The following is a 65,216-nucleotide window of genomic DNA, read 5'->3' on the forward strand; positions in this document are numbered from 1 at the left end:
AATGTTTCAGACAAGTGCTTCTGCAAATTGCACTCTGCCACCTCATGTTGTTCGTATAAACCACTATTATGGTAAAAAACACCAAACAAACACAGCAACAAAGCAAAACTGCAGCTTTTCTCACCACAAAGAAAGTCTGCACTTTATCACAGCATCCAACTTCTATCTGATCATCTCACTGTACAGAAAGTAAGCAATCACTGAGGAATTAAGCATGCACACAGACACATGCACACACACTATGAGTTACGTATTTCTATCACTCATACTGAAGAGACAGAGAACCTCATGAAAGAAGAGGGAGGGTAAGACTGAAATTGGTCAAGTATCTATGGATTGCGAAGGCCTGCAGTTAAGGGCAATTGATTTCAAGTACTTTGAGTGAGTGCTGAGCACTCACAAATCCAGACACATTTGGAGAAATGTGATATATGCGATTCTAAAACTCGGTACCCAAAAGAGGAGAATCTAAAAATTCATCCTTAAAAAAATTGCTGTAAAAGCCTGTTATGAAAGCTGGAGCAAGCATAAGACAAAAATATTTATTTCCTAAATGTAATTTCCATAATTCAACATTGATATCATTCTTTTGTCTTTTCAAAACCCCAAAATTTCAGCAGTACACACGTCTATTCACTTCTTGGAAGCTGTGTGCCTGCTTGTAATTCTCAGCTATAAACTGAGCGTTATAAGGTCAAAGTGGGGCTCTGATGCGATGCTCAGTGAGCATCTAAGAAACCACTTCCACAATGGGATAGTTTCCCAAAATATCCATGACTCCATTTATAAATCCTGTTGGGTTTACAAATCCATTCAAACATTCTTCAAACTACCACTGTACCAACCACACTGTGAAATCGCAAGCTCAGAGATGTCCTGTCCATCACCCTGTACAGCAGCACGTGGGTGCCATCACTGTGTACAGCTGTAATAATTTTGTAGTCAGACCTCAGTAACACAACATTGCACTGAGGAAACTTGAAGCACAGTAGAGTGAAGCTCATTACTCAGTTATGTCTGTTCTTCAGTGCTTACAGGACCAAAAAAAAATGGTGTTGTCTGTAAACTAAGCATATATTTCTTTCTTCTACACAACAGAAGGAGGTCTATACAAAGACTATGAAATTTCTGCTCGAGATAAATTAAAACTGACATTGCCAAGGACTAGAGCAAAACCATCAAAGACTTCAGCTTGAAGGTTTTCACCCATGTTCTTTAAAAGTCTGATTCTTTAAAAAGATGCAATAATTTTTTTTCAGGCTTATTCTCTAAACAGGGATTTAAATGATTTGTTTGTGTTTTTTGAAACGCTTTAAGAATGTGTTGTAACATCTACTTGTGATTAGTTTCAAAGACTTACCTAGTCTGCTGAAAGTGTGATTTTCAGGATTTTCATAAAGAGCAAATAAACAAACAAACAATTTAAAGCATTTACAGATTTCCTCTGTTGATTATAATTGCTACTGTTCAATCATGTACATAGAGGCTAAATGATTCATTGCTTTCAGCAATGAAACACGCAAGGAAGATCAGCAAAAGGAGAAAAAAGGCCATTATATAAAATCACATTTGAACTCAGTCTGAGACCCCGTGTAGAGCTGCCTACCAATAACCATAAGGGCGCCCTGGTTAGGTTATGACTGCAAAGCAACACTGAAGCCATGTAGCAAATCAATAGTTCTGTTTACTGCTTTGTAAGCACTCACATAGCAAGTTACAATTTCTGGAATAAAAAGGAAGGCTGGAATTCAGTTCTAAACAGCAGTTGCCAGGAAGCGAATTTTTACCTTCTGAGCTTCTGATTTTTTCTTCCTTAGCAGGTGCAGGCTGTCAGGTAAAACAGACCAATGCGGAGTATGTGCTCCTTCTGCTGTTATAGTGATACACAGTAATCACAAACTCTCAAGGCATGTCTGGAAGTGTAATAAATACTAACGGTTAAATCCTTCTATACCTAGTCACTTACCTGAAGGCTTTTGGGTTCTGTGCAAATACAAACTGAAGAACTCAAAGAGCTAACTGCTTAAGAATAACTCTCAGGATAGTGCAGGGATCAGTGTAAAGATATTGACCAGACTTCCAAAACGATGGACCTTATGCTTCTCAAAAGTATAAATATACGCCTAAATCCAATCTCATAGTGCATGTAGATCTCTTCGAAGACCTGACTTTAAAGTTGTGGGTTTTTTTTTGTATTTCCACGTGAAAGCATGAGCCGTCCAGGAAAGAACGAAATAGTTTCCAGTGCGATGCCATCTTGTGGTAAATGGGGAAACGGTCTATGCCATCGGATCTGCCTTGAAACGCATAGAGAACCTGCTGTTCCATGGTATATGAATCATACTCGTAACTGTTGACTCAGGGAAAAAAAAAGTAAGACTTTATCATAGTTATAAAGATGTTCATCTCCGTTTACAAGCCAAGCAATTTATTTTCATCCCAAAAACACTACTGTGCCAGAACTGTTTCCATCACTCTGGACATAATGTAAAGGTAGAGATGTGATTTAACTTAGCAGAAAATTGTCTCTCATATAAAAACTCCCACCACTTTCCCTGGCTGCAGTTCAATGCTACCATGAGCTTGTTTTCGGGGCACCCGGGATCAGCTCGAAATGTCATGGCCGCAGAAGCCAAATCACCGTATAGCTATAAAAGGATTCCTCCATGGCTCATTTGTTTAAAAATAGTATGGAGGTATCTTTGACCCAGCTGACCTTTGGGTGTATGCAGTATCATCCGATCACCTCACTTATCATGATGCCTGAGGAGACATCTGCCAGGTGATACTGCTGTCCTAACGCTGTCCTCTCCTCCCTCCTCTACACGGAGACTTGCCCACAGGGCACGTGTCGGTCTGAGCAGAGCTGGTAGAGGGCTTGAATTTTGGTACAGCTGCTAGCACTTACAGACACGGCTCTGCAGAGGCAACTTTCAGCTATAAACAACATGCTATGATGTGTATATATGTGTTATGACGCTTAAACCAATAGGAACAATGTGTTATGATATGTATATTCGTGTTCATGAGGCTTAAACCTGCTTGCTGTTGGAATGTGAGCACACCACGTGCAGTGGCAGGGAGAGCTGTGAGGCCCCCTTTGCTCGCCCTGGCACCATGCACATGGCAGTGGCCATGGCCCTACGTGCTGCAGACAGCAGGCGAGCACGCTTTTGGCTTTGCCCCCTCAGCGCCATCCCCTTCCAGCACTGCTGCCTCAGCCCTGCGCATGTTCTACAGGTACCTTAAAGGAGGCTGTAGTGAGGTGGGGGTTGGTCTATTCTCCCACGTGCCTGGTGACAGGACGAGGAGGAATGGGATAAAGTTGCGCCAGGGGGTGGTTTAGGTTGGATATTGGGAGAACTTCTTTACGGAAAGGGTTGTTAGGCATTGGAATGGGCTGCCCAGGGAAGTGGTTGAGTCACCATCCCTGGAGGTCTTTAAAAGACGTTTAGATGTAGAGCTTAGTGATATGGTTTAGTGTAGGACTTGTTAGTGTTAGGTCAGAGGTTGGACTCGGTGATCTTGGAGGTCTCTTCCAACCTAGACGATTCTGTGATTCTCTGATTCTGTGTTTATGAGGCTTAAACCAATATGAACAATGTGTTAAGATATATATATTTGTGTTCATGAGGCTTAAACCTGCTTGCTGTTGGAATGCCAGCACACCACGTGCAGTGGCAGGGAGAGCTGCGAGGCCCCGTTTGCTCGCCCTGGGCACCCTGTACATGGCAGCAGCAGCAGCCCTACGTGCTGCAGACAGCAGGCAAGCACGCTTTGGCTTTGCCCCTTCCACGCCATGCCCTTCCAGCGCTGCTGCCTCAGCACTGTGCATGATGGCGGGCAAGGGGTTTGGGCAGAGGAGCGTGGGGCAGCTCGCTGGGGATTTCGCAGGCCTCACTGGGAAGCCTGCACGCCTGAGGTGTTCACTGAGGGAGCCCAACGCCATTACAGCGTGCTGGCGATTAAACAACGGTAAATAACGGGCACAAGTGGTGCAGGCGCCCTGCAGGGTGTAACGCCCCCCCCCACCCCCCCGGGAGGCCAAGGCCAGCCGCGCAGACTACACTTCCCAGCATGCCCCGCTCCCCACCCCTCCCAGCTAGTCTGCAGGACTACAACCCTCAGGACTACAACTCCCGGCAGGCAGCGGGGCGGGGCACTTCCGTCGCACTGACGTTTAGTGGCTTCTCTTCCGTTTCCAGGGCACAAAATGGCGGCGGCGGTGCGCGTGGAGGAGCTGCTGGCGGCGGCAGCGGCGGGGGAGCGGGAGGCGCCGCCGGGGGAGCCGCAGCCGCCGCCGCAGCCCCGGGGCGTGTCGGTGGAGAAGGAGCTGGAGCTGGAGTTCGACCTGGGCAACCTGCTGGCGCTCGACCCCAACCCTCCGCCGGCGGCGGGGCTGCGCGGGGCCGGGCCGCGGCGGGAGGCGGTGCTGCGGGCGCTGGCCCGCGACAACGTGCAGCTGCTGGTGGCGCAGCTCTGGGCGCTGCCGGCCGAGCGGGCCGGCGGGGCGGCGGGGCCGCTGGTGGCCCGCCTGCCCGAGCCCTCCTGCCGCCTGCCCCGCGAGAAGCCGCCGCCGCGCCCGCGGCCGCCGACCCGCTGGGAGCAGTTCGCCCGCCTCAAGGGCATCCGGCGGCGCAAGCGGAGCTCGCTGGTGTGGGACGAGCAGGCCAAGGAGTGGCGGAGGCGCTGGGGGTACCGGCGGGCGGGCGGAGACCCGGCCCGCTCCTGGCTGGTGGAGGTGCCGGCGGGCGCCGACCCGGAGGAGGACCAGTTCGCCAAGAAGCGGCAGGAGAAGCGGGAGCGGGTGGCTCGCAACGAGTTCAACCGCCTGCGCAACCTGGCCCGCGCTCACCGCGCCGCCACCGCCGTCCCCGCCCCGCCGCTGCACCCCACCGGCCACCAGAGCCGCGAGGAGCTGGGCCTGGCCGCCCGTGTCGCCCGCGTCTCCACCGCCTCGCTCGGCCGCTTCCAGCCCCGACTGCCCAAGGAGCCGGTGGAGCTGCCCCCCCGAGGCCGCGGCGGCAAGAAGCGGCGCTTCCAGCCGGTGCTGGGCGACCTGGCGGCCGAGCGCGGGAGGCAGCTGGAGCTGCTGCGGACCATGAACAGCAAGAAGCCGGCCCTCGACATCACCCGCGCTGTCAACAAGCAGCTCCGCGAGGAGGACGCCGAGGCCGCCTCTGCCAAGGGCAAGAAGCGGGGGCAGCGTGGGAAGCGTGGCCGCCGGCAGCAGCAGCGGCCTGGCCGTGGTGGCAAGAAGAGCGGGGCCCGGCGGCAGCAGCGCCCTGCAGGTGGCAGTGCTGGAGGCGGCAAGAGGAAGAAGGCTTGAGGCAGGGACCGGGGGACTGTGTGTGTCACAGGCTGGGGGCGCCTGCTGAGGGGCACGAAGGGACTGCTGGTGCCAGCCACCTGCCCTGTGTGCTGCTCCCACACCTCGTTGTCAATAAACGTGCTCCGTTTTTTCTAAAATGGCCTGCGTTTGGCTCTCAGGTGGCAGTTGAGGAGGACGGTGTGCTCCATCCAGGGGGAGCTCGTGGGGTTGGGGGCTTTGCAGGGTGGCCAGGTACCAGCTTCGTGGCTGGCTGGCTGCTGCAGCATTCCCTGGCAGGGAGAGCCTTCAGCTAGCTAGGGTGGGGGGTGGGCCCAGCTGCAGGGCTGTAACCCGTGTTGTGATTGAGGAATGGTGTGTGCAGACAGGTACAGTTAAAAGACAAAGCTCTCCATTCTGGGTAAGTGGCCCAGCAGGAGCTCTTGCTCTGTAAGGGAACTGCTGCTCAACTCGTATTCAGGCTCACTTACAAGAGGAACATGAAAACTTCCTGGAAGACTCATTGTGGAGCCTAAGAAATTGCAGAGACTTCATAGAGTTCTGTTTATTAAAAAAGTCCTACTTTTTGAATAATAGGCTAAAACCTTATAAATTCCTACATCTATTAGCTTTAATAGTAATAGATCATTTTATAAAAATAGTTTTTATTTAGTTTCACTAGTTTTTTTCTTTATTTTTCCTTCTGTTTTTCTTTACCAAACAGATCATTTACTAGAAATTATCTAGGACTTCCGTTTCTCTTGAACTTTGTAGTGTCTCCCATACATTTGAACTAAAAAATAAAACTTGTTGTCCCAGTATGTGGCCTAGCTCCAAGAAGGAAGACATTTTATGGAGCCCTTCTGGCATGAGGGGGAGTAAAATGAGTTCCAGTAATCTCAAGTAGATGAAGTTTTCAAGCTTTCAAGTGGTAAACTTGTAAGTTGTTAATAATTCCATTTTGCTGCAAGGTTTTTGAAAAAGCTAGATAATAAGCAATTATTTTCTCATTCTCTAGAAGTTCAGTAAGATGGCAACATGACAAAAAAAAAAAAAAGTAAAGCTCCATGTGTTAAGACTACTGAGGAGGACAGAAGGAGTAAGTGCTGGAGGAATTTGAGTGGCATTAATGGATCAAGTACTGTGCTGAATCTATCAACTTTGCAAAGGATGCATTCTTCACCTCCCATGCATCCTGTAGCTCACATGGACACAGCACACAGAAATCAGGTGTTCAGCAAAAGTAGCTAGGCATAGCAGTGCAAAAAGCACTTGGAAATGGCAGGAAATGTTCCAGACCTCCAATTTTCCTGGCATTTCCATGGGACGTCTTGTACCTGCTCAACTAGATGGCACTGTTTTCTCTCCACCCCCTGACTTCCCGTTAAGTATTTCGTGCTGCTGTGTTAGTGGTGAGCTTTCCGAACCTAAGGATTTCTTCATTAAAATTCTGGAAAGACTAAATTTTCAGAAGTGGTTATGTACTCAGAACAGAGATGTAGACAGCTTCCTGGGTGCTCTCACTTCCTGAAACTCCAACATGACTGTATACAGATTTAAAAACTTTGAGAGGGTGCAGGTTTTTAAGCAGTTAGCACTGGCTGCGTGGGCACCAACTTCACCCCACCTCTGCAGGGAGCTGAGCTTGCCTGAGTTTGGAAGGGCTGTGCTAACATCAGCCACTTGTAGCAAGAGTCTTTACTGGCTCAGTGTCTGCCATGTAATTTTTAAGTCCCTTTCATCTGCTGATGCTCTTAGAGCAAGTATCAGTTGAATGTTGCAGTTACGCACCAGATGTTTAAGAGCATTCATTGAGGGAGCTGAATTAGGACAGTGTGAAGCCTGTGTTTATTAAAGCATACAGTCCTTGAGGCAATTCTGTTCTCTGATGCAGGGACCGGCACAAGAGCTCTGTGGACCCCGGGTTATCTCGTCCTTCTGACGCGTGCGGCCCGAAGCTGTGTCGCGCAGGTTTCACGATTTCTATGCCAGTACCTCACATAATTTTCACCTACAGGAAACAAGAATTACCCGAAATCGTGTTTCTGCGGGCCTGACTGTCGCCGACAGACGTCATTTTTAAGTGCTCTGCGATGAGCAGACCTCCCCCCTTCAGGCCCCGCGGCTGGAGCAGGGCAGGGCCCGGCCCGGCCCGGCCCCCCCCGCCGGCCCCGCAGCCATGGCGGCCGGGCGGGAGCGGGCCGCCCGCCTCCTGCGGCAGCTCCAGCGGGCCGCGTGAGTCGGGGACGGGCCCCGACGGGGCCTCCCCGCCCGGCCCCGCCGCTTGCCCCGGCCTTCCCCCGGTCTCTCCCCCCGGTGCCCGGCTGCTGGTGGGGCCGCTTCGCCCCCCGAGGCTCGGTCCCGCCGCGGCCGCACGGTGGCGGCCTCCGCCCGCGGGTTCTGAGGGAGCGGGCGGGAGGCTCCCGGGCAGGGAAACATCGGAGTTTGGCCTTTTAAACCTGACTTTTTTCTCTTCTCTTTTATCTAGGTGTCGGTGCCCGAGTCACTGCCACACGTATTCCCGAGGTAAGGCTTAATTCGTGTCTCTGACATAGTTAGGGGCAGCGTGTACCAGGTAGCAAACAGTTCAAAGCATAAGGTAAGCAGCCTGTTATTTTGCAACTGTAAGTGTATAAACACAATAATAAAGGCATAATAATAAAGATTTTTGTTGGAGAGATCCTGTCTCCCCATCAGCCACAGCTAGCACATCCTGGCCTTCCCTCCCCTCACTGACAGGGGTGGTTTCTGCTGGTCCTGCCATCACCCAAACCATCTCCACATCTGCATCTGTGGGGAAAAACATGTATCTGTTACACTAGAAAAGAAACAGAAGTGCTGTGAATAAAAAGGGGCCATGCACAAAGGCGTTTTATCTCAGGGAGTGGAATCTCCTCAGGCTTTTTGTGCAGCCAGCCCAGAGGATGTGGCTTGCTTTGGTCAGGGTTTGAGAGTGAGTAGAGGAGCTCTGCTGGTGACGGAGGTGCCCTTGGAGGAGCTTCTGGTTGCTTTGGCTGTAGGGTGTCCAGCAGAATAGTTTACAGATGCTCTTAATCTTTTAATACGTCCCACATGTTTCATTCTTAATACTGCAAAGGTACCTAAAAGATACAATAAGGATAGTTTCTATAAAAATGGGTATTCAGGGCCATAATTTCAGTAATGAGTGGTTTTGAGAGGCTTAGTTTCATCTGCTTTACTGAAGACACTTTTTAAAGAATTATCATTTCCATCTTAGCTGTGGAAAATCTAATGTATGTTCAGATATTTATTTTGCTCAAGACCATCATACAGCACAACAATAGCACAGCTGAGAAATCGAATCTCATTTTTCTGGTCGTCTGCTTGATGACCTCCTCAGTCAATTCAAAATAAGACCCTGTAACTAGAAATCTTAATTAAGAATACCCTATAAGTTTTAAGCAGAAATTGATCGTATAAAGTAGCAAGATGATAGTAGTTCTGTAGGTCTCTAAATAATGGGAATTGGCTTAACAGTTAGAAAAAAAAAAAAAAAACAAACAAAAAAACATTTATTCTGTTTCTTGACAGTGTTGTAGTAAATAATGCAGGTTTTGAACTCAGTAAAATTCTTCCTGTAAGTTAATTTTGGCTCAAGAAAATAACAGCAGGGCACCTATTATTTCATCAGAAAGCAAGAGAGTAAATCGCTTGGACATGTTTTTAGCCTGTCAAATTAATGACTGAGTGTACAGCAGACTCAGACTCCAGGAGAGGTCAAACATGTACAGCCTGGCAAGAGATGGCAATGAAAGAGCTGATAGCAGCTGGCCTGGGCTTGAATAGAAAGCACATAAAGGATTTTAATACATCTATCTGTTACTGTCGTGGGTCAGTGCTTCAGTGCACCCCAGAGTGTCTGTAAGACTCATTATCATGGCTTCACTCATTGGATCTGAATCCAAATCACATTTTTTCAATTAATATAACAGACAGAAGGCATGACTTCAGCAGGAAGAGCAGAACGCCTCATCTGATCCTTTCTTGGAGAAGAATGGGCTGTTTCAGTTGATGCTGTTTGTTTCACTTTGTGACAAAATCAGGATATGCAAGAACTAGAGATCTGTGAAAATTCATGCAAGAATGACGTGGCAAAGAGAAGATATGACTGAAGTACTATCCTTACAAGTATTTTCTTCTACTAAATAAAGTTGATAGCATCATCAGTTCTTGTTAATGCCCTGTTTGTTATTAGCAATGCATGTAGTTTCTTAATTTTCAAGCAAGCAGTTCGGATACACCTGCAAGTTCAGGACTAGTCAGAAGTAAAAAGCAGCATAAGCACCTGCCAGAATTATTTTTACATGTACAAAAGGTGTTTGCAATCCTGATACATAGAGAATATCTCTTGTTTTTGACATAAAATTTGTTGTTCTGAAGGTTATCATGTAGCCTCTACACATTTGTAACAACTCCCAAATGATATGGAGTATCCTGCATGCTCTGCAGATACTCAGTTCTATGTATTTATTGTATATACATAAATATTTTTATACACTGTAAGTTCTCATGCGAATTTCCTGTTAACTTACTCAGTTTTTATAGGAAAGAATTACTGAATGAAGGAAAAAACACCATTTTTTGCTGAATCACACGAATCAAAATAAGTATTTAGGTCATTTAATCTCACAAACAACTAAAGACAAAAATGGTAAGTGTTACCCAGACAAGCCAAGATGACTTGTGCAAAAGTGTTAGTGATTTTAAAAGCAAAGAAATGTGTCATCTGTAATATTGTGATAGAGAATGAAGTCACTTTTTATTCCCTAATTTTACTGTTTAATTTTTATTCCAGTTCCTGAACATGCTACCCTGGGAAATACAGACTATGCATTTGAGGTAGATTTAATAATAAACTTTATATGATTTTTTTCAAAGTAATACATTCTTTCAAATATGGCATCTAACAAGTGCTTACATTAGTAAATATTTAAGTTCCACTGTGGCTGTTTGGGACTTGATGCCATTTCTTCATTTTTTTCCAGAAGAATGTGTTCTTTATTTTGCAGATGGCCGTTTCAAACATCCGCTATGGAGAAGGAGTTACTAAAGAGATTGGCATGGTAAGCTTCTGTAATGTAAATCCCTCACTGGTGAAAACTTACTTTCTAAAGGACTGCTGGTGCTATCAATCTGTTTAAAATAGGAAAGCTTTTATATAGTGTGTCTGAACCTCCGCTGCTTTGCTGTCTGTCTAGTCGTACACAGCAGTGTGAAAAGGTTGGAAAATACTGTTGGGTACAGAACAGAAGCGTGTTACATCAGCGTTGCTGTGGTGTAAGTGACCGCATGACATGTAGCACTGGATAATTAGATCATTGATGATTTGCTATGATTATGCAGCGATACTTGATAGGGAATTGAATTCAAAAAATTTTGAATCACAGTGACTCAACAGGATTTTTTCAGTATCAGGTCTCTTCCAGCGCTTATTAAAACGGATCAAAGACTTTCCATTAAATTAGATGGATATTAGTTGAGCTCTGAGTTTGGTCTGTGAAGGCATGGAATTTGTGTTTCAGCAGTGTGGGGTGATTCATCTGAGTACATTGTTCTAGTTTGCCTTTATCTTTTTTTTTGTATGTTTTGTGGCTGCTTAGCATTTATGGAGTTAATAGTTCTCTTTATTTGCATATGTGTGAAGCAGATTAATGGTCAGATAGTAAATGAAAAGTTAGAACTTCTGCCTTTAAACAATACAGAGATTATTTAAATCACACCTTTAGCTATTACAACAATTAATTTAGCAAAGATTAGGATGTAATATTATTTGTCTTCTTTTTGCTACCTTATTTTAAATATTTTTCTTTTTTTCAACGACAAATTAATATTCAGTGTTACATTTTCTAGTTATTAATGCTGTGCTTTGGCAGGCAGCTAGGGAAGGCCTAATATGGAAAGGCCTTTTTATGTCACAGGAATTGTGTAGGGGAAAAAAATAGCCCAAAAATATTTTACATTTTAATGCAGTCTTAGGCAGTTCCACGTGGTTGTCACTTGACATCTTTATCATTAGTTTTCTGCTTGTGGTGGTTTCACCCTGCTGGGCAGCTAAACTCCACCACAACCGTGCTCTCACTCCCCCCCCTCAAAGGAAGAAGGGGGAAAATACAATGGGAAGGGCTCAAGGGCTGAAGAACAGGGAGATCGCTCAACAATTACTGTCATGGGCAAAACATACTTCAGTGTAGGGAGATTAATGAAATTTATTGCCTATTACTTACTAACAGACTAGAGCAGTGAGAAACTAAAAGCAAATTAAAAACACCTTCCCCCCATCCACCCTCTTCCACCTCCTCCCCCGAGCAGTGCAGGGGAGCAGGGAATGGGGGCTGCGGTCAGTCCCTGACGCTTCATCTCCGCTGCTCCTTCACGGTCCCTCTCTGCCCCTGCTCCCCGTGGGGTCCCTCCCACGGGATGCCGTCCTTCCCGAACTGAGCCTGCGGGGGCTGCCCACAGGCAGCAGCTCTTCAAGAACAGCTCCCACATGGCTCCGTACCACGGGGTCCATCCCCCAGGAGCAAACTGCTCCAGCACAGGTCCCCTGGCTCTGATCTGCCATGGGGCAGCTGCTGGGCTCTGCTCCCAGAGGCCGCCCCTGCAGCCCTCCTGCTACCAAACCCTCGCCAGGTAAACTCAATACACTTCTATTATAAGGCTTCAGCTATAGACGTTTGACAGCTTTATAGTTTATGCTATTGTCTGCGTCCTGTACGTATGTGTGAACCCTCTTTTTTCTTTAGCTGATACTGTTTCAGAAGTCTTATAGTACAAAACTTTTTAGCTTTTTTTATTAAATAATTCAGTTGATTGGGATTAGAATTTAAATAGTTAAGCATATGATTTTACACCAGTTGTTTGTGTTGTAATTTAATTGTTATTGTAGGACCTGAAGAATCTGGGTGCTCAAAGAGTTTGTCTGATGACAGATAAAAACCTCTCCCAACTCCCTCCTGTAAATGCAGTATTGAATTCCTTGGCAAAATATGGTGTAAACTTTCAGATGTATGATGAAGTCCGGGTGGAGCCGACAGACCAAAGGTACTGCTTCTGACAGCACATTTCTCAAAGTGGCACGCAGGCTCTATGGCTGTATAAACACCTCTTTGCCTGTGACCTATACACTGGTCTTAATAGTAATTTCTCTATGTGCTGTTTTTCTCCTGAGTGATTGAAAAGCTTTTCCTGTTTTCCAAGTTTCCTGCATGCCATTGAATTTGCTAAAAAGGGAGAGTTTGACGCTTATGTTGCTGTTGGAGGCGGGTCTGTAATAGACACCTGCAAAGCTGCCAACCTGTACGCCTCCAGCCCCACGTCAGACTTCTTGGATTATGTCAACGCTCCCATTGGGAAAGGGAAGCCTGTCACCGTGCCCCTTAAGCCACACATTGCAGGTAAAGCAGCAGAGGTGTGTGTAGGGAGTGAGGGGCGGGAGGAGAAGAGTCAGAGTTTACCCTGACCTTTTCACCTTTCTTTTGGGCTTTTTTTTCCTCTAGTTGTATTCGGCAGCAAGTTTGCTGCTTACTTCACAGGTTTTGTCATTAGTTTCTCTTTTTTAGCCAAGTTGGACTCCTTTTGCTGCGAAAAACAGTCAAAGGGACTGTTTCTTTTGACCTGTTGGCTTTGGATCAGGGATACCTCCAAGATTTCCCAGATCCTGTATTTCTGGTGCCATTATTATTGGTTTTTTCTTTATTTTGTGTTATTATATATTACTTATTATTTGTTATTATCCCCATTCTTCTTTTTAAGTTCCCACAACAGCTGGAACTGGAAGCGAAACCACTGGTGTTGCCATTTTTGACTTCAAAGAACTAAAAGTAAAAACTGGTGAGATTTTTTGTCTTCTATTCAAGATATTTTTTTCCCCCAATGTCTTCATTATTTTCCTGCCCTGAAAAAAGGAATACTGCGTGCCATTGCAGATGTCAATTCATTTGACTCAACTGCCACAGACAAATTTGAAGAGCTTAAAGGTTTCCTCCTCAAATTAAATTTATAGCATATTAACATAATGAAATGCCTATGTAATATAGTGGATTATAGTTTGAAGGCAAAACAGGAAACTAAAATCTTTCAAGTCCTTAAATGGCAGAAAATGTTAATGGCAAAGGAAATTTCTACTTACATTCAGGGTCAACCAACTGTTCCTTATTTCCTCTGTATTTTTCTTTCTGTTTTTAAGAATTATGTTTCTTTGTTGTGTAATTGCAACCAAATGTTCCTTTTCCTGACTTCTGAAACCTCAGGCCTGAGATGCTGTGCAAGTGAGGGGCACTGTCTTCCTCTGACCTTTTCATCCCTGGACAATAAGGATTACAGCTAAAATGTCATCTTAAGCTTCATAGCTATTTTGAGGTTTTACTTCTGATTGGGTGGATTTTATATGTTATGCAGTCTACGGTAGTTGTGACTGTAGCTCAGAGTTTTGTGGTCTCTATATAGTCAATCTGTCTGTCTGTATCTCTCTCTCTCAAGGCTACATCTGTGCCACCTTAACCACGTATGAAGGCACAGTTGTTACAGATGCTGAAGACAGCAATTAGCAACAGTAATTTGTTGTAGAAACAAACCACTCTTGTCCTCTGATTCACAGAGGTGTCCGCACGAGATGCAAATTTAAGAATGGCGTTGCAAATGCCATTCAGCACAGACATTTTGAAAGGCAGGCTGCTCGGGGGGAGTGACAGCCAGAGGGAGAACGTGGTCTGGTGGAATTCACTCCAGGCCAACAGTCTCAAATCCAAAAATTCTGTTACAGGGACTTCATCAATAAGAGTTAGATTCATAGATACTTACTATCCCTTCTCTCCCTTTGCAGTTCTCTTCCTATTTTCAAATCATTTGTGTTCCTTACCTATTGAACATTAGGCTTTTGCTGTCCAATTTTGTTGCAGAAAAAATTAAACTCATTTTCTTCCCATATTTTGCAGGTATTGCTTCAAGAGCCATTAAGCCAACACTGGGCATCATTGATCCTTTACATACGCTGTCTATGCCAGAGCGAATAGTGGCCAACAGTGGCTTTGATGTGCTTTGGTGAGTTCTCTGTGTAGGCTACTGCTTGATTTTATTATAGTTCTTGCATTTTTACTATAATGACTGTAGAAAAAAATATATTTTAGGAGTAGAAAACAATCTTTTCTCCTCCTCTCCTGTTCTTGTTAAGGTGATCTCTGTTCTACATTCCTCTTACTTAATTGCATTACCTCCCTCAGAAAGCATGGGCAAAAATCACTCATTTGCAGACATTTTAATGTTCTTGCAGAACTGGAGAAATCATTTGCTTCCAAAATGGTTGCTGTCAGGGAAGAGAGTCCGGGTGTCCTTTTTTTGAGAGATCAAGTAGATGATTAATCACAACTGTGACAGCATTTATCACAGTTGTCAGCCATGGCAGGGAATAGAGGACAAGGATTTTCTAATAAAAGCCATGATCTGTCAAACAAACCTTTTGAAGACCTGTGGGCTGCTGACAGGTTTTAGCCCAAATACGACCATCTTCAGTACCTCTCTTTTAATGTGTTTTTCACTTGGCACAAAATTTTCAGCTTTAACCTACAGCTTTTACCTGCACAAAATGCATGGAAATTTCTATTCTGAGGGCCAGAGCTTGCTTTCCTTCTGGGTGCTGTGTGTGTTAGAGTAGTAGATGCATAATGAAACTGTGCAGTTTCTCAAGCTTGGTGAATTATTCTGAAACACAATGTTTGTAATGGAATTTAGACATTTGTTTATAAATGAAAATGGTTTGTGGACAAACATCAAAGCATAGCAGTGTAGGCAGTGCTCCTGCTCTATGTAGCCAGGTTTGTGAGTATCTGGGAGATAAGGTTGTTGGCACTTCCACTTAGCTTGAATATCCCACTCATAACTTTTGAAAGGTCCATACTTTTAAAAGGAGGGTGTCTTACTGTGCATCTAGTGCTAGAGCCTCTTAAGGTTCCTGTCCTACGGAGAAGAAACGCACCCATTGCAGATGCACAGTGCTCTTCGTTGAAAAGCATTGCAGACCAAAATGCCAATTCATCCAACCTAATTTTAGGCATGGCATGATAGATTGTGGCTGTTGGAGATGTGGCATGTTGGATTGTGGCATTCTGTGTGTCTGTTGGAGAGCTAAGCGCTCTGGAGGTGTCCCCCCAGCATTCTCCCAGTTGCCTATGAGATTGTGTTTCTCTTTTTGGCTAAACACCAGAAGTAAATAAGGAGAACCTTTACTCAAAGGATAGCAGAGCAGCAAATTGGAGCTCTCCCACTTAAATAATTCATTTTTCATCTTTCTTTTAGCCATGCTCTCGAGTCATACACCGCTCTTCCTTACAAGATGCGCAGTCCCTGCCCTTCCAATCCAATCAACAGGCCAGCTTACCAAGGCAGCAACCCCATCAGCGACATCTGGGCTCTTCATGCTCTGCGCATTGTGGCTAAATATTTGAAAAGGTAATATATTTAACAGCCGCCCCCCTCCCAGTATGGTCAGTCTTCAGTGCCCCAAAAGAACTTAGAACCTGAGTTTTAGGTTGAAGCAATGCATTAAGCTTTCATTTTCTACCCTGAATTTCTCTTGAATAAAACAAAATGTTTATCAAATAAAATTGAAAGTAGGATTAGGATTACTGGGTTGTCTTGTAGAGGTATCTTTTTAATGCCTCTGTGGATCTACTTTAGAAGTCCTCAGTTAAAAGAATTTCAAGCTGATCAGTTAATATGGGAGCAGCACTCATATTTTTGAAGAATGGTCTTTCTATGACAGTATAAGAGGAATATGCAACAAATTGAATGAAATATTGCTGGTGTCATTTCTGTGTCTTTCATTGCAAACAAATATGCAAATAGCTCCATCAAGAAGATGACCACAATCACTTAAAGATGTGTGAAGTTATACTTTTGCTGAAAACTAGTTAATACTTAGAAGACTTTCAATTTAGATTAAGTTTTGGCTTAACTGGGAGTTGACTTTGATCCTTACCAGTTACGTTTTTGTCTGTATACAGGTTTTGTATACCATGTGCATTTATGTTAAAGATCAATATATTACTTTCTTAAAGACTTTTTACAGTACCTAGCCAGTCCAAGTAGTTTTTTTTGTTGTTCTGTGGAATCCGTTCCTGAGACTTTTTCTCCATGTTGTAAAACTACATAAGCAGCCTGACGTGCAGGACGGCAAGGAAGCCCAGCCTATCCTCTTCCTACACGGGTGGGGGGGGTTCAGACCAGCTTTCTCATGAATCTCAATGTGTGCTGGAGGGATCTAGGATCTGCTTGTGAGGTTGCCAAAGCTCATTAGTAGAATTAGTAGGGACACCTCCCACCAGACCAGGCTGCTCAAAGCCCCATCCAGCCTGGCCTTGAACACCTCCAGGGATGGGGCATCCACGGCTTCTCTGGGCATCCTGTGCCAGTGCCTCACCACCCTCAGTGAAGAATTTCCTCCTAACCTCTAATCTAAACCTCCCCTCTTTTAGTTTAAAGCTGTTATCCCTTGTCCTATCATTATCTGCCCAACTAAAAAGTTGTTCTCCCTTCTCCCTTCTCCATCGTGAATTTGCTGGTACTGTTGTCTCCGTGCTGTGCAGAGCCATCAGAAACCCTGAAGACCGTGAAGCAAGAGCCAACATGCACCTAGCAAGTGCTTTTGCTGGTATTGGCTTTGGCAACGCTGGTGTTCATCTCTGGTGAGTACAGGAAAATGTTAATCCCTTCTGAGGTCAGCCTCTAGCCCAGTGCTTGTTTCGGATTGTCAAAGGCATTGCTGACTCCTTTCCTGGGTACAGGACAGTGTAGCCTGACCTGCGTTGCCCCTTAACACAGGGAGGGCCATATGTTGTGAGAAATTAATAGGCTCTTGGCATTTACGTGTATGAAGATTGTGTATTCTGGCCTGGGATACTCAAATCAAATCCCATGAAAATTCCAAAACGTGGCCTTCTTTACCTTCCTTGACCATACAAGTAAAAACCATAATTGGAAAAAGAAGCATCAAGGGCAGTTAAAATGTTGAATTCCGTGCCAGCTGTTCTGCAGTCAGACAGCACTGAGGTAATCTTGTGCCATTCCTGAACCAAGGCAATTGGCAGTGAGTCTGCCTGTGGGGTGGGCATTCAGCAGGTTGAAATGAGCTGTAATTCATATTACAATCCAATCTATCTTCATAGGGGTGAAAGTCTCAGAAAAGCAAAGCTGAAGCCCGCATTATGTGGGAAAGTTATTAGCAGTCATTCTCTTCAGAGACCTTCCTTTCATTTCTTTTGTTTGAGCAAATCCACTCTTTAATTATACTTTAAAATTACTGTTTATTTTTCTCATGCAGCGTGATCAGGTGGGAATGCAGATTTTGTTGTTTTTGGCACGTCTGCATTACTTTAGTATCGGAGCATCTTTCAGTCCAGTCAGTAGAGTATATAACTTCACACTCTCGAAGTAAGGAGCTGCTTACTCTTGCTGTTTTTACAGCGAGGTCACTAATGTGCAGAGGATGAGAGTTGTCTGTCCCCAGTACCCGTGCTGTATCTGTACCTAAATACTTTTTGTGTTTCTGTATCCAAGAGACTTGCCCAGAGAAGGCTGACCACACAGGGGATCGAACACACATTTTCCAAATACCAGGCGAGTTGCCCTAACCACTTTCTCTTTACTCTCTGTTCCAGCCATGGAATGTCCTACCCTATTTCTGGTTTGGTGAAAACTTATAAACCAAAGGATTATAACGTGGATCACTCTTTAGTGGTAAAACTTGGTTTATCTTTGTTTCCCTATCATACGCCTCAGTTCTCTGTTCTCTCACATTGCTGAGCATTAAAGCACATTGAAGTTACAAGTAGATGTGCTGTTAATGTGTTTTTTTTTTTGTTTGTTTGTCTGTTTTTTTCCAGCCACATGGCCTTTCTGTGGTGCTGACATCCCCAGCAGTGTTTGCTTTCACAGCACAGGTACATCCTGAGCGGCACTTGGAAGCTGCAGAGATACTAGGTAGGAATCTCTATGAATATTGCTCATGTATACTGAATTTGTTCCAAAATGTCTTTTGGGGAGGGGAAGAAACGTGTGGAAGCAATCATAGTTGTTGCAGAGGTTTTAAATTTTAAAAAAATAGTTAAAAAAGACTATGTAATTAAAGAAGCAAGCTGGAGAATTGTGCTTCTTGACTAGAAAACTGGAAAGATGAAATTAACTAAATACCTTACAAATCAGGAGAGCGTAACTGTGATTAAAATCTCTTGGTGCTTTGTGGAGCGATGTTACTTTAAAGCGGATACCATAAAATAAACCAATGCTCAGTTGCATCTGTTTGCAGAAAGAAAGCATTTCGCCTAACAAATCCCCTGCTGTTGCAATGAATTAGGACAGAGTGATGTTCTGGATCACTCCTGCCCCTTTTCCAAGGCAAACAATAACTGTGGCTTTCCGTCCTTCTAATGTAGGCTTAAAATAGTGGATTAGATAATCTGTAGGTGATGGAATTTCTCAGTGGCTGATACCAAGGGAAAGCAGAGTAGCTGTTCCGTGGACACATCTGCGATGGCTCAGAAGCAGCCTTTTCTGCTCCTTACCAGAATGAAAGTACGTGCTGCAAGCTGACAACACGTTCAAAGATTACCATTTCGTACAGTGGCTTGTGAATCTGTGCAGCCCTTTGCTGGAAGATGTCCTGGAGATAGGATACATCCTACTGCACCCCCAGCACGGCTATGTATAGCAAACTAGCTCTCAGTGACGTAGTCCTGGAGCTGTTAGCAGTCTAGCTGTGACAGCATGGCTCTCCTGTGGGCTGATTTATTTATATCTAAGGCCAGCTTTTCTGCCTGCACTCGATTCCGTGTTGCAGCTAAACTGCCGCTAATACCCGTGCTCTCTATCTTGAGGAGTGAGCAATCACAGTCACGTGCACAGCAGCGTAGACAGCAGAGAGCAAGTGGGTAGAGCAACTCTCCTGGTATTTGGAAAATTTGTACTCAATCCCTTGTATGGTCAGCCTTCTGCCTGCAAGTCACAGCAGTCCAGCCACGTGTATGGCTTCCCTGTGTATGTGGTCTGAAAGCGCTGTGCTTTTCAGCAAAGACTCCTGTATAGACAGTGAAAATGTCACAGTTGTACTGCAGAGGATGTAAAACAACATGCTCAGGAAAAAAATAGATTGGGGGAGAGTTCGGATTATTTTATTATTTTTGGTTTTGAGATTTGTTCAGCCGTCCTCCTGCAGTCCTGCCTGTGGTCACAAACAGAACACAACCTAGCTGGAGAGATAGACTAAGCTACAAAATGTCTGTGTTCCTGCAGCAATAGCATACAGCTCACAGAAAGTAGGCTGTCGTCAGATAACTGGCCTGCATAGCATATCGGAGAGTTTAATCTCTGGCTCCCTGATTTTAAAACTCGTTGTTGAAAAGTAGTACCTTTAGGTTTTGTGGTTTGAACAGCTGCCATAAATTCTGCTTCTAAAAGCTCCATTAATATTCTCAATAGAAATTTAAGCTATGTTAGTGTCTGCCTTGCTATAAAGTGTCCCTGCTGAAAAGGTGTCACATGGAAATGAACTTATTAATTCCCACCTGGGGTGTTTGCTCTTGATTCAAGTCTGGAATCCAACTGACTCCAGTAGCTGATTCAAAGCTGTCATGTTGCCAGATGCAGTGACTGAGGAGCTATTTTATAATGTGGAGAAGATTACTAAATAGTTATGTTGTGTGTATGTACAGCTGTGAATTTGGGTACAGCCAGAAAAAGCTTAATACCTCCTCGGATTCTTTAACAGTTGAAATAGGTGTGTGTGTGGCCAGAAATGTTCTGAGTGCAATCCGTGACTAATTTGTCCTTTAGGCTGAGCAAAAAGAAAGTAACAGAACCTTTTTTGTCCTTTTTTTTTCCCCCACTCCCTTTCCCTTTTCACTTTACTATCTGAAGATACTGGATCACCTTTATGTCCCACTTACTCTTCTACAATTAAACTCAGGTAGCATGTCATAATCCCCCACAGCATCAGTCTGCATACAGTACTCGGTCGTGTTATTTATCAGTTGCTCCCTGACAGTCTCTGCCACAGTACTGCCCCTCTTACTACCCAAATATCCGAGCTCCTCAAATGAGTTTGTTGGTCTCCTGTTTGCTTAGTCACCCGTGCATGCTACGCTGAACCGCAGGAGGATCACAGAAAATATTTCTCCCGTAGCTGTGTTGTGCTCTTACTCATCTCTCAGTATGGTTCTTGGGCCCAGCATAGTTCTTGTGTAACATCACTGAGGTTATGCAGAGAACAAATTTGGCTCAGCTTGCTTTGCAGAGCAATCACAGGGAGGAAGCTTCATCTTCTATATGGATGTGCAGGTTTTTTTATTTTTTTTTTAATAAAGTCTTGACCATTCATTGAGGAAGGAGGAGCAAGCTATTCTGTAAGGAATACTGATAATCTTTCATTTTATATTGAAGCTTTCATTGCTGTTCAGTGGACGTTTCAAAGATACCAATTCCTCCTCTTCAGTTCTGCATTGTCCTACACAAGCAAGCACATATTCAGACAGAATTAACGGTAGGATTTATTTAACCCACTAAACCACTGCCCTGCCAGCTCCTGTCTTTCTCAGCCTCTGCACTCTAGTCCTCTCTTTGAACGTGTATTTAAACAGTGTAAGTAGAAAATTATTTGGTCACTGGTTTCCGTGTCCTCTAGATGTCAGCAAACTCAAGGCCTTAAAATAAAGGTAGCATCTGGCACGCTGTCCATAAAAAATAACTAACACTGACGTTCATGTGTTAGCTTCTTTCCTCCCAGCAGTTAGTCAGACTGAGAAGTGCTTCTCCCTGGAAGCACAGAGGGAGAGGAAGTTAACTCCATGTGGCAGTTAGTATTTCTGGCAGTGGTTACCTGCTTCTCCTGATCTTGTTTTATTTTACCTTTTACAAATTACCCCAACTGTAAAATGAAGACTGATTCCTCTTTTTACTTCATGTTGCTTTTAGGGCAGTGACTGTTATGTATGGATATGTATTCAGCTGATATTATGATTAAATTAAGTCCAGAACAGGCTTCCTCCTCTCTCTCCACCCTACAGTCAAGGCATTATGTCTTATTTTAGGAGCTGACATCCGCACTGCCAGAATCAAAGATGCGGGGTTTATTTTGGCAGACACGCTCCGGAAATTCCTATTTGATCTGAATGTTGATGATGGCTTAGCTGCAATTGGTTATTCTAAAGCAGACATCCCTGCATTAGTCAAAGGCACTCTGCCTCAGGTAAGACAGAAAGTAAAAGTTTTCCTTGTCGAATAAAATCGAGCAGATTTTTTAAAGAACAGGAGGCTTTCTTTTCAAGCAAATGGTATTTATAGTCCTACATGAAAACACAATGGAGAAAGTAAGGTATAGTCAACTGTTCTTCTCGCTACACGGTTTAAGTTTTTATTTTCAGTGAGATGGCGTGCATGCTGCAGTCTGTTCTTTGCATGGGTCCAGAAAGAATGGCTAGGTTGGGGGCATTTTTTAAGCTTCAAGTTTTTAAAAAAGGGGATGGTTTTCACAGAGCTTTGATGTTGGTAGAATAAACTGTTTTCTCTTAAATATCTCTGTTAGTTGTACGTGCAGGATGGGTTAAAGATAAAGCCTTAATACCAAGCACTATTTGGTGAGAATGGTGAAGCTGACTTTGCAATAAACTTTTCCATACTGAGAAGTTGCATTTTTTTTCCACAGATGGCTTTTTTGTTCCATTGACCCCCATCAGAATTTGAAATAAGGTCCCCTGGGACGGTGTAGTTTAAACTTGTAATACCCTTTATTGTTTCAGCGCTCACAAAGACACTGCAAAAAGCAACACGCCACACCAAAAGCAAAATCCGGTGTCTTCCTTGTAAAAAGACAGCTCAATTCATGTGCTATGGAGTGCTCTGTCTATTCAGGATTTATTTCCACCAAATAGCAAGGGAAATAAACAATATGGTGAAAATTAAAATTTTGCAGGCTGAAAAGTTAATCACTTCTTACAGCAGTATCTCTTATCATGTCTAGTTCTCGTGGATAAATCTCAGAGCTACTTACAATAGAAGGTAAATAATAATATTCCTATTTTACACCTGAGAAAATGAGACCCAAAATGCAACTACTTGGGATCAAGTGGTAAAGCCAGGACGAAGTAGTGTCAGAGTATGCATCAAATAGGTTATGCACAGAAATTGTTATGGGGCATTTTGGAGGTTTGTTTTCATAGAATGTTCTCTTTAAAACATTTATTTTGGGGCAACACAAGCACAACATCTCATTGAAGGCATGTTTTGTGTAGCTAAGAGGGGGGGAAGTTTCTTTAGCTAGACATTGAAGGTTTTATTTGTTGGTTGTTTTTTTTGTTAGCTTATCTCAAATGGACTTTTAATTCATTTACTGTCATCTCACTGCATTGGTGATTAATTGTACTGCGTAAAATGAGATGACTTGGTAGTTTCTCAAACCTCATTTTGTACATGAGATGTACCATACTGGGAACGTATTCGTATTCCTTAACAGTCCATTACCTACAGAGGTAGTCCATACAGGTCAGCCTTTGATATATTTATGTTCTTTTCAACTTTCAGTAAGTTTTCTTCAGAACACAGCAGCCACCCATTCGTGTCGGCAAGGCCGTGTGCTGCAGGCTGATGCTGCTAATACAATAAATCAGCAAGGTGTACGTCACGCTGCAGGGTTGGAGCTATGCTGGGACAAACCTTCGTACCTGAAGTTAGAATAGGATTTTGGTTTCCTTTGTAAATGAGTCTGTTGAAATTGATTCTATTCACAACCGAGTAATGGGTCTAGCAAAGATCATGTCCCAAGGCCAAAAAGGTGGCTGGCCCTGCGTGGGTTTCAGGGGGGAGATGAGGAAGGCTGACAATGAGCGATGGCAGCAGGCCGGCTCTCCAGCCCACCCACCCCCTGCCACCGTACCAGAGGCAGTCGCAGTGTGGCTGAAGCACCGATGAGCACAGAGTTGCTCATCCTTGGCATTACACCAGGCCTCACTGAGTCAGACCGGAGGAGCCAGGGCCTTGCTGTCTGGGCATCAGCACATAACAGCAGGCTTGTGTGGGGGCAGCGCTGGTGCCTCTGTGTCGAGCTGCCGTGTGGAGGGAGCATCCTGCTGCTGTTGCTGGGAAATGCTGTGGTCTGTCAGGGTGGTGGTCGTCCCCCGCCACCCCGTGGGACTTTACAGGTAACACAGGGTTGCAAAACTGCAGTTTGGCCCAAAGCGTCCTGGTTTAAGCCTGATGAATTATTTACTGAGTGTTTGAGCTCTGAGTTTCGTGTATTGCGAGTCTGAAAAAAGCAACACACTTTTTTTGTCCTGGTGCTGTTTGAATTCTCCATTTGTTTTCAAAACTGCACAGAAGAATCTGAGCCATTTCCTTGGCTGGATCTGTGTGCACAGCCGTGCTGATCAGAGATGGGGAAAGGTTTCATTCAGTTGTTGCAGCTGGTACCTGCAAAGTCCCTATTGCACACGAAGCTGTCTGCACAAAGCTGCGCTTCTCGGACTCACGGCAGGCCGTGCTAATCGTGCTGGTTATGAACTGTGAATGTCTCTGAGGTGACTTCCTCTCCGTGCCCGCCCGATATCCACAGATGAACTTCACAGCCTGGTGCTCTCGCTTTGCGGCCACATCCGGCTGCTCGGCAAATCACAGCCCTGTGGGCGCAGGGGGGAGCGGAGCAGCTGCGGCAGCGGTGTGAGCTCTGCCTTTTGCTTTTGCTGAGCCTCCTCCAGATGCTGGGGGCTGGAGGCACTCCCTCCCTGGCGTCCGACCCGGTGTGCGAGGCAAGCTCGGTAGCAAATGACGTCCGCTGTCTCACAGGTGGAAAAAAGGGAAAAACAGATCAGAGCGTTTACAGGGACAGCCTCGTCCACCAGGGAGATGTAGAAACAGGTTGTAGGAGGGGAAGCTGTCTTGCCAAAGTAACAGCAGTCACGTAGAGGCTGCTTTGCCGAGGCACAGTGCGTTCCCAGTGTGGGCATCTGTCTTTGCAGGTGTTTGTAAATCTCCCCAATACTTCAGTAAATGGTGAATTTGTTGGTTGTTGAAAGCATGAAGTTACTGATCGTAACACTACAGGTGCATTCATGTTAGGCTGTTTCAGCTAAGTGGAGCCATGTCATATTTCTGCAATAACTGAATCCGTACACAATCACAGCTCCCCACCCTGAACAGCGTGGGGGCTTTTCGCAATTGCAGTCCCTGCCTCTGTAGTTATTTCTGTCAAACAGAACGGTGAGGCGTACAGCTGAGTTTCATTTCAGTCAGTGGGACTTACACATCTGAAAACTCTGGTGAATCACAGGCCAGATTAAAACCAAACCTAATTATTTTCTGTTCTTGCTCCACGGCGTCCAGCTATATATCAAGCAGCTTCACTACCTTGCTTTGGTGTGTCTCTTCTCTGGAGCCTGAGCTGCACACACTGTTTATTCTCCCCATCTACTGGGCTTCCCGGCCTTTGAGAGATGTTGTATTTTGAAAATCTCAGTGCCTAAAAATTATGTTCCTAGTTCCAATGCTGGCAAATGAATTTAAAACGGACTGTATTCCCAGAACGCTACCCCCAGCGTACCTACATCTGTGTCTGGCAAGACCCATGTTTGAAGTACTCGACTTTGCAAGTGAACAGCTTTTTAATCTTCCTTCTGTGTGTTTAATTATAAGCTGTTTCAGCTAGTATATTATTGAAAGTACAGTACAGTTGATGATGCTTCAACCTTAATGACTTGATTACTTATTTGCAAAACCTTGTTATTCTCTGTGAAGGACATTAGCACGCAGTTGAGCTGCACAGTTAGCTGCTCTTTGATTCAATTTATTGGCAACCTTCTCTAATCTGGTTTTTCTTTGATCTTGCAGGAGAGAGTGACTAAACTGTCACCACGTCCCCAAACAGAAGAAGACTTATCTGCCCTCTTTGAGGCTTCCATGAAGCTTTATTAGCTTAAACATTTTGCTCAGAAAAGTGTGCCCTTTTATAACACAAAGGTAATTTCTTACAGAGAGCGGGGTTGAATTTGTTTAGGGAATGGAAGAACTTGGGTGTCCTCCACTTCTGTTCCATTGTGCACTGCCAAAAGATCAAGTAATTCATCGTTAACTAACAGTACTTTGAAGTGAAGACTTGATTGTGTTTTTCCTTGCTCAGTAGCCAGTAGTATTACTTGCATGAAAGCTGAATCAGACATCTAGCTTTACTGAAGGCTTGCTGGTGCTTTAGAGATGGTCAAAAGTGAAAACTGTTTTTTGCAGGGCATTTTACAAAACGTGCTTTTTGTTTAAATTGTTTATGATTTTGTTAATAAGTCTTGCTATTTAAGAAATAGCTGGGGTCATTTTTAATTAGGGAGGGGGAGTTCCCTTGTGGAAAATGTCAATCTGCTGTATTGTATTCCACTTTGTCATCTTCTTACCCTCTTGCTTCACAAAGAAGGCTATTGAAGGGAGGTCGTTTGTTGTTGTTTGATTAAAAAACAAACAAAACAAAAGAACCTATGTTTGGACAAGGCTTTCTGAGGTTTTGCTTTAGGTTAAATTTTTGAAATGTTTTTTCCAATATTTGTCTTTCCTTTCAAGGTATATATGAAGTATTCATAGGAGGAGCAAACCAGAGTAAAGCATGGTTGCACCCTCAACAGGAACCACGTAACAGCAACATATCATCCATCACGGTCATTTTGTCTCCATGGAGAAAACTGCTCCCTTTTCCTGCTGTGTTCTGTGGAAGGAAGCTATCAACTACATGTGTGAAGTGATCGCTTCTGCTGAACTCCTGCAGGTGCTGTCGCTCCGAGCGCAGCCGCCAGCCTCATGAAGTGGCAGTAGGCTGTGGTTCAGTATGAAAAAGTGGTGGTGTAGCATATGGCTGCGCTGTGCCCCGCTGGGAGGGCTGGTTAGACGTGGGAATGAGTGTGCACGTTCGGAGCAGTTAACCAGCTGGTCGACTGTCAACTGAGAAGGGGAAGTGGGAAAGGGAGAAATGAAACTAAAATTTTAATACTATTTTTCTTTCTTTTTTTTTTAAAAAAAGTGCACACGTTTGCGTGTGCAGTTCATTTAAATCAGATTCTGCTTCATGTTGGACCCTTTCAGCACCAGATTCATGCAGTGAGCACAGCACAAGACAAATGCAAGAAGAACCCCGTAACCTGCTGGGAAGGGAGCAGTTCTGCAGTCACCCAGCCGAAGCAGAAGGCTCTGTATGCACACCTTTGTGCTTTTGTGTTGGTCTGATAAGATTAATGCTAACCTGGAATCTAAAAAGATCTATCTAAAAATACAGATGTGTCCCAGATGCTGGCATTGGGTCTGGTTTAATGTTAAATTGAAGCAGGTGGATGAATACTGATTGGATACCAGAGATTTTCTTCTTTACCATAGAGTGGGTTTGGTGGCCATAGGGACTGCACTGCCAAAATGCCTCAGCCTGTTCTGGAAAGCACATCTATTTTCCATGTCCTTAATCTTGTCCTGTGCTGAAATTGCCCAGAGGAACCTCTATCATGAAGAGCGCCTTCATAATAGCAAGGGGTGAGAGATTCATTTTATTTTATTATGCAAAGTTGCCATATTTGGGGAAAAAAAACTTCTTGTCAAACCCTTTTGTGTATAATATTTTGCTCTGTTTCATCTTTTCGCTCCTACCTTTCTCCAGACTGTGGCAGCAATCCTGAAGAGAGATATTTTTTTTCTAGGAGCCTAATTCATGGCAGCAGTGCTGCGTTTGGAAAGTTCTGGGGAACTGAGCAGCACATGGGTTTCATTACTGCACCAGAGCACTTTGATGGGCTGCTTAGGAATGTAGGATATTTCACTCCAGCACACTTTTTATTTGCTGTTTATGCTGCTGTGGCAGTTACTAGCAGGCTGCATTTTCAGCTGATAGAACCTCACACTAAACTTCATATACTCGGGTAACCCAGAGCTCTTGCTAATTTCTAAACTAAGCCTTACAACCCGTTCTGATGTAATAGGTTTTCTCCATGCTTTGTGGATGAGACAAAGGCTCTGATACTACACCTAACCCAGCTTAAGCACCTGGTACTGTAAGAGGGGGACATTTCTTTTCCTGGCAGTTTTCTGAGCAAAATCAAAGGAGTTCAAGCCACCCTGCAGAGCTGTCTTTCGAATAATGATGGTTTGACAAGGAGTCATGTCCTGGCTCCTGTCCTATTCTGAGCATTGGTAGTTTCATTCACAGCTGAATAAGGGTTTGTGTGTGTGTGTATTATCTAACTAAACTATTCTGTACTGAGAAATCTAGTCGATTTCTAGTCGAAATATACCTGTATCTTTGAACATGTCTGTTTTGTGTATGTGAACGTGGTGTTTGAGGGGAGGAAGGGGGGTGAAATCGTGGTGGCTGGGCATGTCTGAGCGACTTGTTCCATGCGTGACTTGTTACTGCCCTGTTACTAAAGGCCTCCGTGATGCATCTGTTACCACCTTGAGATGATACTGAAATCCAAATAATAAATAGTATTGTACTTGCCATAACCACAAGCTTGTTTGGAAGTCTTTGACAGCAGCATTTAAAACTCTGTCGTGTTAACTTCAATCTTTTAAAGTACAAACCAAAACCATCCAGAGAGGATAAGCATTCGTCAGCTTCGCAGTGCGTAGTGACTCTTCCAGCCAAGATGTTTTCTTGGTGTACTTAGCAGTACGCAAAGCCATTGCACTGGGGGTAACAACTGAGATGAATGTTAGAGAAGTTTCAGAAATAAAAGCAGCCCAACTGCTGCACTGCACTTCTCCGAACCTTGAAGAAGCTTTCTGTACACCTTACTCTGCATCGTCAATACGTAGTTTTAAGAAACATTACATATTTCATGACAGCACTACAATCCTTGTATGGCTTACTTGTTAGCGCTAGGGTGTGATTGATTTCCTCCCCTTCCTTGAGGAGTCAGTCTTACTTTCTGCCTTATAACTACATAAAGGGATTTGTCAGTCTTTATATGAAGAACAAATGCCAAGTTTATCTAGACCATGTTTTTTTTAATAGGTTTTGAGGAAGCGTACATAGGGGCTGTTCAGTCATGACAGAAGAATGGTTTGAGGAGACTCCAGGGACTCCTTTTTATTAAAGTAGGAGTCGTCATGTTTATGCTAGCAAACCGGTCAGATTCTTGCTGTAGACATCGATCTGCCACTTCTGTGCCGTAGTCCTGGATTCCCAGAGCTCTGTGCAGACATACACAGACTGAGCCCTGGCCCATTCGGTTACTCAGTCGGTCCCTCTGCTGGGATAAGGCTGGCTTTTGGGAGCCAGTGTGAGCAAGTGCATGTGTAGTGCTGGTGAAGACAGTTTAACAGCAGGTAGTTTTACCTGGACTACAAAATGGAAAACCAGTGTACTCGGAGCTCACAGGGTGGCTGCTTGGCACCAGCAGAAATGGGGGCAGCTCATACAGCAGTTAGTCCAGCCCCTCTTTTCCCTTGCCTCTTCCCATTTCACAGAATCACAGAACTGTAGGGGTTGGAAGGGACCTCGAAAGATCATCGGGTCCAACCCCCCTGCCAAAGCAGGCTCCTTAGAGGAGGCTGCCCAGGTAGGCGTCTAGACGGGCCTTGAATATCTCCAGAGAAGGAGACTCCACAACCTCTCTGCATTTCAGCATTATAATCAGCATTTCAGTGCTGATTATCCCACCAGTTAAAGCAAAAGGAGAATGAGGCAAAAAATACATAACCTACATCTTGGAAAACTCCCACAGTCATCCTGTGTGAATAAAGGTGGAAGAAATTGCAGGTAGGTTAGTGTGTGCTTGCTCATTCCTGATTGCATCGTGTTCTCTTCAAGGCAACATGCCAAGGCTGTCATCTTCTGTCTCGTGGTTGGCTTTCCATCCCCCTGAGGCCTGAAAAATGGATGAGGAAGAGCGTTAGTTAAAGGAAGTGCAGCAAAGCTATCTCTAGGCACTTTCCATAAGCCCCAAGCAAATCTGCTTAAGCACTGCAGTGCTCCAGGACATGTGCAGCATGTCTTGGGCTTCAGCATCTGCGGCCTAATAAATCCCTCCATGCACTGAGTATGTCTGTGGAGAAGGGACAAGAAAAGCTTAATGCAGTATAGCAAGAGCCTCAAAGTATAGTCTGTATCTTGCCTCAGACCATCCCTGTGTACTTCCCAAACAAAAGGGAACTTCATATAATTCAAAATAGTTGTTAAACACCAGCTAGTGAATGCAGAAAGTAATGTGATCGTTCTTCTCATCTCTCCAAGAGCTGTTGCTCATGGGGCAGTACAAAGACCTGCTCCTAGTAGCCCTGCCTCAAAACCTGCTTCCATTTTTGACTCATCACCGGGCTACTTGCAGAAGAAGAGGCTGCTCTTTGAATGGTAACACAGTGGGGCTGTCAGGGACTGAATTTGCAAAGCGTCTCAGCATGAACAGTTTTTCTGCAGGCAGTTGGTTACCTTTGCACTTACCTGCAGTGTACATGTGAAAGAATACAGGCTCAGTTTGTTAAAAAATGCTGAGTGTGTATTTTTATGTGCATGTGTCACAGCGATTGTGGCCACGTGGTTGTACCTGAGAATATGCAGAAGCTTACCCTTTCGCTCTGAATTTCTCAGTGAAATTGAGACCAAAACCAAAACCAAACACACAAACAAACAAAAAACTGTGATATGATTAGGAAAGCTGCAGTTCCCTTAAATGCACTGTTTCAGAATGCAGTTTTCTCTTTTGCCAGTTTGGGACTCCAATTAGGAAAAAAAAAATCCATTCAACCATTCATTTTCTTTTTTTCCCCCATTGTACTGAGACAGCTGCCACAAGTGAGTTGGAAGAAAACTTCGTGCAGCCAAATAATAACAATAAGAGGAAGAACCACTTTGACACAGCTCAGTGGAATGTTAATTTAAGGTCTTAAGTGAACTGCTTTCCTATTAATAGGAGAGGGATGAAAAAAATGCTTTCAGTCTTTGGTTTCTTTTGAAAAATTGTATGTGCCTGTTTGTCAGGGAACTCCAAATACAGCAAATGGCAACAGATTTTTGTCTTATTTCTCTGAACGTGGAAATTAAAGGGAAAAGTTAATGCACAGCCATTGAGTCGAGTAAAAGCAGAGGAGATGTGAAATGTGTCCTTTCGAGGGCAGTGTTAATTGAAGTCACCTTGTAGAGCCAGAGCCTGGTTCTGCTGCCACGTGCGCTGGCAGCACAGGCACCGCCAAGCCAACCGAGCAGCAGCAGCAACCGTGCCGTGGTCTGAGCCCCTCTTAAATGTTTAATCTGGTCCAAGCCTGCTGTGTCATGAAATATATATCCTAGCACAAACACTGGTTTATTGATGTGGAACTTCTCCTCCGTGTTCCTGCCTCGCGGTGACTTTGACCTACTTTAACAATACCCTAATGCTTTTCACGGGATGCACTATCTGAATGCTCGGCCATACAGCCCTAAATTAGCAACTTGACATTGAAATGCTGATTTACACCTGCAGTCAAATGGATAACACATGTTAAAGGCCGATTGTCGGCAGCCCCAACGCGTTATTGCTTCATTCTGTGGCATTGTCACTTGCCTCCATGCAATTTAAGGACAGCGTTGTGGGGCATTGTCGGTATCGCTGTGGACACAGCTGTAGGGGGCTGACACTTTGTCCGGAGCTTGTCATCTGTCTAAAAGCTGACATCACTTCCCAAAAATCACTGTGAACGTTTGGATGTTTAAGTGTTGCTGTATGTTTTAAGACAGCATTGGAAATAAAGAAGCTTTTTGCTAGCATAAAAAGCAGTTAACATTGAATAACTTGCTCCTCTGACCTTCTCACCCCAAGGAAGATTAATGGTCATTTAGATCAGAACTTCCCCCCTGATCAGGGCTCTGAATGCCTCGGGGATTCAGACAGACAAAGGGAGCCTTGTCACCTCCAGGTCACCAGCCCAGACCTGTGGTGTATCTCCAGTGACCATTAGATGGTTGCTCAGCAGTTTATGTGCGAGAGGTGGTGGCTGTAATCCATTTTCCGATGGACAGGCCTCTGCCTCATGGAAGCTGTCACTACGTGCTTATCTGAGCAGCAAGGGACAGGAATTCACACAAACGGTGCCCAAATTAGTTTGTCTTGCGCTACCGCACACAGAGCCCATGTAGGACTTGTTTCGGTGGCTTCATCTTCCTCTGGGTTTGTCTTTGCAAGCAGGGAAGGGCTGAACCCACGTCAGCGCTGTGTGAGCAGTGCCACTTCTGTGTCCCCTCCTGGGGGGCTTTGGCCTCTGCTCCCACCTCTGGAGCACGCGGGTCCTGCTCGGACACACTCACAGCTGTGTTTCTGGCACGTGAGCTGGATTTTCTCTCTCCCATTTCTCTCTGTGTGCTATCGAGAGCTGTGACCTGCCCTCCAGGTATTCACTTCAGAGGGAAGGGCCTTACTTTGGCAGCCACCAGTTCAACGCATGAAGTAGTTCCGACATCCTAGAAGAGCACGTCCCACAGCCCTCACGTAGCCACCTCACAGGCCTAGTTCCTGATGCAATTCATGCCAACTATAATTGTATTTTAAGTGCAAGTCCTAAAACTAGGACTACTCGGTAAAACTGAGCACAGAGTTCAGGGACAGATTTCGATAGTAAAGTAACCATTTGTGACTTTTTATGTTAGAACGGATGAGGTCACCAAATGCAAAGCACAGTTTGGGGACCTACACATCCAGGCTAAGCTAAAAGCACCAACTCACTGATCAGCGGCTGTGTAGGGTCAGCAGATGGTCGGTAAAGGGCTAAGCACATTGTACCTCACTGGAGACATCTGCATGGGCGTAGCACATCGCTAAAAAAAATGACCTGTGTGCAGACATATGCATACCGTAGCTACAGCTGAGACACTGAGCCTGAACATATAACAGTTGCAGACCGGAGATTATAAAAAAATAATAATTAAAAGGAAGAGCTAGGATTGAGGAGTCCCTCTCTTCTATTTGGCCATGTTGTGAGAGGAAATAGAAATGCCAGACTTTAAGGTAGTGTCTACAATGGGAAATTAATTTTACAAAACATAATTAAATCCTAAAGGATGTACAATCTAAAACTATATAGTTATTATGGAGAGTGTGCCATGTCTACTGCAAAGCCCCCAGTTTTTTCCTGTTCCCTTTTGGTTTTCTCTCTCCTAGGCTTATCTCTGCACAGCTGGTGCCATGTAGTGGACAGAGCAGCTGAACAGACCACAACCAGAACTGAGCTAATAAACTAAGTGTTTAAGTGTTAAGGCTAGCAGGATGGAGGAAAAGGACAAATAAATATCAGTTCTGTGAAAATCAGAACTCTTGGAGGCTGCATGACTTGAAAAGAACTGACCTCTATGTAGCTTATGAGTTTGAAAATCCTCTCCTATGTACTTGCAGCATTAATTCACCTTGTTATCTGAGGTGATCTACTTTAATCAGATTCCTAGAAGCAAGTCAGGTACTTAAAGCAGAAGATCTTTGACACCCGTGCTGGCAGTGTCAGTAGAGAGGCCAAAGACCAAGCCAGCAGGGAGAGCAGATAACCCACTTCATCTCCTCAAAACCCCTTTTAGGATAATTGGCATCAGGGGGGATTTCTCCCAGTTTCCCCTCACAGATTCATAGCTGTAGGGCCATTCAGCATACTTGTCACACAAAAGCGGTCCCTAAAGTCTCATGTTTCAAAGGCCCCGCCATTCCATAATGCTCCCATCCTGTCCTAAAGCTTCATCTGTCAGGTGCCACCTCTCCAGGCTCCACACAGGCACCTTCACTTAAACCTGGCTTAAAGAGGGCCCCGTAAACACAGCCCTGCTTCTGTGCCCTCAGTGCAGCTTCTTGCCTTTCCTATTCCTGTTTTCTGAGCTTCCTAGCACTGTGGTCACTGAGTGCCCATAATGAGGTTCCTTGTTCTAAATTAAATCTCGTTTTCACACAGAACTTAAACCAGAGAAGGAAATGCGATCTGCTGTCCTCCAAAGACCTTCATCCCACAGAGCACGTGTGGCACAGGCGGCAAAAAGAGCTTGATGGCTGCGTGAGGACGCATTAGATACAAGTAAGGTGACAGTTCATGTCTTTGGGCTTATCCATGGGAGGAATCCTAAGCGGTTCATGCCTGGTTATCCAAACAGTGGATTTTCCTCTATGTTATGTGAGACACTGTATGCAGCTGCAGCAAATGAGCTGCACAAATCCAGCATCCATGTGACAAGCTTTAATCAAGGTGCTTGTTTGTCCAAAAAGGGTTATGTTCTTGTCAGGAGACAATAGTCAAAATAATCCTAAAATGTTTTAAAGAAAAGCATCAGGAGTAAAAATGCCCCATCCCAAATTGATTGTGCCTTGTCAGGGAATAAAGAACTCAAAACAGCCTGAAAAATCAAGGATGAATGTAAATTAAGTTCAGCATCTTAATAAGCTATTTTTTGTTATCACAGCCTGATTTAAACATGCTACTCTTTTGGTGACATTTTTAATGCTTTCTGTGGATTACCAGTGCATGCCCAGAGTATGAAAGCTTGCTAAGCCTCCACGTGCTCAGCCCAAATACGCAGAATTGGCCCTAGCATTAATGCTAGCTCAATGCAATCCTTGCTGCTGGCACCAGCTATGCGGGACTTGAACTTTACAGGGCTGGGCATTGTGCTTCATACAAATCATTGTATGGACTTACTCAAGTGTGTTTTACAAGCTTAGGGCAAATTTGTGAATGTCCAATTATCTAGATGTAACTTTTTCAGGAGGCGCCAACCAGGCTCTTTTTGTTGTTGTTTCCTCGGAGTCCTGCAGTATCCTTCTGTAACTACTGGAGGATGCTTTCAGCCTGGCTTCCAGATCTGGCTGGTGTTTCCCTTCCCGATTACCAGATAAGATGTCTGTGCACTAGCCATTTCAAGTTGCTGAACATTGGCATCTCTTTGGATCCCCTACAGTGAAATTAAAGCTCAGAATGTTTTTTTAAATGCCTCAATCCCCTTACCCCTGTTTGGGTAAAAGCAGTCATAGCAGCTGCCAGCAAATTAAAATGTAACTTTTGAAGATCCTTCAGTTATTCACAGACCTTTCAGCTGTGCGATGTTTCTTTAGTTTCGAACTAGTTTTGCAAACTGCTGTAAGAATGAGGTGAAGTTGTGGATAGCATAGCCATCTCTCTTTTCCTTTCATTTAAATGAAAATAGGAGGCTAGGTATGACAGGCTGACTTTACATTTTGCACTCGATGTTGTTTCTACTTTTTTTCTCATTGTCAAGTGCAATTCTGTGGCCTTAAAACCAATCGAAGCAACTTCCTCACCACAAAAACTACCACTTGCATCGCATCATGCAGAAGTGTTTCAGAGTACGTGCCAGCAGCATGCACGTGTAGTTTTATCCCATCTTATTTTTAAATGGTTAACTGTGCACACATTTGAGTTTACAATCCTATTCCAAAAATACCCGTGGTTTATCCTTATCATATTGCCCAGCTATCGGTAAGAAATAGGCTCAAGTGGCTCAGTACGGATTAGATTTGCCTCTTACGCAAGAGGGTACAAGATCCAGTGAGAGCCCGGAGACCTGACCCGGGGAGAGCTTTGTCTTCCCATGACCAGGGAATCCCTTGGCAGTACTGGGTATGCTGAAAATACAGGGATGCTTCCCACTGACTTCACTGGAAGAATACTGCATTACGAAGGCATTAATTTGTTTACAAAGGCCAGAATAAATAAGGTCTAGAGGTCTCAGATACTTGACTTAAATCACTCAAAGTTTTAATTTAATTTTTGCAAACATAATTAAAATTTGTTTTTATTCCATTCCTTTTAAGTTTACAAACTATGGAAAACTTGGCAAACAGGAGAAGCATGTGCAGTTGTTTCTTCCAGATGTGTCTAAACAGATCCAGTCCATGTGAAAAGCACACTCGCCACCTCCCCACTGTGACATTTTGATATCTTCTGGGTCGCCATGGGGTTTTCTGCCTTATGCTGTTTTCACCGATTGTTTTTATCTCAGCCTCGGCATATGTCTCTTCCCCGTCCCCACACCTCTCTCCTTCTGCCCGCATCCCAAAAATCAAATACTTTCCCTGTCCCAGGCCTGTAGATGATGTTAAGTGGATGTTTTGCCAGATGCCATATGTCTGCTGCTGTGTCCTGAGTTGTCCTCCTCCTCCTCAGTTGTCCTCACTCACCTTTGGTCACCAGGTTCTTCCACCAGCAATTGTTTTGATCACTTACTGACAATGCTGGGAGTTAAGGCGTTTGGTAAATAGAGATAAATTGCAGTCCACAGGGAGGACCTTGGGACTGGGAATTTGGGAACTTGGATTCCAAATGCCAGCTTCGGAGTCTTCAGTCACAGATACACCCTAACTGAAAACATTTCGGGGTGGGTCTTCTCATGGCTGTAGCAGCATCATCCAAATTAAATTAATAACATTCACTGCAGTGAGGAAAAAATTAGCCTAGTCTCTAGATATTTAATGTAATTCAAGGAAAAAATAAAAATAAAAGGATCTGTAGAATCTACAGGCACATTTGGTTTCCTGCTGCCTTCACAGACCGAGCTCTTGGTAAGTCAGTTGGGAGGTGAAGGAGATAGATAGTGTGAAATCATCTGATGTGGCTCTACAAGCACTTCTTAGGTTGGGAACTGTGGAGAGTGTCTTCTCTGAGTCTCAAATTACTGCCATGCTATTCTTCAACAGGTTGCATGCAGTTGGGCTTTCTTGGCAGGTATTATCACATGTGTGTTGTAGCAAGATGAACCAAGGTGATCGGTCCAAAATAACCCATGGAGATCTAGAAAAAAGAAGCCATTTTTGCATGGTCCTTTTCTTGAAGCCACATCAAGATTTCCTGCAAAACCCAAGGCATCCATAGCGCTTGATTACCTCATTAAAAGCTGGGCAGAATGAAGTGGAAAACTCCTTTTCATGATCAGCAGAAAATTCATTCCCAGGTGATGACCCCAGAGGAAACACGCAGTGTGTTGGCCCTCCAGAGCCCTGTTTTCTGTCTGGAAGGGCTGTGAGAGCCTTTTGTCAGCTCTCTGCATAAAGCAGCTCATCCTCAGAGCATCATGCCTCTTGTAGGGAGAGTTATTCAAAGCTTACCTGCTCAAAACCTGACCTGCAAAGCAGTAATCAGATTTTTGCTCTTAAATCCCACTTCAGTTTCCACATCCATGCTGCCCTTCAACATGATGAAACACCAAATATTTGTTCTATCATTGAACATTGGCTGTAGTTTAAAAATATCCCTAGATCATACCTATAATTAGGAAAACAATGACTCGGATCCAAAAGTACCTCTTCTCACAGGACTCTGAATAACCAAAGGTGTAATAAAGGGTGGGTTAGATGTGTTATAGCTTTTTTTTTTTTTTTTGGTCAACTATTCAGTGTTGCTCTTCATTATTTTTTTTTTATCCTTTTTAAAGCCTTAAATCCTCCCTGCATAACCGCCTCTGCTCTATTCACCGCTGAATGGACGGTGCGCTGATCTTTTTATTGGTGGGTAGTGGATTTGGTTTGATTGCTTGACACGGGAACAATAGCGGGATAAACAATTCCTTTCGAGCCCGTGAAACTCCCCATCTGTTGGGCGCGCGCGTGTTCAGAGAGCGCCGGCCAGAGACAGATGAACACGGCAGCCAAGCCTGATGTTAATGGCATCAGTCATACAAGCAGAACATGTGGCACAATAAATCAAAAACTAATTGAACTTTTGCTCGATTATGTCGCCGTCCCACTGCCCGTTTTAAGCAGCGCACGGTTTCCTGGAACAATGCCCCCAGCCCCTGCCGTAGACTCCCTGCCCTCGGACAGCAGGAGGCTGCCCTGGGAGGTAACAAGTGATAGCGGCTTCTCTCCGCTCCTTTCTGGCCCGAAACAGTGACACCTTCCTCAGAGCCTCCTTCCAGGCTCAGGATGTGTATTTGACCGATATTTATCTGTTCAAAGAGAACTGACATTAGTATGACAGTGACAGCCCACGTTTGCTGGCATGTTCCAGCTGGGACTGTTGCTGACAGGATTCTATAGGAGAAGACAGACAGAATTAATTTTTGTGCTAATTGCAGTATTAATGAAGGCTGGACCGATATAATTTAATATCACTGTTAGCACTTGAAAGTGTTTCTGCTACATCTGCTGCTGGAGCCTGCGAGCCAACCTTTTCAAGCTTAGATGTCCATGGCAAGAAGTAAGTCAGCAGAACTTGAGGGGGCAAATTTCCACAGATGTGGAAGGAACAATTTCTGATGGGAGCACGAGTGAACCAACTTGAAACCTTTAGGAAGGCACCCCTATACTGAGGTGCATAAATGTAGACTAAGGCCCAAGATCCCTCAAGTCATATAGAAACCTGGTTATGACTGAGCCACCTGCCCTCCCTCAGGAACCATTAAAGCACAGGGGACATACACACAGACCTACGGATGCCTGCCTGACATGCCCTTCTTTAGCATTTAAAATTCTACGCTGACATGCCCAGGAATGCTTGGATGTTTACGAACTTAAAAGGTGAGGTACCAAGCGCTTAATACACTTAGAATCAGCTCCTCGTTATATGGGAGGAGCAGCATTTTATGATAAACGTGTTAAAGTACACAGAATGTAACCCAAATCATTTTATAAAACCTTGCAGCACTTCTGTAAAATTTTATTTGCCCATACGTTAGCTGCAAAGAGCAGACTTTATTATTAGCCATTTCTCGTGGAGGATTCTCCAAACTGGTAAAAGGATAAAATGTTCCTATCTGAGTAGAGGCTTAAGTAACAGCTAAATTAAATCTTTGCATTAATAGTATTCATAAAAAGGCAGATGGGAGCAGAAAATGTTGCAATGAAGAATATGGAATGAGATGAGATCACAGCATCAGTCTGTCCTTTGTAGATCTGGACAATGATCACAGAGCCAGATTGGATTAGTGAAACCTATTTACCAGAAGTTCAGAGCAGTTGCATGAAGCTGAAAGGCAGTCAGGAGAGAGAGGTGGAAAATGCACCAGATTTACAGCTGCAGCGACGAAAATTTAGAAGTTTTCACCACCGTGATTTCATCCAAATGTGAGTACATCAGAACTATAATGCTGGGTACGGTGTTGTCTTTTGGATGGAAGGAGTGTTTTTATCCTTAGAGAAACCTCTGAAAGGAGCAGCTCATCTGTCTGTTCTGCTTGCGCCGCGCTGCGCTGCCAGCTCGGTGCTCTCTGCTTCTTTCTGGAGCTAATCCATGCAGGTGCTTCGACATTGTGGCTGTGTAAAATCCTTGCACGGGCAAAACTGGGAGAGATCTGGAGTCAGTGTTCGTGTACCTATGAGGTAATTGCTAAAGTGACAGCTTGCAACTGTGTGGCTATTCTGTGTGATAGAAAAGAAAATGAAGTTCTGTGAGCAGTTAGCAGCTCAGATGAACTGGGTGAACTGCATGAATGTGGAATTTAAGTCTGCTGGCTCAATAAGTGGAACATTTCCAAAGCCATGCCCTCGAAATGAATGCATGATTAACATTAATTGCTTGTAATGAAGAGTAAGAACCGGACAAAGCCTAGTCTGCATTTGATTGAACAAATTAGTTTAAACTCAATAGCTGCATATTTCAGCAACAAGAAAAAGAAAGCAGGTAAAAGCAGGGAAAACAAATTGTGGGGCCAGATCTGATCTTTACTTGCAAGCTGCAAGCCTGAGCTCTCAGCTGCTTTATTTCAGAATGTAAGTGGAAATGACAAAGTGAACCGTCATTGTAATTGTTTTTGTTGCCTGAAATCTGGACTGCACATACAAACAGCCTCTTGCAGGCAAATCCAGAAACGGCATCTGCAAGAATTCAGCCCTGCCTTCCTGCTCCTGCTCCCTGCAGAAAAATCATGTTTGCAGGGAGAGCCCTGCAACCCCACTGTTTTCATTGCTGCCATTGTATTCCTGTGCAAGTGGGTCACTCGCGTCTACCTCCGCAATTCACTCTTCTTTCAATGGCTATTCAAGTAATTGGATGTTTGCTGGTGCTGTGACTTCCCTTTCATGCCTTCCCTTTCTTCAGCCCATGTGAGCCATTTGCCACGTATGCTGGCAAATGACAGGCAGCGAGTGAGTCAGTCTGTGGATCGTACGCACTCTGAAAATAGGCAAATTTATTACCATTAAGTGCATTAGTACACGGTTCATCGTGCACCAGCCTGGTGCCAATAACAGCACAACAGTACTCACTTCTGGGAGACATATATATAAACTGTACTCCTCACACTGGGCAGTAAAATACGTAAAATACCAGAGACGTGAAGGTGATTCTTTGTGTCACTGAACTTTTCTGCACTTAATTGAAGTGTTTTGCCTACGAACAATTAATGATTATAGTCCTCACACAATAAAATACCAGCAGTAAAAGTGATTGCAGCAGCTTCAAAAGCAAGTTACAACACATTCAAAGGAAAAAAAAAAAAAGAAAAAAAAAACAACTTCATTGTGCTTGTATGGTTTTCACTCCATGCTTGCCATGTTTTAAAATATAAAACTACTCATGCAGGAGAAGGCAGTAGGGATCCTTGAGGATACCACCCCATTCAAAACAGGCTGTGATCAGGCTGACAGCTGAGCACACTCTCTAACTGTGCACGCAGATAACTCGCTTGTGATAGGTGTGTAAGCACCCTGTACCTCAGCAGGTTGCTAGCAGGGGACTTGGACAAGATTTATTACCTCCTGTCTTACCACCCTGCTTAACTATGGGCAGAGATTGGCCAAAACTCTGTTTCTGTCTTATGGGGTCCTAATGCTCAGTACTTGTATCCTCGCTGTGGTGTCTGAGCTGGTGGTCTGGTTTTCAGTGGTGCCTGCAGGTATTCAACATTGCAGAAAATCAGACCACCCATCCGAAACGGGGATTTCAGATGGATCCATGAAAGTACCTGAACAGTGAGCTACCTAAAGCTGAGATCCCCAGACCTGCGGGCTAGTGGCAGTAGGCACTAAGACTCCTGGTTTGCCTAGATTCCCCCACTAAAATTGCCAAAATGCCTGGATTCCTGTGACTGAGCGCTTACACACCCCAGGGCTGGCGACTTCCCTGTGTGCAAGGGAGAAATTACGGGACGCCACAAGTCATTGCTGACATTGTCCTTCACAGACAAGGGTAGCTCTTAGACAAACGCAGGCTGTGTAGGAAGAGTGATTCTGGTCCTGTGGCCAGCTCTTCTTGTACCACGGCCCCGAAAGCTGCTCAGTTTTCCTTCATACCATCCAAGGAGAGGCCGTGGTGTGGGCAGCAGTGCCCAGCACTGTGGAGACCACCTCTGCTGTCACTCACCCCCCACGGCCCCACAGGCAGCGGGAGCAGTAGGCCCAGGTCCTTCAGGACTGCACCTCATCGCCTCAAGGCAGGAACTCAGATTAGCAGCAGGAATGAAAAGCCTTGGGCCAACTCCAGCTGCTTCCACATCTTCCAAAGTCTCCACAAACACGAACACATAGCGAAGATGAGCACTGCAGCTCCTGGATGCCAAAAATGTAAAGGCAAACTCAGCTGGAGAGCAAGAGTCACCTGCAACTCCCTAACAAACTTTTCTGATGCTTCAAAGCCTTTGGGCTACAAATGGAGCCTGAATGGGAAGCCTCCCTTCACATGCCTTGCCTGCAGGGTCAGAATGTAGAATTAGAGTTAAACCTGGCTCTGAATTTTGCAAGTTTTTGTAGGCTCCCTTCTGTAACCAGCTGCTAAATCCTGTAGCCATAACTCCCGTATTCTGCATACAGGGGAGGGTAATAATTCTAACGTGCAAAGAGTAGGATACAATGAGAGCTGGGAGAATAACTGAGTTTTTCAGGTTTCAAGTCAAACTGGAACTAAAAGCATTTAATCAATCTTCACTTTGTCCAAAAAACACCCAAACCCAATCACTTCCGTGTGAGTGCAATGACCAGTCAAAAGCTTGGCTTACGATCCTCATTTCTCATGTGTCTTGTGACCAGTGTTTCTGCTTTGCCTATGATTTTGGTGTCTTCATGGGTTTAAGAAATCAAATTGAGAAAAAGTTTAAGCAAAACGCTGCATCAAGTTAAAGTACTGAATGGGTCATTTTGTGGCTGAAAAAGAAAAAAGGAACAGATGTAGTACAAATGTTGTTATTTGGACATAATGTGATAAAACTGAAATTTCTTCATGAAGTTATTTGAGCTTTTTGGAAAAAAAATCTGTATTTAGATAAAGTGATCAGCCTCTCCAAAGTCAGTGTAGATACTAGTCATGGTTGAAGCTTGCTGGATGGAAGGAGAAACACCAGTTTCTCCTAACACCAAAGAGCCCCTATCCCAAATATCATTAGACAGGAGGCCAGGACACGGCCTCCTGTAGGAAGAGGCAGATTCCTCCTGGAAACCCATGGGAACATGCAGACACTTTGGGAAGGCACTTGCCCTGTGCCCACAGATGTCTGTATTGTACAGCTGGAAAATGGTCTCTGAGGTGACATTAAAAAAAAAAAAAAAAAAAGATTTTATTTTGGGTTGTTTCAGTTGGAATCCTCCTTAAACCCCTTTTTTTTCCGCCCCTCCCCACCATGCCATTCTTTTGGAGGCATTTCAGAGGCATATTTGGCCTAATCTCACTGGTGTAGCACAGCTACAGCACCACAAAGTAATGAGAAGTGACTTTAAAATACTGAAATGAGGTGAGGTTTTGTTGTGGTGGTGGTGGTGTTTTATTTTTTTTTTTCTCCCCCAATAATAGCAGTTATTATCCAACACCAGCTGCTCCAGCCCTTATCTTTTCTATGTCCCCCAACAGAGACTGCATGGGGGCTAAGAGAAGAGCTGACATGCCCAGAGCCACCAGAAAAGTGTCAGACACCATGAGCCTGTTTGGAGGCTCTCTCCCAGCTCCTGCCCCCCTACATCGGGGCAGGAAAACCTACCTGAGGTGAGGGTCGCTGCTGGTCTCCTAACACTTCGCCCCAAACAGAGCAGTGCCCGTTTCCACCACAAACCAGCAAGATCCTCACCAGCATCTTCAGTGGGCACCACCCTTGTATGCTACTTGGGCATGTCTGCCTCCACCCCACCCTGACCATTTTTCTGTTGTTCTTTTCACAGCATGTAGTCCTGCCCGAAGGAGAGCCAAAAGTACGCAGCACATCCTAACCAAGAGCGTAAGAAAAATTTCCCTCCCTCTCTTTTTTTTTGTTTGTTTTCATTCTACTTGGCTAAGCTTATCTTTCAAAATGTCATGGAGAAATGGGAAGCAGATCTTTCAGGGCAAAGAAGTTCAGCAGTGTCTGATACAGAGAATGAGAAAAGGGAGTTCCTATACAGCTACAGATGATTTAGTCTGTATATACAGATTATTACAGAATTACTTTGAAACTCCTCAAAAAATAAGGTCTTTGTGCAGAGCTATTCAAAATGAACACAGCTTATCAACACGGGTCATCTGAGGGATTCACAGACTTAACTCCTATCCATAAAGCACTAATAATAGTGCCGGAGGGACAGGCAGGAAAGAAAAACAAGCAAATCATAACAAAACGTACACACATTAACCAAGGAGCCAGTACCACATTACACAGAGAATTTGGGAGGAAAACATCAAGCAATGGGCTGTAACCTCCAGTCAAATAAATGACTCTAAGAGAGCCACAGGAGGATGCTTGTCCCTTGATCATGGTGGCACGGGGTCAACCTGGCTCCTAAACATCTCAGCAGCTTGCATCTGTATGTGGTTCTCTCCTCTCTCTCCATCCCTACAATCCAGCCCAGTGCTCACTCCTGCTTTGGGCAGAAAAATACCTAAACATTTCCCACAGCACTGTGCTATACAGTCTCAGCTTTTTTCTCCTCATTCCCTGCTTTCCTTTCACTGAATGGGTGACTTGTGTTCATTGCAGTTCTCTTCAATAGGTCTCTAACTATTTTTGTCCCTGATTATGTCTGCTGGGCATTATTATTAAATAAATAGTAATAACAGCATTAGCAAAAGATCTGAACACTGAGAAAATGTTTTCCAAATTTAGACACTTTGAAACATTGGTTTCATTTGAGTTTTCTTGTCTTCGGAGCCAATTTTCCTTTCTTAAACCCAGTTAGCCTATTCACGACCCCTTTCATCATCCTTTTATTGCAGTTCTGTCTTGTAGGCACGACAGCCCCGCTTTCTCTTGTGCATGTTAAATCACAAGCTTTAAGACTCTTCTGTCAAAGTGTTTCTTCTCATTACAGACACAGGTAGTTCTCTAGCACTTTGTTGAAACATTTTGCTCCATGGTCTTTCCTCTTCCCATGCTCTGTCCAACTTACCATCCTGCTCCCCATTTGTAGATACCCTCCTCTTCATAGTCCAGATTCCCTAATCTCCCCACAGCACCACGGGTCCCCCTGCTTACCACACGTACCCATGCACTGGGAAAAAACTTGCCATATTTGCTTCCATCCCCTCTCCTGGTTATTAAAGCAGATCACAGAACCCAAATACTTCATAGGATACCTGGAGTGGACCCCAATAAGAGTCAGGAATATCCCTGTGGTTTTGAGTAAAAAAAAAAAAATAAAAATAAAGTGTGTGTTTTCTCAGTTTGTAAACATCTTATTTTCATCCAGTCACTTGGGCTGAGGTCTCGAAGTGACTCTTTGACCCAAATGAGGATGAAATTCAGTGTCCCAGTGTTGCTCAAAATAAGCTGTATTTAGATACTTCTTTTTTATTTGTTATGCTCTCTCATATGTTGTCACATAATGTAAAAATAGCATAAAAGTCCAATCAAAAAGTGAATTGTTCTAATAAGGCAGAATGCTTAAATAGTTCCTCTTTTCTTTTTCTTTTTCTTTTTTTTTTTTTTTGACAAAATAAATACTTTTCCAACCAAATGCCCAAACTTCTTCTAATCAGAACTTTCTCATAAACCTATTCAGCTGGATAATTTTCAGCTAGCTCTCATCAAAAGCTAGGACAACCGTATGTCTGTTATGATGTTTAAAAACTCAGCAGAAAATTGTTTCTGTCATGTAGGGGGCCTCTAATATTTAATTTGGGTTGGGTCAGCTGTTGTACTCAGCACTATACTCACAAAGGTCTAAGAAAACAAGAGAGGAAAGTCCCTGTTTTGTTGCTGTATTTTGATATGATTTTCTTCTTCCTTTGGGGCTTTCCTGACCCCAATTAAAGATATCCTTTGACCAGCTCTTAGTCATGATGCACACAGCATCATATTAGCTGCGGGAGCACCAAGCCTAAGGAATGGTCTGCAGATCCAGATAAGCAAGGTTTGCAAACCAGTGCAATTTGGACAGTCAGCTCTTTGACTTGTGCATTCCTCTTTTTCAGTGTGATGCAGCTGCTGATGTGCAACCATTCAAATAAATTGCACCCAGTGGAATATAGATGCCTGTGAGGAAGTTGTGATTACCAATTTCTATACCCACACTAACGTAGCAGTATGATTATTTATTTTTCACTTTTACTTCTGCACCTGCAGTCTGTGCTGTAGAAATGCCTCAGCTAACTTGAGAGCTTCTGCTCTGGTGATTGCAGTGGATGCACAACTTTAATCCTAGGGAAGGGCAAAAATAGCGAGCAGTGTGGACATCTGCCAGACTTTTTTTCATGGCAAAAATACTCAAGCAGTGTAGCACTGAGTGATTTAACATTCAGGCGACTGACCTAAGGTAACTTCCATGACATTTGAGAATCCACCCCAAAAGCACAACCATGGCAGTGGAAGGGTGAAAGGGAGAAGCACCTTCTTTAATAAAATTATTTCAATGATATTGTTATTTGCAGTTCCTGTTGTCCTATTAAAAGTTCTTCCCAGTGAGAGTAGATCCTTTCTTTTGATTTCCTTGCACTCCTATTCCCCAAGTATTGGGATAACAACTCTAAAAACACTCTTGATGACAGTACCTGAATACTTTGCAGAAAGCTGGCAAATCCCTCTGTGTATGCTAGTGCTGCCACATTAAAAATTAGATCAGCATTAGACCATCAAAAAGAGCTTAGCTCCAAAAATCTGATATTTCCTCTATAAACAATCAGCTCATCGTCCAGCCTCTAAGCTTTGAAGTTTTACCCAAATCCAGATGTTTAATTGGCCCCTTCTGGGGGGCTTTGGTTCCAAGAGTGCTGATGGGGTTGCTGGAACAGCCTCTGCACTGTCCTGCAACGCTCCTGCGACCTCTGTGTCCCTTGTGCAACACTAGCAGGTGTGCAAGGCCTCAGTACCCTCACGTACATGTCCACAAAAAAAAAAAAATAGACATTTTGTTGAGCTCTGAATTCAGAGTCAGCATCCTGCAAATACCGTGCAAATGACATAGAGATTTAAGTTAGTAATTATTTCAAGAGCAGCGTACTAATTTGGCAGAGTCTGGATGACTCTGCCATTCACACAAGATTTAAATTTCCTAGTGCATTTAGAAAAGAAAAGTGACTTCTAGCTGATCCTTCTGCCTTACCCTAAGTACCCTAGAGAAATGTCAGCTCCACTTTAGATCAAAAGTGTGTTGCAGCAGGTTTAGTTTCCTGACCTAGATAAGTCTTTATGTATTACAGTAATGGGTGAGGTAGCCAAAGTCGCAGTGAAGTCTCGAATTAGGAGTTGAGAAACTCCCAAAGTGTACTACAGCCAAATGCTGCAAACAAGCAAGTTAACTGAGATGGTGCTGCTGTCCCTGACTGTAATGGCAAATGGCACTGAAACTTGCTTGAGGGTGTTCTGGCACTACTGATACGGCATGTAGCAAGAGACCTTGAGAACATAGATAACGTGCCTAAATAATTCCTGCTATTTACGGAGTTCAAACTAAATATCATCCCCTGCAATGCACCGGCAGATTGTTAAGTTTCAAGTCAGTTGTGGTTTACACTGATCAAACAAGCCACTTTCAGGACTAGAGACTGCTGCAGCCCGCCTCCTACTTACCAAAAATGCTCTTTCCATGACCATGCAAAAGCAGCGACCTCAGGTGTCTCGGTAGGAGAGGGCTGCAGAAGTTTTCAGCCACACACTAAACAAGACCGCGTGTGAGCAAGAGCTAAATGATGGAGCAGCAAGAGGAGGCCTCCTGCCACCATCAGCCCCCTCATTCTTGAGTTTTGGGCAGGATGGTGTGGCCCAGCCCTGTCCGGCAGTGCCAGATTCCTGGTCAGGAGAGCCAGGCCCCACCTGGTGCACGTGCCTGACTTCAAGGACACCAGCAGTCCCTCTGGCTTTACCTTAGCACTGGGCACGTCCTTAAGTAGCTTACAGAGAAGGGACTGGGCTAGGCTGCGTGCCAAGACGCACCGAACTAGAAGAAAACCCCTCTTAGGTCTCGGATTAGGGCTTGGTGGCCTCACCAGCCCTTTGCAGCAGCATTTCTGCCTGTTGTCGGCCCATTTCAGCTCCTGGTCCCACCGGTCAGGAGGATCCAGACCAGACTCCTGCGGATACAAGGAATCTGAAAAAGTAAAAAGCGGTCAGGTTTGGGCTTTTATTTTGTTCCGGTTTTGGGAAACATCTGTTTGCACGTGTTTTTAAATCTGCCTGAAGGTTCACAAACACTGAATATTGCACATTAACAGTACACCGAATTCTAATTTATTTAAAGAAATTGAACGATTTTATGAACGCAAGGGGACGTGCCTCAATGCTGTCTTGTTTTTATCTGGAGTGTTTGTTAGAAGGCAGACCGGTGGGTGGAATGAGGCCTTTTCTTTGTCAAATAGCAGGTGAGACAGGAGAGGCCTGAAGAAATAGCATTTTTGATTCACATTGTGTAACTTTAACTGACTGCCCAAAATATGATGCAATAAGAAATTAAAGCTAAGCTGACTCAGAGGGGTATCCTGAATCAGTAGAAGTTAATGAGGGCCACACTTCATTCTCTTGAAACGAATGCAGGAAGCTGCCGCTCAGCACCTGGGTCCCCGAGGGAACACACCTGATTTTTCCGTGCTTTGTATTTCTCAAGCTCAGAGTCAGAAACCAAACAAGATGAATCCCACCCCGGTCCCCACCAAACAAACCTCTCCCCAGATGGCAGGAAAGCAATCAGAAGAGCAAGCAGCACACTGCTCCCAGCCAAGGCTGCTCCATCGGGACTCCGACAGCAGACCCCCTGGGGGCCTGCAAAGGTGGCCCTGTCCCAGCCTGGCTCTAACAGGAGGCTTTTACCTCTTCCCTGCAGGTGATAGCAGTGTCTGACTGTCAGCCCCACCACGGTAATCTCCACCAAATGTTCTACAGAGAAGAGGAGGTGCGGGGTTTGGGCCGCCTGCGGGGCGGGCAGCAGGGACCCTGCACCACCATGCACGGTAAGTCCTCAGAAATGGCTTCACCGCCTTCAGGGTCTCCATCGCTTCAGAACATTTCTAGATGTTGCAGTCGTCCAGTCTGCAGTGAAGCAGACATTTTGTTATGTTGGGAAAGGGTACTTCCATGCTTAAAACACTCAGTGGAATTTATGAGATAAAGACCACATCATTGCAGAGCTCTGCTCCCTGCAAGAGCAAGCTAATAAAGCAGCACTTGCTTTATTCAAAGTCATAAACTCTCCCTTTCCAAGAGTTGACAGTATTGTAGCGATGATAGATTGCTTATAACTGAGCTTGCCTGACTCATCTTATTATATAAGATCCCTGTTCAGTTCCTTAAAATTTGCCAAAACATAATCATTTGGGATGAAATTTTAGATTCTGGCTGTCAGCCACGGGCCTGATTTTTTTTTTTTTCAACCAAAACTTGTTCATCATATTTGTGAGAACCCATGAAGGAGAAAATAGAGTTTGCCAATGCAAAAACAAGGAAATGAATAAACATAAACAGACTGGTCGTTCAGTTCCTTCAGTGCTGATGTGTTATGCTTGGAAGGAGGAAGCTGGAGCAGGGCCATGAAGTTTGGCATGGGATGGCCTTTTAATCAAAAACACACCTTTTGCTCTCCCATGAAAAACCACCCAGATGCAATCCAGCTAAAAGACTTTGAAAAACCCCATATGCCACACGTTTGGTAGAGACATAGGAAGTTTAGCTGTTAAAAGCTGTTAAAAATGTAAAGCAGATCCTACCATGAACGAGCATGTTCTTCACACCACTGGTCTGCAACTGCATGGTTTGTAAGCCACCTGATCTGAACACGGAGTGGGCAAGAGCAGGGCCTGGGAAACTGGGAAGGGACAAATTGAGCTTGGGACTGTGGGGAAAGATCTGAAACCGGGAAAGGAGCCAGGACATGGCTGAACAAAGAGCTGGGGCTGAGGGGTTGGAGGAGGGATGGAGCAGGAGTGTTTGGGACTGGCTGGGGGGCAGTGGGTGGCAGAGAGGTACTAGGGGAGAAAGAAGAGACTTGTGGTGTCTGTTGTGAGGGGAAGCAAAGGGGAAAAGAGACCAGATAGGCAACAATGGGAGAAAGGATGCGGGAATCTGAAAAGAGGAGTGGAAAATGGGGGAAACAGTTCTCATAAGGGGAGAAAGGGAAGTGATTGGGCAAAGAAACTGAATGGGAAAGAGGGAGCAACTAAGGTTAAATTAACTGTGCTGAGCAAGAGATCTGGAAATAAAACAGAGGCAAAAGGGACTGTTGGAGGAGCAGATAGAGGGAGAAAGGATTTCACCAGGAGCCAATTTCACCAGGAGCAGCTGTTCAGGACACCAGAGCTCCTCTAGGGCTACCTTAGCTTGTGTAGCATAATGAGGACATTTGTAGGATGCTGGCACAGAAAGTGCTCAGAGAACGCAGTGGGACATCTCCAAGTTCCTGAAATAGTTCCCTAAGCTCTGTCCCTCACTGCCAACGGGTTCCTCAGCGATGCACATCACCTAACACAGCTGATACATCCCCTGTTTTCTGGGTGCCCATTTCACAATTCAGACTCTGATACCCAGGAGCACTCAGTTCTAGCTGCCACAAAAAGCTGTACTTTGACTGCAAACCATGCTGCATTCTGCTCAATTCCTCTGAAAACTTCGTCTCGGGAAACTCTAATCTTAAACTCTTTGTTAAACTCTTTGTTTCCCCAGTATAACCCCTTATCCTCCAGGAGCCTATGAAGCTGTTGGATTTTTTTTAACATTTGTGCAGATGTTGACCACCATGACCAGCAATACAGAAAAGGCCATAAAAATGAATAGTCTAGCCCTCAGAGGATTCACTAGTGGGAAAACTGGGTATAGGACCGCCTACTGAACAATAAAAGCTGAGGATGAATAACTACTTTCTGAGTGAACACTCTCTATGTGGTGCACTGAATGGGGCAGAACAATCTGTGGAAAAATGGCTTCTGGTCACAAATTAGAGCCTGAATCTCAAAGGGGAATAAAATAATCGTGGTCCAGTTCTGGTGCTTCATAACTTTTGATCACCTGACTACAAATTTAGCATTTTAAGGGGAGAAAAGTGGAAGTGTTTGCAAATATTTGTATGAAAATAAAAATAGCCCTTTGCTATGATCAAAGGATCATAGAACGGTTTGGGTTGGATGATGTGCTACAGCTTCTGGTTTCAGCAGGCGTTGTACTAACAAATAGCTACACAGAGAATGAGGTGCCATGGAAGAGTGCAGAAAGGTTTCTGCAGCTGTTTCTCAACAGCTGGAGAGCCAGCCTAATGTGTTATAAAGTGATATATATATATTTGTCCCAGGATGTACAACATCTGTTTGCATTAATCTCCGTACAAATGTGCCCTCTACATAAATTTCACCCCTCAAAAACATCCTTCAACATCCTTACTGGGAATAGTTCTGACTTTGGTGTTTTCCAGGCCTGCTTCATAGACAATTATTGCTGAATATTAAGCAGACTACAGATTTGATAAAGCACAAATTGAAATCTGGGTAATAGAACAAACAGTTAAATTTTCATAGGAAGCTAGAAATGTGCAAAGAGTACAGATGAGAGCATCAGCTTGCTTATTGCTAGCATTAGAAACGCTGTACAAATATCAAGGCATAAGGATAGTCCGTACTAGCATGGAGCAGGTCAGGTGTCAAGGCCAGAACAATAAACTCCTGACAGCCCTCAAAGCTGTGCTCTGCTTCACAGGGTGGATAGATTAAATATTTAAGTGTATATATGCATTTATTCTACATGAAAGAAGTACTCGGTTTTGTACAAGCACTCATCTTGGAAATATAGGGCAAAGTCATAGTAAAAGGTTTGGAGCAACCCTTGTCCCGTGCTTGGCCATCCAGAGCACCTTCTTGAAGTGGCATTCACAATGCACCCAGCCACCCCTGTCCTGACGAGCACTTACCAAATTGAAGCCATGAGGGCTTACTTTTGCTTAAATATTTTGCAAAAGTTGACCAGAACATTTTCTATATCTAAAAATAGGGGCATGCTGAATGGAAGAATCAGACAATATAAGAGCAAACAAACAAACAATATATATATGTTTATTGTTTATATATATATTGTTTATATATATTGTTTATATATTGTAATATTTATATAGATTATATATTGTTATAGAATATAGTTTATATATTGTAACTATATATATACATATATATTATGTATAATGGGAATATATATATATATGGACATTAGCTGAAGCACTGGTGCCTGGAGCCACTTTCCCAATACTGTTAGTAACCTAACACACAAGATGAGAGAAAGTAATTGAATTAAACTTTGACGTGAGGGATACAGTTAGGTACCTAATGGAATTACTGGTGGGGGAGAGCAGCAGGAGAGAAGCTAGTTGAGATATTTATCTTGGTCAGCTATTGCACCCAGAAGGACAAGACATTTCTGACTGTTAACTCGCGCTGGAGACAGTGCTATAAGCAGCATCCCTGCTATTTCTGTGGTTTCCAGTTATTATTTATATTTCCTTGGTAACAGCAGTTGTGAATCATATTGTATCTTCTATCTTGGTGAGTCCTGGTGTTTCCGTAAGTCTCTGCCCTTCCCTTGCTTGAATACCACTTTTAAAAAAGAGCAGACACCTAAAAATGGCCAGGAATGAAAAGAAAGAGGGGAGGAAAAAAAAAAGAGAGAGAGAGAGAGAGAGAGAGAGAGATCCACATCATTCCCACAGCCAAATGGGAGGATTTGGCTCTGTGAGAAAAAATCTGGAATCCCTTCTTCATTTATTTCCTTGGCACAACTAGCAGGAATGTCAGCGAGCATTTACATGGGGAGAAGTTCTCGGCTGAGCACACGCCTGTACTTGCAAGCTAACCTCCAGGCTCGAGGACAGCAGAGAGAGGTCCCACTCGGCCAGAGGCAGAGAGAAAAGTTAAAATCCCTCCCTGTGGTGGGGTGGATGTCACACACATCACTGTCCGTGTAAGAATAATTCCATGGGTCAACCCAGAAATGAGAATGACTCCCTGCTCCTAGGCAGGACAAACCTGGTGGGGAGCTCAAGTGTGCACAAAAACTGAGTTAGCTTTTTTCATGTACATACACACTTTTATAAAAATAAGTGTATACACATGCACACACACACACACATACATATAAAAGTGTTAGCAGTGGGAAAAGGCTCCCATTTGGTCTAAGGAAAGTTCATCATCTCATTTGAAAAGTCTAAGCGCAGTTAAATGCTTTTTTTGTAATTACTTAAGCAATTTCAATATCACTCATTTTGACATCGCAGTAGATGATCAGAATAAAGATTTTTTTTTTTCACTTTTGGCTATAATCAGATCTGGTGGAACTACAACCTGAACCCTGGCTGTTTTCATACTTAGCTTAAGTATGTGGAAGGATGCTTTTAATACAAGCTGTGCCAATGGGATAATCACTGATAATGCCCTGTTTCTTATGCTTTGCAGTGGGAATAACTGAACGAGAGTCATCCAAGTCCTGTAATCACCAGTCAGATAGAAAATCTTTGGTAAGTGAATACAGCAAGACCACCTACCGCTGTCTAATGCATATTAAAACCTAGTACCTGTTAACATGTCCCACATTAACAGAGTGGCAGCACTTGCAGGTTTCACAGTCTTCTTCAAGGCTTTGAGACAGGCTTGATGCCAGGGGCTACCCAGCTGGGAGCAGCGGCTGGCGCAGGAGAGCTGCCCCTGAACCGGGGACACATTGTAGGGTGGAGGCAGGCAGGCACCTGCATGGTCAGCCCTGGCAAGGCTTGGGAGGAATTAGCCTCTTGCTCCTCAGGAAACCTCATCAATTGGGAAAAGATGTATTTCTAAGATGGAATAAGTGTCAAATAATTCACACACTCCGGAACGTAACGCTGAAAAGATGATCAGATCAATCACAAAGGTGAATACAGAGTCAACAGGAAATCATCATACAAAATCTGAAAATTTGTTCTGTAGTAGGGACAAAATGTTTTGGTTCAGAATGATTCAGCTTTACTAAAATATTTTCCTCCTCTTTTTTTTACAAAAACAATTTTCGAAGTCCTTACACTCTGTAAAAACTAGATTTTCAAACAGAAAATAGGGCTCTGAAAAGTTTCTGACAAACACTAAACTAAGCTACAGAAACTTTATGGCTTCAAATGCTCTTTGGATGGCTACAATATACCAGCTAGCTGTTAGCTGGCCTACACTCAAGGAAAACGACCAATATTTAAGGATGGTCAGAATTAACATCATTAATTTTATTAATGTAATGAAACTAATTACACCTACCAGCAATTAACCTGGTTGAATTTCAGAGAGTATTTGCAGAAGTAATTCCAAACATCTTTAAGTCTGGGATTCTTTCAGAGCACATCTAAAAGTATCCAGTTCAAGGGAAACATTCATAAAGGCTCAAGAAATTGTGATGGTTGTGGAAAGCAGTCGTAGGTGTGACCTGCACCAAAGAAGCCAGGCGTAAAAACTAAGGAATAAAAAGTTCTGCTAACCTCCCACATTTTTTGGGAGGTGTAAGTCCTGCTCGTACAGCCACCGTGCTGAAACCAGTGAGACCATTCACGTGAGCAAAATGTTTGTGCGGGCAAGGGTACAGCAGTCAGGTCCTTAACCTGCCTTTTCTTGCTAAGAGATTTACAGTATGTATTCATTTTCCTTAAAAATAATTAAATAAATAAAAAAGCCTCTTTCCTCAGACTAAGGTTCCCACTCACCAGCGCTGTTCTTTTCCCCCAGCAGCCCCCATCATCGCTAGCCATCCCCATCGCAGCGAAGCCGGCGGCTCTCACAGGCTCCCCCACGGATGACCACCCGCGCGCAGACGAGTGAGTCCCAGCCCCAGCCCCAGCCCCTGCCCCAGCCTCCCCAACGCAGCCACGTGTGGGCACTGCCTGGTGAGGAGGGAACGGGTGACACCCCCCAGGCAGGCACCACTTCACCAGGATCACAAGGAATTCCTCAGCCGCAGATCTCTGAATCGCAGCTGTAAAACCTCTTCAGAGAAGCTCTGCTTGCTTCCCAAAGGGAGGGAGGAATTGGCTGAAGAACACATCGATGACTTTGGTAACCGTGGCTATTGTACAGCCACCCTGGTGTCAGCTACAGTTCTGTCACTAGGAAAAAAAATAATCTAAATTCAAAATTTAAGTATTTTCCCCCAAGTAGTCTATAATATTGGTCCTAAGGCAGTTTGGAAAATTTAATTAAGTTGCCATTTTGTCTCTGAAGTGTAATTAAGGAACGGTCTGAGCATAGTATAAATGCTCATTGTCACAGCGTCATGGGGACACCCATACCTTTGGAAACGGGCAGCCCACGGGTTTCAGTGGCTGGTCATCATAGGGAAGGAAAAAGGGCCCCAGAGATGAGTGCTTTATTCCAGCCCTCCTGTGCTTTATTTGCCAGCCACAGGCAGTATTTGAGGAAGATGGCAGAGTACGACCTGACCCTGCCACCAGGAGCAGAAGCTTCTCTACCACTGACAGGAGGCAACCTGTGCGGGACGCCGAGCCTGCTGAGGAAGATGTGGATGAAGCACAAGAAGAAGTCGGAGTACCTGGGGGCAACCAACAGTGCCTTTGAGGCAGACTGATAAGTCCTGGCATCACTCAGAAAGACAGAAGTTCCTTTAGCCAGGACAAGGTGCTCTAGGATTGATAAGGGAACAGACACAGCACAGCTCCCCCACGAAAACGATATCCTTTTCATTACTTGATGCCATTGCCTCAGAAAGGTAGGAGAAAGGCTAACTAAGGTAAAAATGGTGAGTGTGCTGCAACGTGCTAGCCTTTCTTTGTTGCAATACACTAGAACCCCAAGTATCCCACTAGATTTACGTCTTGACTCGATGCTGAAACTGCTGCTGACCTATTGTACATGCCCTGTCTGAATCAGCTCAGGCTCACAACAAGAGAAGCCTGCCAAGATGCTTGTGTGTTCCTGCAAGGTTATGGTTCTGGTTTTGTTACTGAGTGCCATTGAGTGCCAGGGGTTTGCTTGTTGTGTACCACTGCTTGCCCTCTTCCTCTTCTCATATCCTCTCTTCTGAGAAAGGAGACAAAAAATGCATCTTACAATTTGCTTGGTTGAATGACGTATGCTAGACAACTTTTTTCTTCAGTTTTGATGTTTCAAGACAGGAGTAAAAGGTGCAAAAAATTTTAAAGAAAAGATGAGTCAGAACTGAGCGAGTTTGCAAATACAGATTTACCAAACTTTGCCACATGGCAAGTCACTGGTGCTTTAAAGTGCCCTGCCAGTTCAAACTATGAGCTACTGAATAACCTCAAGAAATACTTTCTTCCATTGAACCTGATTATTAAGTCAGTAACTTGCTGTCTACCTGTGTGGCACAGAACATTTTCCTAAGTGCACAAAATGCTAGTAGAAAAGAAAATACATAAATGATGCAAGTAGACATCTAAATGTGAGACATTTGCATATACCAGACCTTTGCTTATGAGCTGGTGGATTCAATGGAATCCCCTACCCCCAATTTTTTTTCAAAATTAGAAATTGCTGACCATGGTCCCTTGAGCTTTCCTCTCAAAAAAAAAAGTAATACAAAAAATGTCACTGGTATTACAGACAACATTGTATTAGTCAAGAACAATGCTTGTCTCACGTAAGTGCTCCCTTGGTTATTGTACAAGACTTTGGTTTGCCTAAATACACGATTTTAAATATAAACTTGGGGAAATTATGGGTGCTGCAGCTCATAGCAATGATGATTTTCTCTGATCTAACTGCCAGGGCTCCAAAGCATAAATGAATAGGTGGCCATTGGTGTGCCAGAGGTGTGAATGGTATGACTGCAGCCAGCAGCGTAACTGCAGTTACATCTCCTTCCCTTCCTACCACAACTACCCAGGTAATTTCTGCACTTGTGGTATCTGCCAACTTCATCCGCTGCTTGTGTTAAGATCATCTTCAACTTGGGCTTTGAAAAAACGTATTCCAAGTTTCTCTTCCAGCGGAGGACTGAGAGAGCCTTGGACTACAGCCTACAGAGGTGCAGGCTTGGGCAGTGATCCACAGCCAAAGGCCACCAAATCAGAGGTACCAAGGCACAGCCCAGGCAGAAGGGAAAGGCTGCAAAAGCAACCAGGTCCATTGGCTTTGGGGTGAGAAGGGTGGAGAGGTACACAGGAAAGGTTCACAGCTGAGAAACCAAAGTCTGTGTGATATGAAAGCAACTGCAGCAGTCTGGTACCCAGCTTGCTTTAGAGAGTGCGTGTCCCCAGCTGCTCCAAGGAGCTGGACGTGCTGGAGAAGGTGCGATGTGGCTGGAAGGGCTCCTTTAAAAACATATGATGTCTTGTCATGCTGAGTCTGCCAAGAGGAGAGAGGAACTAGGCCTTCATAAAACACCTCAGCTGCCCATCGGTGCTCAGTAACTTGGAGGACAGCACCGCAGACAGAAATCACACAGCCCCTCCCCTTTCTCCTTCTTACCAAAGGCAAACAGACTGACGCAGACCTAGCCCAGGGAGATGAGCTCCTCTCCTGCTTCTCTTGCATCCTCCCGGGAGAGGAGAATCACACAGCTCCCCGTTAACCACACACAATAGGAGGGAAACCCCTCACAGGGGTTCACCCCACCTTTCAGCTGGAGCCTGACCCGCTGCACACGTGCAACAGTCTAGACGGTGTAACCCTGCCAACATCAGGTCCTCTGTGGCTGAACCGAGCTGGAGCCATCCCCATATATTTCCTGAAATGTGTTTTACAAATATCATGAACCACACTATCCCCTCCCCTGCCCCCAGCCCTGCCAGCAGCTTTGGCCTTGGTGGCACATGCTATTTTTACGTGAATAGGTAAACCTAGTGCATTGGGTGGGACTATTTGCTTGTACAGCAACACATACGTTCAAGGAGTAGGGAGAACAGTAATAACTGGACTCATTCCCTAAGCAAAGCAAAAATAAAAAGCAGAAAAACAGAGGGAAATGTCCATTTGCTGCATTTGGGGGAATTAAGGCTCTGAGTACTTGCGATACCTGCCCTTGTAGCTAATGTGACCTGGAGAGTTCAGTCCAGGGCAGCAAGAGTTTTGTCTGTTGAGAGCTGTACCTTAGTATTTCATTTTGTTAATTAATAGCTTTAAGCAGTATGAGGATGGAGAAGAGATGGTTAATGTTTCTACATAATATTTGCTGTATCTTGAAATGTGTATTTATGGTTTCCTTATTTATTTAATTTATAATTTGTGTCTGCGAGAGAAGGAGAGATTTGCAAGATGCATAATTAACTCCTCTGTATCCCAGGAACTGCTGTGAAGATTTCTTGTATTGTAGTAGATACCTATTTTATTGATTCAACTAAAATATGACCTATTCATACAAAAAATAAAAGAAACATGTAGCATGTGGTAACATATGGATCTTGGTGACTTAAAAGCCTTTTGGAGGGATTTTGTGAGAAATAAAGGCAGGTTTTCTGATACCGAAGAACACACACATCTGATGGCAAAAATCCAAGGTTTGTTCCCCCACAGGAAGAGCCCGGAATTACGTGTTTGTGAACGGTCCCAGTACTGTAGTAGTGGAAAAGCCTTCAGTTTTTATTAGATACTCAGAGAAAAGCCCTGGCACAGCCAGGCATTAGACATTACACATATGTTTCTTCATCTGATCAGAAGCGCACTATGGACAATGATGTCCAGTCTCCTTGTGGCCCTGGGAGGCGAGCAGTGTCACCTCCCTCCGTCCCATCACATAAGAGCACCAAGACAGAGTCTCCTCGAGGGTAATTAAGGCCCTAGTAGAAAATAAAACCAAGTACTGTCTATTTTCAGTCCTACCAGTTGACAGCAAAATCACTCAGCTTACCTCAAACAAAACAGGGCCTCCAGAAAGCATACGCTGAACCATGGAAGGCACATGGCCCAACACGAGGTGGGTGGCCCAGGGACACTGGAACTGAAGGACCTGACTGAGGACTGTGAGGGGAAAGACCCTGAGAAACAGCAAGGAAAGAAAACACATGCTGTTGGCATCCCTCACCAACCTGGACTTTGGAAACCCTGTCCCTTAGAGGAGGACTTGTCTCCTCAGCTCTCCTGAGAATGCCGGTGCTTTGGTTATGGACAGAGTCTATGTTCAGAACAACTGAGTCAGGAGTATACCCTTGATGGGTAACCACGCCGTGGGACACAACGTTTTTGCAGGCGGTGGGGGAACAGCCTGGCCTCCGCTGGGAATTCCACCGCGAATGCCTGACCTTCAGTCGTCCCCTAAAAACAGCGGCGTGACTCGGGCACAGGATGTGGACGTGCAGTATTGTTTCCAGATGAGCCTGTGCAGAAAACAATGTTGGGTCAGCTCCAGCACAGCACCAGAAGAATGTGAAACGGTGATCACGACGTAAGCGAGCTGTGCCATTTTGCGCAGAGACATAACGTAGCTAACCGTGCAGCTCAAAGCGTCACCGCTGGCGCTGCCTGGCACAGGCGCCTTGTCACACTTTATAACGTCTGTGGGAAGATGCATTTTTCAGACATGTTTCTCATCATTTTACAGTTTGGTGGTTCCCCAGCTCTACAGAGAGACTAACTGGGGCACGGACGTGACTGAAATAGCCTGCATGAGGATAGTTCACCATGTATAGCATCGCACTTGCAGTAATTTGTATTTCATTTCCAAAAATAGTTCTTAATTTCTTCTCATCACTTCAAAACATCTTTGTGACAGAGCAACTCCTTAAAATATCCATCATTTATTTGCATGCCACTTTATTTAAATAAACTGTAGTGAATTTAAAGCTAGACTACTATATAGCATAATTCCTACTGATGCATGAAAAAATCTCAGATATGCTTTGCCTGCCTTTCTTCCCCTTTTGCACTCAGGTCCTATAGCAAAGTGATTTGCTCAATGAGTTGCTCACAGACACATCTCTGTTTTGGGGAATAACATACACTTTTTACAGATATCATTTATAATTCAAACATCAGCATTTGCATGACAAATTTCACATCTCTGAGTTACCCAGCCAGAAAAGATACGATATCACAACTCGTGTACACAAACAGGCGTGGAACAGGGCAGATTTCTCAGATGAAACCCCTACTCAGAAAGCTGTACGCAAACTCCACAAACGATACAGAGGCCAAATAGCCGTGCATACCCTATGAGAGATTTAAAAATCTCAACGTGAACTCTATAGAGTTAGTGAGTGAGTGAGTGGCTCCACTCTAGGTGGTATTAAAAACTTTTTTTCTTTTTAAGTGGCAGAACTATAATTTCAATGAAGGGGCACACAGATCAATAAATTAAAGTGTTCTGGAACAGGCTGCCCAGGGAGGTCGTGGAGTCTCCTTCTCTGGAGATATTCAAGGCCCATCTGGACACCTACCTGGGCAGCCTGCTCTAAGGAGCCTGCTTTGGCAGGGGGGTTGGACCCGATGATCTTTCGAGGTCCCTTCCAACCCCTACAGTTCTGTGATTCTGTGATTCTGTGAATATTTAATAAAGTTAGATGAAGGCCCAGGAAAAAAAAAGAAAAGAAAAAAAAAGAAAAAAAAGACAAGCAGCCAAGCTCAAATGAGAGCAAATCAGCCTGAAAAGGATGGACATGTGAATGATGTCCCTCCTCTCAGTGATCAGGTTGGATTCACCACAAAAATAGGTATCATTTTTAGCAGCCTCATAAACAAGCCTGATGCAAAGGCAGGGAAATGGGTGCAGACACCCTGGCAGCACCAGGCCCTGTGCCCGCAGCATCACCTGCCTTGCAGTTTACTTCGCTTTATTTTAAACGAACATTTTCCTACTTGTGCAGTCACGTTTTGCATAGTGGCAGAATAGCCAAAAGGCAGCACACGGTCGGTTTGCCCGCCGCTCCCTTTTTTGGGGGAGGGATGCGCGCTGGACCGTAAAGCAGAAGAGACATGCAAAAGGCCCCGCGGCGTGCCCAGTCCTTCCCCTGTGCACCTGAGAGGGCACTTCTGGGTGATGCCAGCCCTCGGCACGGTCGTGCCTGCTCAGGCAGAGCCGCGCTGAGAGCTGACACTGCAAAATCCAGCGCTGCAGAGGCGCCTGCTGCCGCCGCCGCCACGCCAAGGAGAGCAAGGTGGAGATCAGGAAGCAGCGCCGCCGCCGTCAAAGCAGTCGTCCCAGCAACGAGAACCACAAAACAAAACAAAATTATGAAGCTTCTGCTTCATAAGTTACCGGGTACTTTAGACGGGAAGTTGTGCTAATCCTAGTGAGGCTGTATTCAGCTGTTAGATGGCACAGAAAGTCCTGCGAGGGATTTTTTGGACTAAAGAAAACTTTTCCTGTGAAAAATGCAACTCTACTTCTTTATAACTTCATTCCAGAGCCTTCATAACGTTGGATATCTGACATTTGTTCTTGTAAAGTAGGAGGCAAGTATATTTTCCAACCAGATTTGAAGCAAGTTGGCAAAAGATTTGTCTATAGCAAACCCTTAAAAACTGGGTTAAACAGCACTCTGACTCTTTCAATGCCTGTTGTTTTAACTGAGACAGTAACACCTAAAACCAAAGCTTAGCTAATCATTTTTAATTGTTTACATCATAAATAGAAACATATAGAAATATCAAGCTATTTAGCTGATTACAGCATGTGTGAGGTGGGTTATCCCATTAGTGGAAGAGATGAAAAAAAAAGAATAAGAAATAAGCCTCTAATCATTCTCCTCCGTGGACAGACCCTTTGAAAGAGAAACTGAAGTGGTCCCCAGGACTGGATAAATAAACAGAGGAGCTATTTGGAAGTTTCCAAGCCTTTCAATACCAGTGCACTGAAGTGGTCATGTCTCTGGTGAGGCCCTCACCGGGCGTCCGGTCTTGAAGCGGGAGGCAGAGATGCACAGAGGCCCCATGGTACCTCAGGTGATGCCTTTTTCCTCCTGCCTGCCCCCGAAGGACACGAGACAAGCTCCTGCTGTGTGGCAGAGGAGTCGCCCAAGCTGCACCTTGCAAAGCAGCTACGGTCTGGTTGCCACCGCTCTGGCACCTGCATCGCCCCATGTCCACCCTGCCAGCTTGAAACCTCCTTGCCTTGAAAAAGTCAGAGGTCCAAATCACACCGCAGTAACAGGGCTGAAGCCTTCAGTGCTGACTACTAAGAAAAGAGAAAAGGGAGATTCAGAAATCTGGGTGTAAACATTTACACACTGTTCCCGCTGGCCTGGTGCCTTCTGATTCAATACCTTCACAGGCAGGGCTGAGCGGTGCCATCACGGGCAGAGCAGGCGTTCGACTGCCAGCAGGGATGGGATGGTGCTGCTGGGACTTTCCATGAAGTCAGGTATTCTTGGAAGAACCTCGAGATGACTCGGACACATCCTTCCTCCAGTGTCTGACAGGCAAAAGAGCCAAACCCTCTGCTCTGCAATCTCCTTTCTGATGCACCAGAATAAAGTATTTAACTGAAGTTTGGGGCGAAGCTAGAGGTAAATGAGGTTACGGTGGCAGTTTTCTGAAAGAGTCAGGTCAGACTGTTACAGCAGTCACTTTTGTCCCTAGAGGCCTTAGGAATCAGGTCAGCAGCCAGAACCCTTCGCTAGCTCTCACATGCCCTGTGGTGGAGGGAGGACTCCCAGCTCAGCTCCTTCACATCCAGTTATGCTCCCAGCCAGAGGGGTGTTGGTTTGAGCAGAGTATTTTGGAAAGTAGCACATGCATGAACCCTGTCACAGCCTCCTGCACCCCAGAGGGATCCTGCCACCCAGCCACCGTCACCCGCTGCAAATGACATTACTTTATTTCCTTTTATATACCACAAGAAAACAGCCCGAAGTCCATCCAGTCAGAGCAAACTCGCACAGCTGCCAAGCTTTACCACATCCTGATAACCAGGGCAGGCACAGGGATCCTGCAACGAAGGGCTCCCCCCAGAAATAGTCACATGAAGCGTCTGGGAGGGCCTGGTGCTTGTGGCCACCCGAAGGTTCAGATAACACGAGTCCCGCTGGGTCTGGGCACGCGGTGGAGATATGTAAACCAGGGGAAGGTGCTCCCCTTCCCTCTCAGTGCTTCAGCCTTACAGTGCCAGGGGGACACGGGGGTGGGTTTAAACTGCTCTGAACAGCTAAAAGGGAACGTGCTGCATGAGCAGGCTCTGGGCCACCACCGGGAAGGGACAGGTGGGACAGTGCCTGTGCACCGCTGCTCCCAGCTTGTTTCAGCCCATCAGAACAGGAACCCCGCTTTTTCCACTTGTATCAAACCTAAATAGGGGGTTTAACATCACCGTCCAGCTTCCGTGTGGTAAAAAGCTTTTGGGGAAAGATGGGGCACTGGCACCACAAGGCAGCCCTGAGCGGCAGCACAACCAGCAGCCAACCCTCTGAAGGGAGCTCGGTGCTACGCAGTCACACTTTTCAGGTGGCTGAGGGTCCAAGATCCGTTTCACCTGCTTTGCAGCTCTCATATTGCTTAAGTAAATCAACAGACAGCTTTATTCATGCACAGTAAAGGGCCAGAAAAAAAGCTTCTGGGGTTATTCACAGAAGAAAAACTGAGGCCCAGAACCCTTACTGCAATGTGACCGCTTCTATCCTCCTGCCTATCGCACCCTGCAATTCAAAACCTGCAACCAGCACAGCCTGCAAAATATTGTGTCCTGAGTCATTGAGCCAGAACAAAGCAGCACCTCCCAGGCTTCCTCTCCAACAACAAAAAAAGCAAGTCTAAGGAGTAAGAGCTACCATGGGACAACAGCAAGGGCTTGTGTCCAGCCACCACATGAACTTTAGGGGTCTGTGTGTGTAGATTCAGCTTGAAAACTCATGGCAGCGCTCCTCAACAGGCAGATCCACAACCTTGCTGCAAACAGCATTTTGGAGCCACAGCACAGAGGGGCTGGCACTTCAGCATGCTGCTCAGTGATTTATTTATTTTTTTTCACCTTCTTAACTCCCGTAAATTTGTGACTGCTCAAGCAGGGCCAGCTCCAGGCACCTCCGCAGCATGTGCCTTTGCTACAAGCATCCCTGGTCTCAAGCAACAGAGTTAGCACCAGGAGGAAGGCAGGGGCAGCCGGGGGCTGCCGCAGGCAGAGCTGAGGTGTGTGGGGCCAGGGGAGCACCCGCTGAAGAGCCCAGCACCGAAGCACCAGAGGCTGAGCAGGGTCAGAGGCTGCTGAGGTTGTGGGTGCTGGCCCCCCAAAATTGCCTGTCCAACCACTGATTCCCTTCAGGGCAATGTTTCTCTTCTTGCTTTGCTATTACCTGATCTTTTAGAGCTGGGAGTGAGAGAGAAACGTGTGTGCTTGTTCCCACTTTCCCCAGGGGTGAGGGAAGCGATGCTAATGTGTGAAGGGCCAGGCCGGGCCTCGAACACAGCCCTGATGAGCTCTGGGCAAACCCAACAGAAAACATCAGGTGGGAAACTACTGAAAGCTACTGCTGTGTCTGCCACGAGCTGGACCAAGCCTCCAGTCCTCACAACTCACCTCTGCGTTATTTACAGTGCTGGATCTCAGCTCTGCACTGCAGATAACTCCATTTTTCCCCTTGACTCTGGCACTGGCCTTCCCAAAAGCACGACATCAAACAGCCCGGACCCCATCTCCCACTTTTCCCCAGCCTGTGGCACAAAAACGCTGGAACAAGCAACACATTTTACACGTCCCCCGACGCAATTAGCCACACGCTGTCAGTGGAGGGGCCGCATTGTCAGCCCCAGCTGGATGCAGCTAAGCTGATTTGTCCAGGCTGGCAAAACTCCTCCTTTACAGGCCACGGTCTGAGGACGAGCCGATGAGGGCCCGCCGCAGCCCTGGCTGCCCCAGACTGGCAGCCCTGGGCCTGGGAGGGCTGCGCTGCTTTCTCAGATGGGCTGCCCGACGGAGCAGGAGGAGGTGGGCACTGGAGGAGACCCCGTGCTGGAGGTCTCCTTCTCCTCCTGCCTCACCAAGCCAGCAAAAACTTTCGTGCCAGCACCGCAGGCCAGTATTTGCAAACTGCGCGCCACACAAACACAGGCGTAAGCACTGCTTGGCGCTGGCCAGGCGAAAATGCTTGCGCTCTTGTTAAGCGTCGGAAAGGGCACAAAGGGAGCATAAACTCGGCACACACGGGGCGCTCCGTGCCCAGCCTGTGCGCGTTCTCTGAAGGGCGCTGTCAAGAGAGAGGTGGTATTAGCAACAAAAAGGGGGAGAGAAGAAAAAGCTTTTTCCTCTTCCCGCCAAAAATTATGCGGCGGCAGCAGGTCCGCGGAGTGTCTGCCAGATGACCTGCTTGTCACACTCATAATTGCTTCCCATCTGGTGTCTGGAGTACACAAAGCCTGGCCGTTTGCCAGCGCAGGACGAGGCACAAACTGGCCTACTTCTGGTGCTGCAGGCCCTCCAGACACCGCCGAGGCTCGTTCCGTATGGCTGGGAGAAGATGGCATTCACTTGTAAATCGCGGGCCGTGGATGCACCCGGCCGCCCTGCCCCGCCACTGCTTTCTATCTGTGTATGAGTATGGTCTTTCTACAACTAGTTTTCTGGTTTTTGGTTGGGTTTTCTGTTTTCTTTTTTTTTTTTTAATTTAATTTTTAATTCTTGTTTTTATTTAATGCCTACTGCTGTACCCGCAGATAACTGAGCAAGCAGTCCTTACCCCACGGGACAGACCACTGGAAAGCAGTGTGCACAACGCGCAGTGCAGGGTGGTGTAGAGCTACGCTGGCCGTGCAACCACCAAACATCACTTTTATACGCAGAGCAGCTAAGATTGAGCAACTGGCCGATAGTCAGTGAGGATGCGAATGCCGAGTAAGTAGCATTCTCCCACCCTGAAAGACAAAAGTGCCTGTTCCCCTCAGACTTTGGCACAGGACAGTGACAGGCCCGCATCACTGCCAGCCAACACACAGCCCCTGCCCATCGTGCTTGTGCTAAGGCCGATAACATCCATCTTCTCTGTAGTCAGAGGCTACGAAGGCACACAAAAGCAGGAATCAGGTAAACAATCCTGGGGACTCTCTAAAAATAAACCTGTATAGAAGAAACCTGAATTTCTGTAAAAGGTAGTAGCAAGAAGACAAAATTCATTTTGTGATAGCAATAGTATCACTGGGCTCATGCAGTCTAACAGCAGGCAACACTAGAAGAGTACTATGGCTTCTGCACCTCACAAAAAGAAAAAAAAAAAAGAAAAGAAAAAAAGAATAAAAACAGCAACGAAGCAGAAGAGAAGATGAAATTCAACCACCCAACCAATCCAGGCTGATACTGCAGAATGCCATACTGCACATCTGTTACTCCAGACGCAAACAGAAGCTGCTGTATTGATGTTTCTTCGTAACCACAGAGGTGTAACACAGCGGGTGCAAGCACTCAGATTTTTACCTTATGCAAAACTGCAACATTAGGTCTAAATGTCCAAAGCTGCTTCTAACACACGCTAGCAGAACTACAAGGACCCTATTGTTCCCCCAAGGCTGCAGGGCGCGAGTCCAACCCACTGGAGGGATAGGCTGCCCTTCTCCCGGGGAAGCCACACAGACCAGGTGTGCTGCAGCTTCAGGAGGGACCAATCTTTTGGCTCAGCTGGCAAAGGAACGGTAACCCACAGCTCCCTAATGAAAGTAAGCATTTAAGCCTGCAAAGCTGAAGCTTATCCAAGGTCAAAGAAACTTAAGAAAAAAAATTTAAGTGAGGTCTAGCATTAGAAGATAT

General features: G+C 45.0%; 3 protein-coding genes across 8 annotated transcripts; all 3 read left to right on the forward strand.

Moving 5' to 3' along the window:
- Positions 1-4,180: 4,180 nt before the first annotated feature.
- On the forward strand, positions 4,181-5,469 carry RRS1 (ribosome biogenesis regulator 1 homolog). Its single transcript, XM_080581608.1, has one exon. The coding sequence runs from the start codon at positions 4,214-4,216 to the stop codon at positions 5,327-5,329; it is 1,116 nt and encodes a 371-aa protein (XP_080437734.1). The 5' UTR covers positions 4,181-4,213; the 3' UTR covers positions 5,330-5,469.
- Positions 5,470-5,605: 136 nt separating this feature from the next.
- On the forward strand, positions 5,606-27,826 carry ADHFE1 (alcohol dehydrogenase iron containing 1). Of its 4 annotated transcripts, XM_080581606.1 has the most exons (16): positions 5,606-6,247; positions 7,203-7,279; positions 7,797-7,834; positions 10,125-10,168; positions 10,339-10,392; positions 12,216-12,370; positions 12,527-12,723; positions 13,082-13,159; positions 14,263-14,368; positions 15,620-15,772; positions 16,909-17,007; positions 17,980-18,058; positions 18,205-18,301; positions 21,403-21,560; positions 25,190-25,318; positions 25,907-27,826. In XM_080581606.1, exons 5-15 carry the CDS (start codon positions 10,339-10,341, stop codon positions 25,271-25,273), a joined length of 1,260 nt encoding a protein of 419 aa, XP_080437732.1. In that variant the 5' UTR covers positions 5,606-6,247; positions 7,203-7,279; positions 7,797-7,834; positions 10,125-10,168; the 3' UTR covers positions 25,274-25,318; positions 25,907-27,826. The 4 variants fall into 4 exon arrangements, with proteins under 4 accessions (XP_080437732.1, XP_080437731.1, XP_080437730.1 ...); XM_080581604.1 differs by lacking the exons at positions 5,606-6,247; positions 7,203-7,279 and adding an exon at positions 7,319-7,543; XM_080581605.1 differs by lacking the exons at positions 5,606-6,247; positions 7,203-7,279; positions 25,190-25,318; positions 25,907-27,826 and adding exons at positions 7,313-7,543; positions 22,017-25,183.
- Positions 27,827-37,333: 9,507 nt separating this feature from the next.
- Positions 37,334-57,430, forward strand: VXN (vexin). Of its 3 annotated transcripts, XM_080582848.1 has the most exons (7): positions 37,334-37,797; positions 38,171-38,343; positions 42,361-42,416; positions 47,425-47,551; positions 52,022-52,083; positions 53,309-53,397; positions 53,978-57,430. In XM_080582848.1, exons 2-7 carry the CDS (start codon positions 38,277-38,279, stop codon positions 54,162-54,164), a joined length of 588 nt encoding a protein of 195 aa, XP_080438974.1. In that variant the 5' UTR covers positions 37,334-37,797; positions 38,171-38,276; the 3' UTR covers positions 54,165-57,430. The 3 variants fall into 3 exon arrangements, with proteins under 3 accessions (XP_080438974.1, XP_080438973.1, XP_080438975.1); XM_080582847.1 differs by lacking the exon at positions 37,334-37,797 and having other exon boundaries at positions 38,110-38,343; XM_080582849.1 differs by lacking the exon at positions 37,334-37,797 and having other exon boundaries at positions 38,110-38,343; positions 53,312-53,397.
- The last annotated feature ends 7,786 nt before the right edge of the window (positions 57,431-65,216 follow it).

Source organism: Anser brachyrhynchus (assembly GCF_964034855.1).
Source record: "Anser brachyrhynchus genome assembly, chromosome: 2".
NCBI lineage: Eukaryota > Metazoa > Chordata > Aves > Anseriformes > Anatidae > Anser > Anser brachyrhynchus.

What these genes read in the sequence shown, in the direction of transcription:
- VXN (XM_080582848.1), top strand. Translation starts at nt 38,277, where the DNA reads ATGCACCAGATTTACAGCTGCAGCGACGAAAATTTAGAAGTTTTCACC. An exon ending in CACCGTGATTTCATCCAAAT is followed by an intron (nt 38,344 to 42,360) that starts GTGAGTACATCA and finishes TTCTTTTCACAG; the next exon opens with CATGTAGTCCTGCCCGAAGG. An exon ending in GACCACCCGCGCGCAGACGA is followed by an intron (nt 53,398 to 53,977) that starts GTGAGTCCCAGC and finishes TTTATTTGCCAG; the next exon opens with CCACAGGCAGTATTTGAGGA.
- RRS1 (XM_080581608.1), top strand. Translation starts at nt 4,214, where the DNA reads ATGGCGGCGGCGGTGCGCGTGGAGGAGCTGCTGGCGGCGGCAGCGGCG.
- ADHFE1 (XM_080581604.1), top strand. Translation starts at nt 7,488, where the DNA reads ATGGCGGCCGGGCGGGAGCGGGCCGCCCGCCTCCTGCGGCAGCTCCAG. An exon ending in TTACTAAAGAGATTGGCATG is followed by an intron (nt 10,393 to 12,215) that starts GTAAGCTTCTGT and finishes TTGTTATTGTAG; the next exon opens with GACCTGAAGAATCTGGGTGC. An exon ending in GTGGAGCCGACAGACCAAAG is followed by an intron (nt 12,371 to 12,526) that starts GTACTGCTTCTG and finishes CTGTTTTCCAAG; the next exon opens with TTTCCTGCATGCCATTGAAT.